At 35.3% G+C, this 72,089-nt stretch overlaps 5 protein-coding genes across 6 annotated transcripts; all 5 read left to right on the top strand.

The window, feature by feature from the left end:
- The first annotated feature begins 19,476 nt into the window (after positions 1–19,476).
- On the top strand, positions 19,477–21,644 carry LOC145107865 (PTI1-like tyrosine-protein kinase At3g15890). Its single transcript, XM_079044823.1, has 4 exons — positions 19,477–19,869; positions 20,189–20,336; positions 20,437–20,699; positions 20,787–21,644. Exons 1-4 carry the CDS (start codon positions 19,826–19,828, stop codon positions 21,427–21,429), a joined length of 1,098 nt encoding a protein of 365 aa, XP_078900949.1. The 5' UTR covers positions 19,477–19,825; the 3' UTR covers positions 21,430–21,644.
- Positions 21,645–42,321: 20,677 nt separating this feature from the next.
- Positions 42,322–43,942, top strand: LOC145168670 (uncharacterized). Its single transcript, XM_079087419.1, has 5 exons — positions 42,322–42,673; positions 42,771–42,870; positions 43,309–43,408; positions 43,504–43,595; positions 43,683–43,942. Exons 1-5 carry the CDS (start codon positions 42,517–42,519, stop codon positions 43,819–43,821), a joined length of 588 nt encoding a protein of 195 aa, XP_078943545.1. The 5' UTR covers positions 42,322–42,516; the 3' UTR covers positions 43,822–43,942.
- Positions 43,943–46,532: 2,590 nt separating this feature from the next.
- LOC145105463 (heavy metal-associated isoprenylated plant protein 46-like) lies at positions 46,533–47,725 on the top strand. Its single transcript, XM_079042562.1, has 3 exons — positions 46,533–46,565; positions 47,225–47,303; positions 47,490–47,725. The coding sequence occupies exons 1-3, from the start codon at positions 46,533–46,535 to the stop codon at positions 47,723–47,725; spliced, it is 348 nt and encodes a 115-aa protein (XP_078898688.1).
- A 1,876-nt stretch (positions 47,726–49,601) lies between these two features.
- LOC145105462 (uncharacterized) lies at positions 49,602–51,056 on the top strand. The gene has a single exon (XM_079042561.1). It carries the CDS (start codon positions 49,602–49,604, stop codon positions 51,054–51,056), a length of 1,455 nt encoding a protein of 484 aa, XP_078898687.1.
- A 4,632-nt stretch (positions 51,057–55,688) lies between these two features.
- On the top strand, positions 55,689–57,717 carry LOC145168668 (seed dormancy control protein). Of its 2 annotated transcripts, XM_079087418.1 has the most exons (5): positions 55,689–55,959; positions 56,076–56,200; positions 56,733–56,963; positions 57,051–57,261; positions 57,327–57,717. In XM_079087418.1, the coding sequence occupies exons 1-5, from the start codon at positions 55,790–55,792 to the stop codon at positions 57,532–57,534; spliced, it is 945 nt and encodes a 314-aa protein (XP_078943544.1). In that variant the 5' UTR covers positions 55,689–55,789; the 3' UTR covers positions 57,535–57,717. The 2 variants fall into 2 exon arrangements, with proteins under 2 accessions (XP_078943544.1, XP_078943543.1); XM_079087417.1 differs by having other exon boundaries at positions 56,733–57,261.
- The last annotated feature ends 14,372 nt before the right edge of the window (positions 57,718–72,089 follow it).

Raw genomic sequence — 72,089 nt, 5'->3', positions numbered from 1 at the left:
CTGTCCATGAGTAACCAATCTTTGGTAAGCCTCAGATTGTCCTCGACAATTGCTTAATCATTTTAGTCATATAAAGTTCTGGTCCTTTTTCCCTCTTAATGCCCTAGGCATTTGGAAAGTTCAGAACACATAGAAATATTATAGCATATGCAATCGATCCTATACCCGAAGCATATGGGATACGATTCATAATGTCTCACATAAAGACATGATCCTAGACCAGTCTTTTGCTATAATTTTTTCTGTTAGCCATGTTCTCAAAATTTGGACTATGAAGAAGGATGACGTAATCATAATCAGATATTGAGAACGTAGTTAATATTTCCATATATATAATTTCCTTATGTTGAACCATTCCAACATAACATTCATATATATACTTGACTAAATTTGATTAAAATCTCAATTTAAGCTTTTAGAATTGGAATGAAGTATAATTTCCTCTCCCTTAATTATAGCAAAACAACTTTTCAAACCCTGCAACTTTGCAAATTGACACTTTTGTTTTCTATAATTAACATTGCTAACTTGAAACACTTAACATAATAATCATGCTCCCACTAACATGATAATTATCTTCTTATCAGCATAACACTTATGCTCCCACTAGCTTTGACATCTAACCAGAAATCAACTGGAGTTCTACAAATCAATACTTTATTGACTTTCATTACCAAAGTTCAGGTTTCTGATACGAGATGCTTCGATAAGACTTTATCTAAGCTTCCCAAAATCATACACCTTTCCTTAGATAGCTCACATGTGTGTCTAAACAATTTTAGAACTATGAAAAGGGATGCCGTAATCATAGTCTCAAATGTTTAGACCTTTGCCATTGCTCACAATTCGAATTATGAAAAGGGATGCCATAATCATAACTGAATTTGAGAATGCAAATATCATAATTTCTATCTCCTTAAAATCTTCTTAGTGAAAGTGTTTCCTCACCATCATTTTCATGAATCGAAGAGAAACCTTATGGCACTTAGATTTTATGGTGTATGTGCTCCTATCCATATAAATTTGTCAAAAACATAACCATAAGAGGAGGTTAGTGACAAATCCAAACTCATATGGACTGAACTCGTTCAATCTTAACTTCTTGCCACCTGGCAGCACAGGGTCTACCATTGCTTCCAGGTTGTTATGCAAACAAGTGAGAACTCATAGAACTCACATACATAGTCAACCAACTGGAATGGCACAGAAACAAGAGCATGCCAACACGATAGGTTATAAACCTCAAGTCGTGTGCTTGTGATAAACAACAGGTTTTATTCTTGATTAGTTCTTGAGACCCTTTTCAAGATCATTAAGACTCCCACTGACCTCTTGGCATATAAGATTCTCTTGTCATGAACCATTCCTTGACAAAGCAAATATTCAATAGTTAGTGCGGATTCTTATCAAGACAAACACTTCACACAATTGGCCTTAGTTGGTCTTTGTTTTATCCAAAACATCACAACTCACCAATTTCAAATGTACAAGAGTAGAAAACATTTTACTCTACATTTGATAAGTGTTTTAAACCTTATTAACATTATGTTACTTAAGGCTCGATCTTGGAGTATTACTCTAAGACTCAATTTTGGAACGAAGTATGATTCATCTTTTGATTTAACCATTTCAACAATTCACGATTCCTCTTCTTACTCAAACAATTGCACTAAGATGTCCTTAGAGGATCAATTGTGATATGGTTTTTCCTAATCATTAAGATGATCATAAAACATGATACTGAAGTACTCTCCCATCTTTTCAGATAGGAGAAACTTTTATCTTTCTGCCTAATTTGATTCTTCTCATTCGTCATGCCATACATTGAAACTTTTTCAATGTTTCATAATTATACTTAAACTTGTAAGCACAACCATATTTACTAAACTTTAGTAAATCATGACGAATAGCCTTATCGTTCTTTGTGGTGGACCTGATCAGCGCACAACCAAGTGTACCCGATCTCCTAGTCCTTCACTTGACTCACATATACATGTGAACAAGGAATTAGTCTTAATTTCCCAAAGATGAAAATTCTCATTCATCATACAATACAAGTTGCATGATTCCAAGTTTCTATCCAACTGAAACTTGGGTGATGACAATTATTCCTTATTTGGTAAATTATGACACTACCACAAACTAAAGAATCAAATCCATTTTCCAATATTGCTATCAATAGAATCATATAAACAACAATTTTCACAAATCCCATTGTAAGGATACTTAAAATAAATAAAATCAAAAATTTTCCTTTTATTTTAAAATTGCAGAAAAACTTATCCTTACAATGCAAATACATATGAAAACTATGTTGTTATCTATTCCTAAGCAATCCATCATAACTCTTAAGCAGCAACTCAAAATTATGATCTTCAAGTCATGCGATCGAAATCCATCTTCGCGATCAGATTCAGCATACTCTTCTTCTAAGCTTCCTCTCCTTTCCCGATTCTACAAAACATCAAAATGCGACCTAGTCACATCATGTAATAAGAATCTCCAAATAGGAACTTAATAGAGTTAGATAGTGGACCTTACCTGAAGCATAGTCAAATTTTTTACTTTTACCATCCTAGTGAACTTTCAGGTAAATAAGGCAGCTTCACAACCAATGCCCCTTCCTTTGGAAATAGAAACATATGGACTCTTTAGTAATGGTACATGGGACTATCTCAGACTTAGCCTTTCTCTTTACCATTTGGTCAACCGGGTTGACTATAGCCGATCCCTTTCCATTGGGAAGAGAAGACTTTTCTGGACTTCCAATGTTTCCATTGTCAATGTCCATGAAAGTTTGGACAGTAGATCTTCCAATAAAATTTTCTTTACCAGTGCTCCAAATCATTTCTGATTCAGCAGCAACAAGCAAATAGGTAAGATCGATAAGGGTCATGTCGTGGTCTGTCACATAGTAGTCCTTCAAAGAACCCTCTATATGACTTAGGAAGTGATTGAAGAACCCAGTCAACAACCAACTTCCTTGAGACTTCGACACCCAACTCTCCCAACTTGTCAATATGTGACTTCATCTCCAAGATGTGAGCACATATGGACATTGCTTGCCAATAGGGATTGAGTGACCTTGCACTTTTCAAGAACTTGTGGGTTAGGGAGAATAATTGGAGGAGGTGGAGGAAGTGAAGTATGATTTCCAGTCCCATTAACGCACAATAAAGGGATTAATCTTTCACCTTGATCGCCATTTGGGATATCATATTCATTAGGAAAGCTTTATCCAAAAGGATAAGGAAGACCATGGTTGTCATAACTAGACATCTATGAGGGAGAAATTCAAGTTTAGTTGATTTAAGTCCTTAATATAACACCCAATACGAAATATTAAGGCTAGGACCCAACACAATATTTTATAACTTGGAAGAGGGATGCCGTAATCCAAGCTACAAAATATTTGAAGGTAGGTAAATGACGATTTGCCAATTTCCACCATGAAAAACGAAATTTAACATTAGGTTTTAAATGAATTGAAACTCCTGGATCTTTTGAGATTCATTGAACTATTCAATGGCATGTTTAAATCTCGATTGTGCCCTTCAAGTTTGTGACTGGGATGTCGAGGATCACAAACAAGGAGTGAATAACCATGCATATTAACTTGGTATACTTAATATTACAACCGCCTAATCAATGTGTCGGTTAACCACACACGCTCCATTGATCTATGATTAACATCAAGCTATTCTTTTCCACACATTGTCAGTCCCAGATTAGTGTGTCGGTTAACCACACACGCTCCACTAACGACTTAATAAGGTGCAAAGTGCAATTTCATGGGTTAGCACCAAATTCACATTTTCCTAAAGTAACTAAGATTGGGAATTTAATAAAGTTAATTACTTTATATTTATCATTATACTTTTAATGAAGGGAGAATTAATGTCCTGTCCTACCCGTTCGGCTAACGACCCTCCACCAGTCAAGGAAACGGTGGGTGAGAGTGGACACCCATAAAACTGCCATTTTATAGGCAGTAACCTTATACCCCCCTTATAGACCGACTTCGTGAATGAGTCCTACTAACGGTAAGACTGACTTACTCTTATACATATATATAAATATTAAACCTATAATATTATAATAGTATAAGGGTTGAATTTTAAACTTTTAGAATTCTAGGGTTTAATTTGGAATTAAAGTATTCATGGGGGGAAACTTTACAAATTCCAAAACTTGAGGGCAAGTTTTGAACAATTCAAAAAACTTTTGGTTTCCATAACTTATGAGTTTAAAGTAGTTTAATGAAAAACTCTTCAAGTTCCATAACTTGAGGACAAGTTATGGAAGACTTTAAAAACATTTAAAAATGAGACTCTTCATTTTCATAACTTATGGAAATTTTATGAGTTTTAAAATTCATAAATGAGACTTTTCATATAACTTGAGGACAAGTTACAAAAACTCATATTATGAACAACTTTTAGATCAATATGAATCGAAAACCAATTATCACATAATTTTTCTATTAATCTAAACTAACTCATAAGAACAAAATAATTCATATCATCAATCTTCAAGAAATTAGCATAAACATATAAACTAATACAAATCTTGAAATTATGACAATTATCTTTTAAATGGAAGAGAATCATCATTACCATAACAACAAAATCAAATTTTATGAACAAAAACATTTTGTGGTAATGATTCTAATCCAAAACAAGCCAAAAAACGAAATTTTGCTCACAGGTGCATCACCACGTCGTGGTAAAAGCTGTCACGTCGTGGTGAGCAGTCAGATGTGAAAATGGCACATTTTCAACTTCGGAAAAACAAGAAGCATCAAGTATAATAGAAAACAACTCATGGCTCTAATACCACTGATGGGTTTTAGTATACTACAACATCCTATGGTGCACATACAACCCTAAAAGCTTTGGATCTATGTTTTCTCTAATTATACATGCAATATTGTTTCCAAAGCTTTAAGCCTACAACTAGCATACAAATGATATAAACTACATAAAATACTAGTTAGAAGTTTACCTCTTTGTGTAGCTTGTAGAACTTGATGAATTTGGCCTTTAAAAGCTTAGCCCCAATAGTGTGGAAGCCTGAAATGGAATCACAACACATCATGGACAAAGGTGGAACCTAAGAGAGAATTCCATGCACCCAAGAACACCCATGAACTCTAAGAACATGCATGTAGGCGTTTTTTTAGGTTAAGAACATGTATTTATATGTTGGATTTCAAGGGTCATGGGTATAACCCAAAACCATACACATGGGTTTATGATCCATGGTTCATGTGGCCCAACTCTTTATGTATCCATACATAAACTTGGTCCAACATGGATCATAAGCCCAATACATATAAATATAACTAATTTCCATAATTAGTCCCCATAGATATAATTAGTCTCTTTTGATCACTAAATTAATTCCAAATTAATTCTTGATCAATACTAATTAAAACATATGATTTCATATTAATATATTATAACTTATAATATATTAATAAATCATATATATAACCTTCTCTCAAGAATCCATCCTAACAAATTGTCCTGATGATATGCAACCCAAATGGACCATGCTACTCTCGGGTCAAGTACATACCAATAATAGTTATGGGCTTAGACATCTAATCCAACAGTTTCGTACACCAGTTTGTTGGGAGGGAGGTCGGCCACAGGGTTATGGAGAAGACCGAGGTAGTCCTTCAAACAACAAAACTCATGCAGAAGATCAGGCAAAGATTGGAGACAACTCAGAGTCGGCAGAAGACTTATGCCGACAAACGATGGTCCGGGTTCGATTTTCAGGTCGGGGACATGCTTTTACTGAAGGTATCGCCTTGGATGGGTGTTATACGCATCAAGAAGAGGGGCAAGTTGGGGCCCAACTTATTGGACCATTATGAGTGGTAGCTAGGGTAGGCAAGGTTGCCTATCGCTTGGATATGCCTAAGGAGCTTAGTTAGATTCATAACACCTTTCATGTTTCTTAGCTACGGAAGTGTGTAGCTGATAAATCAACAGTGCTTTCTTTGGATGATATACAGGTCGATGAGCGCTTGAACTACGTTAAGAGACTAGTGGCAATTTTGGATAGGAAGACAAAGGCCTCATGCAAAAAGGTGGTACCTGGTCAAGGTTCAGTGATAGCATCGAAAGGGTTTCGAGTGGACATGGCAACCCGAGGCTGAGATGTGAGAACACTACCTAGAGTTATTTGCAGCATCGGACTTCGAGGAGGAAGTTTGATTCAAGTAGGGAATAATTGCAATACCCGGTTATTTCAGGTAAAAACCCTTTTTTAAATTGGTAAGTTTTTGTTGGATTAGGTATCTAAGCCCATAACTATAATTGGTATGTACTTGACCCGAGAGTAGCATGGTCCATTTCGGGTTGCATATCACCAGGACAATTTGATAGGATGGATACTTGAGTAAGAGGTTACTTATGATTTATTAATATATTATAAGTTCTAATATATTAATATGAAATCATATTATTTAATTAGTATTGATCAAGAATTAATTTGGAATTAATTATGTGATCAAAAGAGACTAATTAAATATATGGGGATTGATTTGGTAAATCAATGATTCTTATAGTGTGGTCCAATTGTTATTTAGGATGGGATAAACCAATATGGTAGTCCATGGAGTTTTAACCCATGGAGCCTAAGTAATATGAAAGGTCTTGGGCATTAGGGTTTGCATGGATGTAACCCTAGACTTTGCAACACTATAAAAGGACTCCCTTAGCACCCAAAACCGTGCACTAGAATTCTTGGAGTTCATTAGAGCCGATTTTGGAGCTAGCAACATCTCTCTCAAGTTTTCCTTTGTCCTAGGTGTGTTGTGAACCGTTTGAGGCATCACACTTGGGGTGCTAAGTTCTTAAAGGCCAAATACAATAAGTTCTACAAGCTACATAAATAGGTAAACTCCTAACTAGTATTTTATGTTGTTTATGTCAATTGTATGCTAGTTGTAGGCTTAATGCTTTGGAAACAATATTGCATGTATAATTAGAGAAAACATAGATCCAAAGCATCTAGGGTTGTATGTGCACCATAGGATGTTGTATTATATTAAAACCCAACAGTGGTATCAAAGCCATACGCCGTTTTCTGTTATATTGATGCAAATGTTTGATTTTCAAAGTTGAAAGAAAAAAACATGAAGTTTGTCAAGATTTAAGATAATTACTTGATTTTATGAAAAACTAATTATTTGAAAATTTTGAGTCATTTTACAACAAGAGTTGAATTAGGTCAATTTAATAAAAAGATAGAATGATATGATTATTTTATTTGTTTTAAAAGTTTGATCTAAAAGTTTTTAAGGAGTTACAAATTTTGTCATAAAATTTTGGAACTCAAAAGTCTTTTTTAAAAGTTAGGATCTTAAGAGTTTTGAAACATCCATAAGTTATGGATGTGAAAAGTCTCATTCATTAACTCTTTAAGTTATGAATTCCAAGAGTCTTCAAAGGTTACAAAATTTGTTATAAATGGCTTTGAAGAGTTTCATAACTTGCCCTCAAGTTATGGAACTTGGAAAGTCTCTTTTATGGAATTCTAAAAGTTTTCAAGAGTTACAAAACTTGCCCTCAAGTTTTGGAATTCGAAAAGTTTTTTTTATGAGACATTGAATTCTAAAACTAAAGTTATTCAAAAAAATTTCAAAAGTGTAACTCATGAGTTCATAACTTAATAATAAATAAATAGTTTTAATTTTGTTTTAGCATCTTGATGTTTTGAATAATTCATATTACATCTTTATGGACTTTATTAATAGTTAATTAAAGTGTTTAATTAAAAGAGAATCAATAATTCCATAATGACATGGTTTAAGTTTAATTAAATTAAGAGTATAGTTTAATTAATAGATTAAAAGTTTAATATATTATATGTATAAGTAAAAATTCGGTCTTACCGTTAGTAGGCCTCATTCACGAAGTCGGTCTATAAGAGGGGTATAAGGTTACTGCTTATAAAATGGAGGTTTAATGGGTGTCCACTCTCACCCACCGCTTCCTTGACTGGTGGAGGGTCGTTAGCTGAACGGGTAAGATAGGACATTAATTCTCATTAAAAGTATAATGAAAATACCAAGTAACTAAACACTTATAAATTCTCAATCTTAGTTACTTAGGAAAAATGTGAAAATGGTGCTAATCCATGAAATTACACTTTGCACCTTGTTAAGTCGTTAGTGGAGCGTGTGTGGTTAACCGGCACACTAATCTGGGACTGACAATGTGTGGCAAAGGGCAACTTAATGTTAATCATAGATCAATGGAGCGTGTGTGGTTAACCAGCACATTGATTAGTTAATTTGTAACATTGGGTGTACCAAGCTAATTTTCATGGTTATTCACACCTTGTTTGTGATCTTCGGCATCCCATTCACAAACTTGAAGGGAACAATCGAGATTTAAACATGCCATTGAAAAGTTCAATGAATCTCAAAGGATCTAGGAATTTCAAATCCAATTAAAACTTAATAATCTATTTCGTTTTCATGGTGGAAATTGGTAAATCGTCATTTACCTACCTTCAAATATTCTACAATTGGATTACGACATCCGTTTTCGCAATTGTAGAATATTGTGTTGGGTCCTACCCTTAATATTTCGTTTTGGGTGTTATATTAAGGACTTAAATCAACTAACTTGAATTTCTCTCTCATAGATGTCTAGTTCTGACAACTATGGTCTTCCTTATATTTTTTTTTTGGAAAAATCTTTCTAATGAAGATGATATCCCACATGGAGAACAAGGTGAAAGATTAATCCCTTTTTCGTGCATTAATGGGACTAGAAATCATACTTCACTTCCTCCACCTCCTCCAATTATTGTCCCTAACCCACAAGTTCAAAGACTTAAAAAGTTTAAGGTCACTCAAGCCCTATTGGCAAGCAAACACAAAGATGGAAGTCTGTATGTGCCAACATCTTGGAGATGAAGTTACATATTGACAAGCTGGGAGAGTTGGGTGTTGAAGTCTCAAGGAAGTTGGCTATTGACTGGGTTCTTCAATCACTTCCTGAGTCATATAGCGGGTTCATGAAGGACTGCTATATGACAGACCACGACATGACCCTTATCGATCTTACCTATTTGCTTGTTGTTGCTGAATCAACAAAGATCTGGTGCACTGGTAAAGCAAATTTTATTGGAAGGTCTACTCCTTAAACTTCCATGGAAATTGACAATGGAAACATTGGAAGTCCAGAAAAGCTTTCTCTTCCCAATGGAAAGGGATCGGCCATGGTCAAGTCATTTGACCAAATGGTAAAGAGAAAGGCTAAGTCTGAGATAGTCCCATGTACCATTCCCAAAGAGTCCATATGTTTCTATTTCCAAGAGAAGGGGCACTGGTTGCGAAGCTACCACATTTACCTGAAAGATCGCAAGGATGGTAAAGTCAAAAAGTTTGACTCTGCTTCAGGTAACTCCACTATCTAACTCTATTAAGTTCCTATTTGGAGATTCTTAATACATGATGTAATGTAATTACATTTTGATGTTTTGTAGAATCGAAGAAATGAAAGGAAGCTTAAAGGAAGAGTAAGTTGATTCTGATCGTGAAGAGATGGATTTTGATCGCATGGTTCGATGATAAGAATTTTGAGTTGCTGCTTAAGAGTTATGATAGATTGCTTAGGAATAGATAACAACATAGTTTTCATATGTATTTGCATCGTAAGGATAAGTTTTCCGCAATTTTTATAAATTAAGAAAATCTTTGAAATTTATCTTATTTTAAGTTTCCTTACAATGACATTTGTGAAAATTGTTGCTAATATGTTTCCATTGATAGCAATATTGGAAAATGGATTTGATTCTTTCATTTGCGGTAGTGTCAAGATTTACCAAATAAGGAAAGATTCTCTTCACCTAAGTTTCAGTTGGATAGAAACTTGGAATCATGCAAGTTGTATTGTGTAATGAATGAGAATTTTCATCTTTGGGAAATCAAGACTAATTCCTTGTTCACATGTATATGTGAGTCAAGTGAAGGACTAGGGGGTCGGGTACACTTGGTTGTGCGCTGATCAGGTCCACCACAAAGAACGATAAGACTATTCATTATGATTTACTAAAGTTTAGTAAATTTGGTTATGCTTACAAGTTTAAGCGTAATTCTGAAACTTTGGAATAGTTTCAATGTTTGGCAGAACGAATGAGAAGAATCAAATTAGGCAGAAAGATAAAAGTTTCTCCAATCTGAAAAGATGAGAGAGTACTTTAGTATCGTGTTTTATGATTATCTTAATGATTATGGAAAACCATATCACAATTGATCCTGTAAGGATATCTTAGTGCATTTGTATGGCTAAGATGAGGAATCGTGAATTGTTGAAATGGTTAAGTCAAGAAGATGAGTCATACTTCGTTCCAAAAACAAGTCTTAGAGTCATACTCCAAGATTGTAACTTGAGTGACATGGTCTTAAGAAAGGTTTATAACACTCATCAAATGTAGAGTAAAATGTTTCTTACTCGTGTACATTTGAAATTGGTAAGTTGTGATGTTTTGGATAAGACAAAGACCAACTAAGACCAATTGTGTGAAGTGTTTGTATTGATAAGTAACCGAACTAACTCTTGAGTATTTGTTTGTCAAGTAATGTATCTTGACAAAAGAGAAACTTATATGTCAAGAGGTCAGTGGGAGTCTTAAAGATCTTGAAAAGGTTCAAGAACTAATCAAGAGTAAACCTATTGTTAATCACTAGCACACGACCTGAGCTTTGTAACCTATCGTGTTGACATATTCTTGTTTTTGTGCCCATTCCAGTTAAAGTTGACTATGCATGTGAGTTCTATGAGTTCTCAGTTGTTTGCATAACAACCTAGGAAGCAATGGTAGGCCTTTGTGCTGCCAGGTGGCAAGAAATTAAGATTGAACAAATTCAGTCCATATGAGTTTGGATTTGGCATAACCTTATCTTGTGATAGTGGTTGGGAATGACAGATTTATATGGATGGGAACACATACACCATAAAATCTAAGTGTCATAAGGTTTCTCTCCAATTCATGAAAATGATTGTGAGGAAATGCTTTCACTAAGTAGATTTAAGGAGATAGCAATTGTGTTATTTGCATTCTCAAATTCGATTATAATTACGGTATCCCTCTTCATAGTTTGAATTATGAGAAATGGCAAAAGGTCTAAACATTTCAGAATTATGGCTGTAAGTTCTAAAATTGTTTAGATACACATGTGAGCTATCTAAGGAAAGGTGTGTGAATTTGAGAAGCCTAGATAAAGTCTTATCGAAGCATCTCGTATCAGAAATCTGAACTTTGGTAAGAAAGTCAATAAGTATTGATTTCTAGAAGTCCAGTTGATTTTTGGGTACATGTCAAAGCTAGTGGGAGCATAAGTGTTATGCTAGTAAAATAATAATTATTATGCTAGTGGGAGCATAATTATTATGGTAAGTGTTGCGAGTTAGCAATGTTAATTATAGAAAACAAAAAGTTTCAATTCGCAAAGTTGCAGGGCTGGAAAAGTTGATTTGTTATAATTAAGGGAGAGGAATTCATACTTCATTTTGAATCTAAAATCTTAGATTGAGATTTTAATCGAATTTAGTCATGGACCTATGTGAATGTTATGTTGAAATGATTCAACATAAGGACATTCTATATATGGAAATATTATAGCAAGTGACTAGTAAAGTATCATGTCTTTATGAATCGTGTTCCATATGCTTCGGATATAGGATCGATTACATATACTATAAAATTAATCCATTCTATTTTTCCAAATGCCTACGGCATTAAGAGGGAAAAGGGACTAGAACGAGATATGACTAAAATGGTTAAGCAATTGTCGAGGACAATCTGAGGTTTACCAAAGAATGGTTGCTTATGGACAGTTAGAAGTATATTTTGAATTTTGGAAGAACCATATTGACATATTCTGAGAAGAGGTAACTCATGTTCAGAAGTGCTAGTCAAAATGGGAATATGGAAATGTTTCCATAAGTGGAAGTTACTCTTTGAATCTGTGTAAGATTAGGAAACTTAATGCAAGAAGGATGTTCAAAGGAATGTACTTTGAATGTGAGACTTCGTTGGAATACTTCGTAATGTCTGTTGCCAAGTCTCTGTGATTTTTGTGCATCATCATTACAAGAGGATCATTGCATATAAGTTTGAAATCTAACAGATTATAGAAAATGGCAAGAATTTGGTAGACTTTAAAGTTTTTGAAAGAGGCAAAGCTAGAAACAGACGAATTGCTTCAAGTCTTGCAACTGGAGAAAATGTTTCATCATAGTCTAACCCTTCAAGCTGACAGAAACCTTGAGCTACAAGCCTGGCTTTGTTCCTTATGATGATTCCATCTTCATCCATTTTGTTTCTGAAAACCCAGCGAGTGCCAATGATAGTCTTTCCTTGAGGTTTGGGAACAAGAGTCCACACACAATGACGTTCGAATTCATTTAGCTCATCTTGCGTGGCCTTAATACAATCAGCCTCTTTGAATGCATCAGCGACATTCTTTGGTTCAATCATTGAGACGAAGTTAACAAACATGCAGAAGTTGCTACTGACTATGATGCGAGTGATAATCCTAGAATTTACATCTCCAATGATTTGAGATTTAGGATGTCTCGAAGGATTCTTGTGTAAGAACCTTCATTTGTATTGCTTTGGGCAAAATCTTCCCGATTGGATGGATCAGCTTCTTAAGGAATGACAAGCTGATCTTTCGAGATAAGTTGTGGAATGATTAATTGATTAACATTGGGAACAATATGATAAGCGTCATTTGACAAGAGCTCAGGAACAAGGTCTGAAGGACTGTAGGTAAGTTTATTCAGAATTGATGAGGCGTGATCAACTCAATCATGAATGAATGAGTCCTCATCAAATATGACATGAATTTTTTTCTTCAACAATTTTCATTGAAAGATTAAATACCCTGAAAGCCTTGGATACGCTAGAGCATCCAAGAAACACTCCCTCATCAGCTTTAGCCTCAAACTTCGAACGCTGATCTCTTTGATTCAAGATGTAACAAACACATCCAAACACATGAAAATAAGAAATGTCTGGTTTTCTTCCTTTCAGTAGCTCATAAGCAGTTTCCCATGACGTTTGATAATAATATACCAGTTTTAGGTATAACACGATGTATTGACAACTTCAACCTAAATGACAATGAAAGACCAGCTTCAATAACCATAGTTCTTCCAGCTTCAATGAGAGTTATGTTTCTTCTTTCTGCAATACCATTTTGTTGGGGAGTTCTAACTGCCGAAAAGTTCTGAGAGATTCCTGAGACAAAGCATAAATCTTCCAGACAAGAGTTTCTGAATTCAATTCCATGATCACTACGGAATTTCTTTACTTTGTAATCATAGAGGACTTCCCATTGCTTAATGAAAGTAATGATTTTATCAGCGGCATGACTTTCTTTCTTAAAAACACTACCCACATAAACCTTGAAAATTCATCTACAATGACTAGAGTGTATTTCTTTATAGCTCTTGACTTAATCGGAACTGGTCCAAAAAGGTCCATATGAAGGAGATGAAGAGTTTTGATGATTGAAGAACAGGACTTTGGTTTGAAAGAAGACTTGGTTTTCTTTCCTTTTTACATGCTGAGTACACTTTATCTTTGACAAATTGCATCTAAGGAATTACTCTCACTAGCTGATTCCCTGCAATCCTTGAGATATTATTGAAATTCAGATGTGATAGCCTTTTGTGCCATAGCCAATTTAGATGAGACTGAGCACGAGAGAAGAAGCAACAACGAAGAGATTTTTCAGCAGAAAACATATCCAGAACATAGATGTTGTTTTGTCGATTTGTAGTAAGAACAATGATGTTCTTTGGATCAACAACTTTTCCTTCTTTCTTGTTAAAGAGAACTTCATAGCCAGCGTCACACAGTTGACTGATAGAGATGAGATTATACTGAAGACCTTTCACATAAGATACATTATTGAAGATAACAAAATTGCACTTGATGGTTCCATAACCCTTTGTAGTTCCCTTGCCATGATTGCCATATATAACTGACGAACCATCCTTCTTTATGAAATCTTCCAGGAGAGATTTGAATCTTGTCATATGTCTTGAGCAGCCACTGTCTAAATACCACATATGCTCTTTTCCCGGAAACTAAGATGTACAGTAAGTCTATAAAAATATACACTAAATATACACTTACCCATTTGCAAAGGATCACTAAGAAAAGATGTTATAACAATCATCAAGGAGACAGTTCAGCGATTTTCCCTTTTTGATGTACTTGTCATTTCGATTCATGATATTATCAGCATGAACGGTGTTCTTTTCAAAAGAGCACTCGCTGACTTTGTGAGAGGCATCTCCACATCGATAACAAACTTTAATTCCATGATTTTTTCTTTTAACATTAGATATTGATTTCTTTTCATCTGTTGAATCTGAAGAACTTTGATTATTTGATTTAAGAGTTCTTGATTTAGATTTGGAACAATGAGTGTTATCAATGGCATGCCCATATACTACCTTGTCATGAGACTCTGATCCTTTGAAGAGTTGTCAGGAGTAGAAGGCTTTGACTGATCTTCAGGTTCAAAATTGCTAATTTAGCATTGAGGAAACATACTAAGAATTTCGTTTACATAATGAACTTCACCATTACATATAGGAAACTTTAGCAAAGTCTTAGTGGAGGGAAGAACATACTCACGATGTGAAGGTTGGAGAGAAGTATCAAGAGAAGACAATTTAGTAACACATTTAGTAATGCCATTAGAATCAATAGCAGTGAGTATTTATTAGGGTTTGATTTATAATGTAAGAACTCACAAATCTACTTATAAAGTTTTCTTTTAAGCAGTCAACTTTATAAAAGGTTTGTTTAGTTTCGACTTTGGTTAAAGATACAACACCTTCTATATCACCTCCAAGAATTTTCTTACACTGATCTGGAATCTAAGCATTAATGATTCTTGTGACATTAAAGTGAGAGGATGCCAAAAAAATTCAAAATAAGCTGAGTGTGATTAGCATAATCAACAACTTTTTCTTTTTCAGTGTGAAGAAAATTATTGGTAAGCGATATACAAGTGTTGTCCTTTTTTAAAATAGAAAGAGACTTTTCTAGAGAAAGAAGTTTTTTTTTGAGAATCTTTAGCTCAAGACTGAGAGAAGATTTTTCTTTATTTTAGATCAATAAGTTGAAACGTAAGAGATCGACCGTGTCATCTTTTTCGATATTATCAATAGAAGAAAGATTAACCTGATTTTTTACCTAATATGTTGATGCATCGTCCCATTCTGACTTGAGGTTATCAACAGTAGAAGGAGAATCAGCGCTAAGAATCCCAACGCTGTCATGTGAAGTGTCAGCGTGAGATTCAACAGTTTGAGCCATGAAACACTTAACTTCATCGTCTGAAGATATTTCCTTTTCAAAAGCAGATGACAGAGTGATCATCATCTCTTGAGCAGTTGAGCAGTTTTAGACCAAACGATAGACAGAAAAAGGAAGTGAGTTTCCAATAGGAATTCTAGCTTTTACATCAAAATTCAGCATCCTTTTCTCTTCCTTGCTATAACAGAGAATGGGCTTCCCTTTCAGCTTACTTCCATATGCACCATTATTTGATGATTGATGTACAATAGCTCTAGGACCTTTGTTGACGATGTCGAGCATATCAAAATCCATGAAATCTAGAACATTCATGGCCTTTGATTTCCAATCAGAGAAGTTATATTGGTCAAACGGAGGAATCTTGTTAAAAATAGATGACTTAGGAACTAGGAAGATGACATGATTACTTGAGTGTATCACAAACTTTCTCTGATACCAATTGAAGGTTTGTGTTTGATCGGATACACTTCAAGTGTGAATAAGAAACGTAAAACTAATCTAAGCAATGTCACACCCCAAAAACCGGAACGGCGGAAACGTTCTGGGGTGGAGGACGTCATGTACAATATCATAACAATGCATAATAGTAAAGACAAGCAACAACATCCATTGCATTAATATAATAATTGTAATACAAGCGTGTTCTGTATAGTTTGTAAGACACCCAAAAGTATAATCAAAATAAAAGATGAGTCTTGTATGTGCTCCATCTTCTCAAAAGCTTCATCGGTACCTGTCTACTGATGACCTGAGAATACAAGTTATTTTGAAAGAGTTTATCAGCATAAAGCTGGTGAGTTCATAAGTATTTAGTGTCATTGCTTGTATGAAAATGTTTGTAACAACTTAATGTAGTAACTGATTTCAAATGTTTGTAAATAGTATACTCCCTAGAAAATCCTATATTTTCCAGTAAAAATGTAGTCTTCTACCAAGACCCGATTGTTTGTATGTTTGTTCTTTCGTAATAGTAAGAGTTTTCCCCAGTGAAACTATCAGTATAAAAATATAGTTTTAGACTTCACTCATGAAAGGTGATTACAAAATAAGTGTATTAAGGGAAAATAATGTTTTTCCTCAGCAGTGACACTGCTGGTCATAAAGTGATAAAATACAGACTCCAGGTAGTACTAAATGTACAGTACACCTCGGGGAGTCTAAGGTAATGAAAATGTAGACTCCAGGTAGTATTAAATGAACAATACGCCTCGGAGAGTCTATTTTGCCTTTAATTCTTAATTGGTTAATTAAAGGTTTGAATGTGAACTCGTATGTAACCATGCTGATCGACAGCTGAATAACTGATGATCCTCCAGGTCATGTGTAGTGAGGTAACATTCTGTCACCCCTTGACCTTTCGGCTGGGACTGTAGCTAGCAGTCGGGATGTGGGAGTGTCTGTCCCGTATAGATCTATACACATAATGCCCGCTCTCCCTCCAGGAGACTCTGGTTACAAAGTGATACCACGATGAAGTGTCGTATCGAGAAGTAGTATGTCACATTCGGTTTATAGTATTCAAAAGGTTGTATAGTATGTCATAGTGTAGTGATGTTTTCTCTTTACTAGTATATAGTATGTTTCTGTGTAGTGTATAGTATGTTCTCTTGTATAGTGTATAGTATGTTTTGTTTCTCACTGTAGTACTCATGTAGCGACTCGTAAATGTACCGACTCTTGTATGTATCTTTGTAATAGTAGTAGCGAGTAGTAATCCCTTAACTATACCTATTATAGTTAAATAGTAATGTGGTTTGTATGCCTTCGTTACACAAAGGCATTGAACTGAAGTGAAAGCTTTTATATCCAACACACACACACACACACACACACACACACATATATATATATATATATATATATATATATATATATATATATATATATATATATATATATATATATATATAACTAAGAGTTCAACGACATTCGGACAAATAACAGGATACCCTAAGTCTACAACCAAACAAGGAACAGGAAATAAGGTGAGCTATCAGTCCTAAGTCCTTCAAGTCTTACTTATATAAATATATTAATGTAGATATGAGTTTGAAAACAATGCAAGTTTAAAAGAGTTTGGGAGCAGTTTTAGTATCTAAAAGTTTAATAAAAGGTTTTAAAACGCTTGAAAACCATAATTTTGATAGTAACTTGAAAGTAGTAGTAAATCTTTCTGTTTCTTCTAGTCATTAATCACATGTGATTAAAGCAATAACTAGAATATTTCAACTTGTATCCCCCCCCATAAAAGCATTTAAAATCATTTCAAAGGTTGATTAAGGGGTATGAACTCACCTGTAGTGAGTGGTTTGGATGGAAGTGTCGGACAGGATGCTAAGTGTCAAGTGAAGACTTGAACACACACACGGATCCTATTTAACATGTAATGACACATATATGTATCTAATTAGTCATTTAACAATTAATTAATCAAGTAAGGACACCCTAAAACATGGATAACACTTTGATTCAAGTGCTAGGAGTATTAAGGGGTTGCATCTAAAGAGAGTATGGCCTCACATTGGAGTTTACTGCCCATATGGTAACACCACATGAGTTTACGGTTTATGGTCATTTCCCCCATGAGTTTACGGCCGTAAACTCATGGTAATTAGTACCATTGTGTGTTTTAGGGTTTTACAAATCAGGGTTAAGCATCCTATGATCAAGCCCAAGCCTTAGGAAGTAATAGTGGCACAATTTGCACCAACTTTTAGAGTTTACGGCCCATGGTCATAACCCAATGAGTTTACGGTTTAGGGTTTACGGTCCTAGTGGGTTTACGGCCGTAAACCCATGGTAACTCCTACAATTTCGTGGTTTAAGGTCCTTAGCTCATGCATGCAAGGTTCTAGTCCAATATCCAAGCCCTAGAAGGTAATGGTGGCACATATGCACCACCTTATGGTGTTTACGGTCCAAGGAGATTGCCTTGGCCGTAAGCCCATGTGTTCTTGGGTATTCTTGATGTTTTTCAATGGTTTAACAAGCATTCTAAGTAAATAACTAGTTAGGAGGAGTGTACTTACTTATAGGAAGCTTGTAAGAGTGTTTAAGGTCCAAGAACACTAGTGTGTGTTCTTGGTGTTTTGAAGAACACTTGAAGATCTATGAAAAAGACAAGATTTCATGGATGAAATCATGTATAACTACTAGATGAAGTGTTATAACAACAAATCAAGAGAAGAAACACTTACATTTTTGGAAGATTGGAAGAAATATGTTATGATACTTGAGAGAGAAATGTGGGTGTTCTTGAGCTTGGAAGTGAGAAGTGAGGAAATGAGGAGTAAACTCATGCCTTAAGCATGAGTTCACGGCCAAGAGGAGTTTACAGCCCAAACTCCCAAAGTTTGGCCTAAACACCTTGTTATGGTGTGAAATGTTTATTTGTTACGCATCACTCCTAGAAGATACTTCCTTTTATTTGTTCGTTTGACGAATTTATATTAAAAACACCCAAACGGACTTTAAACCGGCTAAAAATTAGCTGAAATGAACTTGACTATTATTTGTATTGCTTGACTGCAGGGTTTGTACAAATAGAAATTTCGGATTGTTACAAGCAAACCAATCAACAAAAAGTAAATAACACAGGAGTTCTCCAAATTGTTCCTTTCATGAAGAAAAGAGGTTTTGTCTTCACCAAGAAGACGGGTTTGTCACAAAAACGATTGACACAAAGCCGTGTTGCACTGACTAAACAACATTAGGGTTTGCCCTAATGTTATATATATATATATATATATATATATATATATATATATATATAGCAATTGTTCTTTTATGTAATTTTACATATTTCCAAAGATTCCAACTATTTTTATCGAATATTCATATAACAAATAAAAGTTACAGCTACCCGCTACTTACTAACAACCCAAACACACCCCTAAACTTAAAAGGCTAAGGACTATAGTTAAAACTTTGACAAAGTAGGATGATCATTTCTCAATTTGAAAAAATACCACAATTTCTTCACTAGAAGAAACAAAATAATGGAATATTAAATTAGCCGATGGACCCACACACCCCACTCCCCAACCCGGAAAAAGAAGAAAATTTGAAAGAGAAAAGGGGATTGGAAGTCCATAGGCTTGATTTGATGAATGGGAAGAAGACCGAGTTAAGCTTCATCTCCTTTCTCTCTCCAAAAATGTCGGCTTCCCCTCACAAATTTAGCTGATTACTTTACGTTTTCGAAGATTATCAACATCGAATCTTCAAAGAACAAGTTGACTGGGAGGACAGCACGTAACTCGATTGCTTTCTTTCGAAGCAATCGTTAAAAGGGTTTTCAATTTCGTTTTCTGGTAAAACCTCGTTATGGGGGTGTACTCGGTTTTCTGCTCCTTTACCGTGGTATAGTGCAATTTATTATTAGTTGGCTTCTTGATCGTTTTTGTGTTGAAGCACGAAGCAGTCAAGAACTTTTTTCAGGGTTTTTGAACTTATGGATTTTCGCTCGTTCTTTTGTTGCACAAGTCGCTCCGATCGGTATGTTTTGTTTCCTCACTATTCATTTGATTAATCAAAACCCCAACTGAATTAACAAACTTTGTATGATACCAGTATACCACTAAACTCCAGTCTAATTAGGGTTTAATGCGTTAATTGCATAAAGTGCTTGAATTCGATGCATAATTTTATTGTTGCATCATCTATTTTTCTGTTACGGATGTGCAATAAACTGATCAATGATATTTATTTTGATTCTTCAACTCTTAGTAATTATTTCATAATCCAAATCCAAACACCCCCTCAATAAATTCTTGAATTGTGGGCAATTCATTTCCGATTGCTACTATTTAAACAGGAAAGAGAAAGAGAAGAAACAATCAACATGGAGGATATTCTCATTAAAGGAATTACATGCTGCTACAAACAATTTCAATTATGACAACAAGCTTGGTGAAGGTGGATTTGGCAGTGTTTATTGGGGTCAACTCTGGGATGGATCTCAAGTAATTAAACCATCACTCATTTCCTAATCTCAACGACTTCATTATGTTTACTAATTCACTTCCATTTTCAATTTTGATCATTGATATGTGCATTGTTCAGATCGCAGTAAAAAGATTAAAAGTTTTTAGCAACAAAGCAGAAATGGAATTTGCTGTTGAAGTTGAGATTCTTGCACGTGTTAGACACAAGAACCTGTTAAGCTTACGTGGGTATTGTGCAGAAGGACAAGAAAGGTTAATAGTGTATGATTACATGCCTAATCTCAGTTTGCTTTCTCACCTCCATGGTCAACACTCTTCTGAAAGTCTTCTTGATTGGCCAAGAAGAATGACTATTGCTATTGGATCTGCAGAAGGAATTGTGTATGTTCTTTAAAATATATGCTATAATTTTTATATATATAAACAAATTAACAAACATACGTGTTGCTATTTCTTGCATTTATCCAGTTATCTCCACAATCAAGCAACACCACACATAATACACAGAGATGTCAAAGCAAGCAATGTGTTACTAGACTCTGAATTCAAAGCCCAAGTAGCTGATTTTGGATTTGCAAAGTTAATCCCAGATGGGGCGACCCATGTAACCACACGGGTCAAAGGGACTCTCGGATACTTAGCACCCGAATATGCGATGTTAGGTAAAGCATCAGAGAGTTGTGATGTTTATAGTTTTGGGATTCTTTTACTTGAGATTGCAAGTGGGAAGAAACCAATTGAGAAACTAAATGCAACTACAAGAAGATCTATTACAGAATGGGCTTTACCTTTGGTTTGTGAAGGAAAGTTTAGTGAGATTGTGGACCCTAAGCTTAAAGGGGAGTATGTAGAACAAGAGTTGAAAAGGGTTGTTGTTGTTGGGCTTATTTGTGCACATAATCAGCCTGAAAAGAGACCTACAATGATTGAAGTTGTTGAGTTGTTGAAAGGGGAGATGAAAGAGAAGTTTGTTGAAATTGAGAATGATGAAATGTTTAGATGTGGTGAGGTGCGTGGTTGTAATGATGGGGTGTCGGTTGCGGATGATAGTTTGGATTTTGTTTCCGAGGAGAAGGAAGGAGTACAAGAGATTGAGAAGGTAGTGGCATAGATGTAAAAAAGATTGTTTTTTTTGGTTGATTCTTGATTATGGTATGTGCCTATGTGGTGTGTGTTGTTGAAGATTTGTGTGATGTTGTGATTGTAGGACTACATTGTATTTGTGAAAATGAGGGGTTTTAATGTGCGTTTGGTTTTTGTAAGATTGCATGTTAAGCCTATTTATTATACAATGGTTACTTGTGAACTTGTTTAGTGGTTTAACAAGTATGTGGTATGATTTTGATACGTCTTTAAATAACACTTGCTCATCTTATTCACATATTCAAAGATGTTGGTCTTAAATCATTTCCAAATGAACTCAATTTTATACAAAATTGACTCGTATGTTAACACCCATTTTATCGATCACAATTCTTAAATATGGTGTTTGTATTTTGAATTTTTCTCTTCATTTTGATTATTTGTGATTCTAAAAACTCTAAAATTAAAGTTAATATTATTAGGCTCTAATCTTAGTCTTATAAGTCTTTACATGTGATGTTGCAGTTCTTATCACGTCTTTATTAGGTTCAACAAAACTATGCATATATACTATTTAATATGTGTGACCAACCTACAAAGTCTTTTTATGTGTTGGTTCATGTGATGTCATAGTTTTTATCACATGTCTTTATTAAGTGGCACAAAACCATACATATATACTATTTAATAGGTGTGACCAACCTACAAGTCTTTTCATGTGCTAGTTCATGTGATGTCACAGTTCTAGTTCTTATCAGATGTCTTTATTAGGTGGCACAAAACCATACATATATATACTAGTTAATAGGTGTGACCAACCTACAAATTCTTACATGTGCTAGTTTATGTGATGTCATCTTATCACATGCCTTTATTAGGTGGCACAAAACCATACATATCTACTATTTAATAGGTGTGACCAACCGGACCAATATGGGTACCGACCATGTCTTGTGATTCAAGATTCGGTAAAAATTACTGGTTGGTTTTTGGTTTTCGATGCTAACATTATTTAGTTTTCGGGTAAATACCGAACCAAATCGGATTGTAAATATATTTCGGTAACAATTATTTTTATCAAAAATCATTAGAACCCCAACTCAAACAGATAATTACATATATCAACTGAAATAGATAATTACATATATGTGTATCTTTTATTGAACTATTTGTATATTATTTGTATTTATTAATCTGTTCCAAGAAAAATCACTATAAAGTTTATACATTGACATCTGCTCTATAATTCTATTTCTCCATATGACAATTTCTTCTTCTTTTATTCTCTTTTACTGCTTTTGAGACTAATTATGACTTAGAATACTACTGGAGCTCCACTTCCTTTAGAGGGTTGTCTTAAATCAACTGTAAACTAGCCTTATTTTTCTATTATTAAACAATCATATTGAAAATCTTCGTATTTTATAATCTAGACGTGGTAATTTATATTTAGTTCCGATCCACGGTGATCATATGGGAGTAAGCTACTCAGGGACTGATGCAAGAGTAGAAACCCACCTTGTACTTAACTTTGATGGAGAGATTTAGAGCATGAGAGCGAGGAAGACGCGTAAACGAAGAGCACACTCGTTTTCAATATATGTTTTCTTTCTTTATTGTATGCATGTATGATATCGGATTTATGTCGTGAATTAAGTTGTAAAAACAATAAATTAAGGGAAGTTGAGTAATCTAATCCTTATTTCGGGTGTTTTTATAAAATATAATCTATTTTTTTGCAAAATAATTACATATTCCGGAATGTGTCATTTCAGAACGAATTTCGGATTATTTTTCGGGTAACCCAGCCCATTTCATTTGATCCAGAATGTCTACTTCGGATCAACCGTATATGTTCCGGCTACTAATTTGAGGCGGTGACTTCATTCCAGAAATGCGCATTCCGATTCCGACGTTCCGACTCGATTCCGACACACAACTTTGATCTCCGACATGGAAGACGAACACTACAACCCCGTTATTTTATAGGTACATTCTTCGTTATCTTTTTACATAGTTTCCTTGTTTGTTTAAGGTGCTTATTTTTCTACTGTTATTATTATTGTTATTCTTCTGGAATTCGTAGAACATCTCCGGAATGAACTGAAAACGTTCCAGAGTTTAAATTAAAGATGTCATTTTTGTAGGACCAACAGAAAAGTAGTTTAAATGTTTACGTATTGTTGATTTACATCGAAATGTCGTGTTCCGGATCTTAAAAGTTCATTTCGGCAGCCTCCGGAACACGATGAACTCGTCCGGAACATGAGGAACAGGTCCGAAATTGGTCCGAAATATTGGTCATTTCTGTTTCGGAATGAAGTGATAACACCTTTTTTATTTCTGCAGCACGACAATGTTTTTTGATGCATCAATTACACTCTCGTGTAAACCCAAAACTGGCGGGAAAATTCTTGTGGCATTCAGAGACGGAACCAAATGCGAGACTATGTTCCGGAATACATGTTTTGGGAGGTGGTTAGACATTCCTAATGTAGATGGGGATCCTTTGCTTCTACATTACCTCTTTTATCACGAAGTTGTCATCGACCCCCAAAGCCAAATAGAGGAAATGGTTTTTGAGATTGGGGGTTACGACCTGTATTTCGGGAAGAAAGAATTTTGTCTCATCATTGGCTTCCAGTTTGGTGACTATTTTCCTGCTTCTGCATCCGACACCTCCTTCCATTCCTGTGCCTTTCCTATGGTCCCGACGAATGTCTCGGTCAAATTAGACCATGTTATGAAAGTGTTTAAACATTCACTTAATGAGTTATCGGACGAGGATGCAGTCCGTGTATGTCTCATATACCTGTTAGAGAAGGGTTTTAATGGGCGGTTGGCTAAACAAACTGTTACAGAAGAGTATTTCACTTTGCTATCCAACATTGATGAATTCAACATGTATAATGCCGTCTATTTTATAATTACCGATTATAATTACTTATCGTTACTAATATTTTTTTTTGAAATTTAATTGTTAACTAACTTTTTATGTTGCAGATATCAATTGGGTAGGGTGGGTGTGGGGGGGGGGGATAATTTGGGTTCAATTATATAAATAGCTATTTACTGTATTCAATAAGGTTGACAAACTTATACATCCAGACGAACCGAATGAAAACCAACCTCAAAAATTGACCTAAACCATACATTAGTTTTTATACGCTTTTAAGGTAAGTATATGATAAAAAAAATATTATTTATTTTTGTTTGCTAACATTCTAACAATTTTTTTATTTATTTGTTTGCTAACATTCAGATATGGATTCTTGAGACTTTTTCGATGAGTAGTTTGTTTGGTACGTGACAACATAATGTGATATCTTGGGCTGTTGCATGGTCAAAACTGATGCATTTACAAAAGACTCATTGCAACCAGTTTTTACCGTTACTTTATTATTTAATTTATTTTATAATTTATGTTTATTTATAATTTTATAATTTTGTTAGCAAGATAATAGATTCGTACAGAAGTTAGAACCGACAAAAGATGAGATGTGTGCTGAATGGTGGATAGTTAGCTCGACATGGATTGATCGCCCTGATTTTCCCGACACTAAAGTTCACAGTACACATTCCCTAACACCATCACCCAAAAACTCCCTTACCCATGAGCCTCGAGAAAAGAACGCACGGATAGATGATTCATCCCACCCGCCACCACCACCATCGTCGGCCGCTGACCCATCAACTAACAAGGACTGAATTATTAGTGACTTGCAAAACGAGGTCTGTCAATTGAAAAATGAGGTTCGTGAATGTCGCGAGCAGTGCGGTCTCAGGATGAGCGTTCAGTAGAGCATGACGCTACTTTAGCCATGATTCTAAAACTTATCAATAAGACTCCCGGAGACGATGTTGGTACCTCAAAGGGGATGGAGGTACATTTTTAATTAGTTTATCGCTTACAAGTATACTTTATTAAGCCGTACAGGGATACTACTATGGTAATGACTTATGGGAGGATGATTATGTCTTAAGCACCCCTGAACAGCCGCTGAATGACGACCCTGAACAGCCGCTGAATGACGGCCCTGGACAGCCGTTAAATGACGGCCCTGAGCATCTGTCTCCGGTTATTCAATCGTCAGATGTAAAAGAGGTTTTGCGGGATGAATACAAAACATTGTTCCCAACACCTCTTAGGCATTCTAAGTGCCAACACCTCTTAGGCATTCTAAGTGCCAAAAATTATGTCCATATGGTATGAGTCGCCATGGATACAAATGAAGAGGAAGGGTGTTACACGGCAACAACCAGCACCGTTGGGCAATCTTTTAGAGCCTACCGTACACAGTATATATAAAGAACGAGATGGTTTGTTGTTGTTTGGTCGCAGTTATTTGACCGGTTTTTCTACGCTTGAGTTTTGGACACGGTTATATGCGGATAGTCATGGAGGATGGTTGTCATGTGATGTAATTAATATAATTATTTGCTCATTACATACTACGCTTCTAATAACAGTACTTACTTTACTGCAAAAAAAATTATTTGGCAGTACATCATGATGTTGATCTCATTGTTGCTAGAGCGTAGAGTGGATGATGCTCGGTGGACGGTTGTGATGTCAGCTTTCAACACCGATACATTTGACTGGAGTGACATGGATGACGGGTCCGTTTACCCAGCTTGGGCAGAGTGTGATACGGTATAATTTTGTTTGGATTACATTACCTGAGTATTTATATACTAATTAATTATTTCTAACCTTTTTTGTAGCTTTACATCCCAGTCAATATATCACATGCTCATTGGTTTTTGGGTGCTTTGGATTTGAAGACATTCAAAATGACTATATACGAAAGTCATTGGAAGGGAGGCTACTGTTCGGAAACTGAGGATTAGTTTATAGGTATGTGAGCCCACATCCACAAACTACTAGTGGGAGTCAACTACTGGGGTACTGACCCAACTGATTCAATCTCACTTGAGAGCTTCAAGATGACCCTCGAAAAGACCCCAGATGTACCACAACAGATTGCCAGCAGAGATGATTGTAGGGTGTTTTTATGTTGGTTCCTGGAGGCGTTGATCACCGGGAAATTGATTTCTATAGAGGGTAAAACCACTGGCCCATGGGCTATGGGTTATCGAAAACGACTAGTGAAATTTTTTTGGAGTACAAGGACAAAGATAATTTGAACATCGTATTTGTAATATGACCTACAGAAACATCCTTTATTTATTTTATGTATTTATTAGTTGTTTGTTGACTTTAATTGCATTTTATATTTTGTAAAACCAAAAGTTATACATTTTATGAAAGCAAAACTTATACAATATATAAAACCAAAACTTATACTAAACAAAAAACTACATGTTAGACAAAAAAAAACAAGTCAAATGTATTTCGGAACCATAGTTCGGAATCGTACTCTGGAATTCCTAAGACCTCTCCGAAATAATGTGTTCCGAAAAATGTGTTTACTTTACAAAAAAAATGGTTCATTTTTGTCAAAAAAGTCATTTATAAGGGTTATATTACTCAATTTCCCATAAATTAATTTATTTTTCTATTATATTAGTGTATAAATTTTAAATGATTTTTCTTAGGAACAAGTTAACAAATATAAATAATGTACAAATAGTTCAATACAAGATACACATACATGTAATTATCTACTTCAGTTCTAATGATTTTTGATTAGAGGGTCCATAGATTAATAAAAGTTATGGAAAAATATTTACAATCCAATTTGGTTAGGTATTTATCCGAAAACCGGTGGTACCAATACCGGTACCGCTAGCATCGAAAACTAAAGTCACGCGGTAATTTTATCGAATCTCGAAACACAAGACATAATAGTACTGATACTGTTCTGGTTGGTCACACCTATTAAATATTACACATGCATGGTTTTCTACCACCCAATAAAACATGTGAGAAGAATTATGACAACACATGGACAGCCACATGTAAGGACTAGTAAGAATCATTGTAACAAGTAACAACGCATAAATTAGAACCTAAAAATTGTTGATTATGGATTTTCATTAGGTTTTTCATCAAATTTATCTTTTTAATAACCAAAGTTTTGGTCTAACAATTAGAGCTTATTTCGATAAATTTTGAACCCTAAACATTATTTAAATGGATGGATGGTTATACATTTGTGTTCTCGTTTGATACTTTCGTTTTGGTATATTACATTTCCAAAAATGATTTAGGATGAGTGAGAAATTAATCACTAAAGTGATACAATGAATAAGATAAGTTGTTTATTGGGTTTAAGTCATCATATAGCCACATAAGTGGAAGGAGGAAAAAGAGGTATAAATAGAAAGTGCTCTTTAACCATTCCCTAACCAAAAATAACAACATATTTTCATTTCTTCCTATTGTATCATTGTACTTTCAATATTCATCTTATTATAGAGGTGTACTTTTAATTTTTTTTCTACCCAATTCTAGAGTTGTACTTTTATTCTTTATTTGCACATTTGAAAAATCTGCCATGTTTGGATGATATTGTTATAATTGGGTTGATTTTTCAATGTTGCAATAGAGAGAACGAAAGAATGATTCTATAATAAAAAAATCAATAAAAATACATTTATATTTCTTATATGTAACCCTTTGATTTATCAGATAAAACAGGAATTGTAAATGTTCGTTTAGCTAAACTGAAAGTCAACTCTTACTTCACAACTTTATGAAACACCTCCATTCTATATTAAACTTATGGTGGAAACAGGTATTGCTTCATGGCAATGACATCAGGGGCAATTCTTGATGATTTGGGCCTTTCATATTGTAATCCTGAAGGCATACATTATCAATACTATCGTATTCACCTTTTCATTGATTTATCAGGTCCACACACATCTCTCTTTGATTATTTATCTCCATCAAAAAGCATAAAAAGATGCTAACTTTTTGGTTTATATATATATATATATATATATATATATATATATATGAGAAAACAGTTACTAGATGGAGAGAATATAGAAAACTATACACGGCTGTGAGAGATAGATAAACCAAAAGGCTTATATATAACTAGACGAATGCTCGCGCGTTACGCAGAAACACCTATATAGTTGAAGTCTTTACAAATATATGTTTTTTTTAAATATAGCAATAATGTTGTTGTTAAATTTGATATAATAATTCGTATACTAAATTGATAGAATATATTGATTATTTTAAATTATATGATAATATGTACATCTATTATAACTGCATAATCTCAATCGTTTGAATGACTTCTATCCGCGAGTTACACATGAATAAAATTAAATATAATATATGGTTTAATGTTATTTATAGTTGTTGTTATTGTTAATTATTTTTTTTAATTTATTTGCTTAATGTTTTAATTTCTATAATTATTATTATTTAAAACATCAAACATTGTTTTTTGATTTTAAAGGTAACAATATAATAATTTATATAGAGTTATTTTTAACTATTGTTATTGTAAGTTATTTTAAGCTACTTATTTGAAAACTTTTAACGATTATAAAAATATCTTTAGGAAATATTTTAGTTAAATTGAGATTACAATTTAGTTTTTGCATTTATCATTACAATTTATCACTTTTAACTATTTACAAAATATTTTTTGGTTTTTTAAGTGTAATTGAAATTTATATTTAAGTTGACATTGTAATGTTATATTTAAATTAACAATTTAAGTATTTTGTTCAAACTGTTCAAAAGTTGTAACTCTAAACTGATAATGGTTTACATACAACAACATATTAAATCTAATAAATTAAGTGTAATATGTTAAAAGTTAAATACATAACTTTATAAGTAGAAGTAAAGATATTATTTTAAAATTGAAATTTAGTATATTTATGATTACACTTTAGGTTTGATACTTATTTAACCTTACTAACCAACTTATAATTATTATTAGAAAAACACTACAATTAATCACTTTTAACTATTTACAAATTATTCTTTGGCTTGTTTAAGTTAAACTAAAATTTATATTTAAGTTGACCCTATAATGCTATATTCAAATTAATAATTTAAATATTTTATACAAATTGTTCCAAAATTGTATTTTTAAAATGATAATGGTTTGCATCCAACAACATATTAAAACTAATAAATTAAGTATAATATGTTACAAGTTAAAAAACATAGCTTTATAAGTAGAAGTAAAGATATTATTTTAATATTGAAATTTAGTTTATATATGATTACACTTTAGATTTGATATTTATTTAACCTTATTAACCAACTTATAATTATTATTAGAAAGAAATTGAAAATTCATGGGAGTTTCAAATGAATGTTGTGAAAGAAAAAATGCATGAGAGTTTTCAAATGAATGTGGTGAAAAGAAAAATGCTTCTTTAAACCATACAACAACATATTAAATCTAATAAATTAAGTATAATATATTAAAAGTTAAAGACATAACTTTATAAGTAGAAGTAAAGATATTATTTTAAAATTGAAATTTAGTATATTTATGATTACACTTTAGGTTTGATATTTATTTAGCCTTACTAACCAACTTATAATCATTATTAGAAAAACACTACAATTAATCACTTTTAACTATTTATAAAATATTCTTTGGCTTGTTTAAGTTAAACTAAAATTTATATTTAAGTTGACCCTGTAATGCTATATTTAAATTAATAATTTACATATTTTATACAAATTTTTCCAAAATTGTATCTTTAAAATGATAATGGTTTGCATCCAACAATATATTAAAACTAATAAATTAAGTATAATATGTTAAAAGTTAAAAAACATAGCTTTATAAGTAGAAGTAAAGATATTATTTTAATATTGAAATTTAGTTTATATATGATTACACTTTAGATTTGATATTTATTTAACCTTATTAACCAACTTATAATTTTGCGGGTTTTATTTGGCGAAGGGTTTTTAGATGGGTTGATCTAGTGTTGCCTGGTTGGGATACGTTACAAGACATATTTGATTGGCTAGATATGGTCTCGTTATCCAGAGAGAGAAAAACAGCGTTGGAATCGATTATTCAAACGGTCATTTGGGTGATGTGGAGATTTCGAAATGATATTATATTTTGTGAAGTGGTTCCGTCTAAAGTTTTTATTTTTGATGATATTGTTAATATGTCTTACAATTGGTTTGTTCATAGAAACAATAAGGTTAAAGCTGCTTGGGTTAATTGGCTTCAAAACCCATTATTAACTACTTCTTTGTAATTTCTAGCTTTTTGCTAGGTTCGTGTTCAATTTTAAGTTGTTCAAAAAAATTTATTAGAAAAAAATTGAAAAGTCATGGGAGTTTCAAATGAATGTGGTGAAAGGAAAAATGCATGGGAGTTTCAAATGAATGTGGTGAAAGGAAAAATGCTTCCTTTATAATATAGTATGATATAATATTATATGATATGATGATATGATATGATATGATGTTTGGAGTAATGTATAGTGGGCCTTTAAAGAATTTGACAATTGTAAAAGTTTTGTCTGCACCTGCTACAAGTATCAAGATCATGGTTATAATAAGGAAATAAATGATTGGTGTAATCCATTTAGAGAATTGGTGAAGTAAAATTTAAAAGGTATTGTTGTCCTTTTCTTGTTTTTGATGGATCTAAAAGTGGATACACTAAAACCTCTACTTGTTTATGATGCATTTGCGAAAAAAAAGATTAAAGGTCAATTTGGTCCTTTTATGTTTATTGTCATTTGTGATAGGTTTATACAAGCTTGTAATAGTCATGGTTGTAGGAATCCTCTAGCGAGTATGGTTATTCATCCTACATCATCATTGTAATTAAAGAAATTCATATTTCAACATTATACTTTGAGACAGTTGTAACAACATTTTACTTTAAGTTCCTGTTTTGATTTTTTGGTACTCTTTATGCCCTATTATAGCATTATACTTTGCTAATCTTCATATTATAGCATTGTAATTTGAAAAAAAGTCTTATATCAACATTGTACTTTGAAAGTTTCACCTTGTCTTTTCTCAAAAAAAAAAAAGTAACAAAAATGGCATATTTCGGTTATCGGAAAAAAGACTAAATTGTTATAAAAAAGTAGAAAATTGACCAAGTTGCCACTTTTCTTTCTTTTTCTTTTTTTGAAAAAATAACCAAAATGTAAAATAAACATTTTATCTTGATATTTTCCAAAGTAGGTTTGTTATTAGTTTATATGTAAATATGTTTGTTATTAGTTTATAATGATTTACTTACTTATTCATCATTTCGTTTGTATTTGTTTCGAAATTTTACTTAAAAAAATGTTTTATGTTTACATTTTGATATTTTATTTTTTTAATCAACTCGTGTAGTACACGAGTCTCCCACACATGTAACACCTTGTTTCGGGTCATTTCACAATTCGAGGCCGTGACCCAAATATCAAGTATCATAAGGCTTCAGGCTTTGGTAACGAGAGGTTTAGACCCATTTGGATGTGGGTATTGTAAATTGTGTGATCCAAGAGTTCGATTTGTGCTTTGGAGTCAAAGGGTGAATAGGAAAGTAGTGTTTCAGACTTATTTTATGAATTATGGATTTTACTTCAATGTGTTTTAAGTCAAAAGTAATTAGATAGTGTTGTAGAGCTCCTTAACACCTTTCCGTGGATATAAAGATCATCGAAATCAGAGTTTAAACGAAGAAGTTATGACCGTTTGAAGTTTGGACAGTTTTTGGGTTATGCTGAGTACACTGGGTGTACAGAGGGGAGTATGTTGGGCGTACTAACGCATCATGAGTATGTTGGGCGAACGCGACCAGTGCCTAAATCCTATTTTTGTGGTTTGAGCCCTATTTAAGCTCATTAACTCCCCCAAAACCATTCTATTCTCAGCCTCCACCTCTCCAACACCCCTTCCATGAAACCTAACCCTAATTGAGCCTTGTGAGCTAAAAGAATGTGTTTTTGAGTGCTTTGGAGTATGCATGGTGCACCTTGGATAAGAAGGAACTTCTTTTAGAAGTGTTGTTTGCATTGGAGCTTGTATATATGGACTTTTTTCACCTTGATCTATCTTCTAGAGGTATAAAGTTTGAATCTTGATGATGTATTTGTTAGATCTAGCTAGTTTTGGATGTTATGCGCTTTTGGTCATTTTAGTGCATAAAGTTAAGATCTTGAAAGTTTGTGACCTGATTATGGATGAAGTTGGAAACTTTATCCATCTAAACATCATTGTGATTCAGATATGAAGGTTGGAGACTTGGACTTAATGGATTAAGTTGAAAAAGATGCAATTTTGGTCCCTTTGATGCTTAAAGGCTAGATCTTGGTGGTTTGGACCATTCTAATGGATAAAGTTGGAAACTTTATCCATTATGGAGCTTTTAGGATCTATAAAAATGTGATCTTGATCCTTCTATACCTTCCATGAAAGTGTCATGATGTCTTAATGGATTAATAAGTTAAGGTTTTGGCTTTTGGACCTTTTCTAGACATGGAAAGTCATAAAGGTGGAAATTTTATGACTTAAAATGGTATTGTGGGGCTAGATCTAAGTGTTGGATGAAATGACTTAAGAGATTAAGCACTTATTGGAAAAGTGCCTTTTGGCCGAGTACGTTGGGCGTACCTTCGAGTACTTTGCGCATACTCGTATGGGGTCCCGATTCTGGATGGTGAGTACGCCATGCGTACGAGTTGATGACACTAAGCGTACTCAGCCTGAAGTTGGCCTGTTGACTTTGATTTCCGTTGACCGTTGATTTTTTACCAAGTTTGACCTTGGCTCAAACTTGAGGGTTCTGGGTTATTAATTAAGATTTTATCTGGTTATAGTATTAGTGGATTCGCGGGTGCAAGCGGTGCAGAAAAAGGATCGTGTCGTAGTGTTTCAGGGTTTCTTGATTCAGGTGAGTCTTCGTCCAGTGCTCGTGAGTCAAAGGCACCAATGTCAGCTTACTAAATTATGTATGTAGGATGCTAGCTGTCTTTGTGACTCTCGCATGTTTGCATGAGCCTGTGTGGTAGAATAGCTGTATTTTTGTGATGACCTGTTGGGTCTGGCTGTTATTATTGCGTTATGATGTTTATATGTGACTGAGACTACTGATAGTCTCCAGGGTTGCTGATAGACCACCGGGCGTGCTGTTATCCCACTGGGACTGCTGATAGTCCCCAGGGTTGCTGATAACCCATAGCTGTTTATTTACGTTGTGTTGTGTGTGGTATTTTGGGGAACTCACTAAGCTTTGTGCTTAAGATTTGTGGTTTACATGTTTCAGGTTTTCTTATATTAAAGGAGGGGCATGGCTCGATTGCATCGCATCAATGAGGGACTTGTGTACTTGATAACTTTTATTGATAATCTTATAAATGTTTTAAGATCTTGCAGTTGTGAATTAAGTAAATACTTAAAATGTTAATCGAAAAATTTGGGTTGAAATTTGGGGCGTTACAAGTTGGTATCAGAGCCTTGGTTTGAGGGATTCAAGCATACTCTCGGGTGTGCTTGAACTCAAGCTGAGGATTTGGTAAAATTTTCTAAATAAATTGATTTTCTAAGAATTTTTTTTAAATAAAAGGGGTGAGATGCATGCAATCAGCCGAGCTCAAGTAAGTATTTCCTAAAATACTCATGCATGTTATATGATTGATGATTAATGTGAGTATGCCTTTAGGAGAGATGCCTTTATGCCTGTTGTGTGAGCTAGTAGTGATGCATGCTAGTGATTAGAGATCTCTAGGAGCTTCTGAGGTAGGACTGCATGTTTATGTGATGTTTTTAGTGCTAGATGCTCGAATACTGCTTGCTTTGTGCTTTATAGGACTCATATTGATGTAAGTTAGCTATCGCATGAATATGTTAAGTTACATGCAGCGAGGGTTAAATAATCTTAGAGTGGTTGCCTTGGCCTTATTGCGCAAATCTTGTTTGAGTATAACCGTTGTAGGGTTGAGTCTTTTAGTCGAAGGATTATCTAAGTTTTGTTGCATGTAATTGTATTCGTGAAGTAGTTAATTAGCATTAGTGGAGGTCCTTCAACAGCTGATGGCAGGGTGAGGTGGTAATCCTAGGAGAGCCTAGGAAGCGATTTAGTATGAGTGGTACGCTGTTTAGCAGATTTTAGGAGGATATCATTATGAGGAAGTGACGTAGAGGATTCATGATGATTTCGAGTAAAGTACGGATAGGTGTGGAATGTAGTATTGGGCCCGTACTATTGGAAGCACATGATCCGTACTTGAATCAAGGAAAGTCCTGAAATTTCTAAGGAGTTGTTTGAGGGTAGGAACATGGTTTGGCACCATGAATCTATTGCAGCATTTTAGGTATTATCAGCCTTCCGGTTATGGCTGTCCTGGAAGAAGATTGGTCGGGTGATTGTTGGGCCTTAGTGGCCATGTCAGTTTGGATTGAATGGTGCAGACCTATATGAGTAGTTGATTTCGAGGTCTTGGGGGCCCTACTTGAGGTAGTGTCAGTCTAAGTCATGGAAGTCAATGAGGGAGCGGTTGGGATGAGCAGCTTGAGGATTGTAGTCTTGAGATTGAGTGATTGGCCGATGGCTTATGACGTCATTTTCTTTGGTGAGGATTCTGTTCTTCAAATTTTCATGTGTGGAAAGAGAGTCATTTTCGTGGAGACTATACAAGATGAGGACCAGGGATATGCTTTCCTTGAGTTCAGTTAAAGGGTGTTCTGGCAGGTTGTTCCAGATGACCAGGAAAAGTGAATTGGGAACGACAACTTTTGTCGTGTCTCGACTGTGAGGATGATACCTCATGTTGCATGATTGCGTCTTGTAATGGAGTGAATGTCAGGGAATCAGAGCCGAAGTTTGTGGTAATCCAATTATTCTTAGATAGAGAATCGATTCTATGAATGGGCTATTAGAGTTACTGCTTGTGAATTTGCATGGGATTCTTGATGATAGAGGCAATTGGGTATGGGAAGTCTCCAAGGTCTCCATTTGAGATTCGAAATGTCTTTGAGTTGCTGGGTGTGTATCTGGGGAATTATTTGCATTGTGTTATACATTCCAAGAGTCAGGGATGGTATGTATCTGGTTGAGTTGGTTTGAGTGGGGTTTGCCTGCAACGTCAGTTGGTGATAGTTCAAACCTAAGTGGGGGAGAACTGAGCATGCTATTTGAAAGATCATCGATCTGTTTGAGTTCTCGGTTTCATAATAATGGGTTATAGAGATTGCGGGTAAGATATTGTTTGATTAAGTATTAACTGGGAAGGCAAGTATACTAGAGAGCCAATTTTGGTTGTGAGAGCATTCAGAGTTAAGCCAGAAATAGTGTTCTTTGGTCAGTGATGAGCATTGGAGAAAATGATATGGATTCATGGCTAGGTTCAGGTTGAGGGTTGTGTTAGGACCTCTCTGCCTGTTATTGTCTGATAAATGCTTTGGGGTCTGAAGCACGATCCGAACACCTACCAGAGTCCGGTAGAGCGGGGTTTTGACTCTCAGTGTTTTTGGTTAGTGTATGGTTGTGGAAGTGATGTAAGACTGCGGAGCAACCGTAGCATTCATCAGGTTAGTGTGTGGTTGTGAATGTGATGTAAGACTGCGGATCAGCCGTAACATTCACTAGTATAGGATGCGGTTATGGGAGTGTTATAAGACTGCGGAGCAGCCGTAAAATTCACTCGGTTGGTTGGTGGTGGTAACAGTGACGGAAGTCTATGACTTGGCTCGTGGCATTCTATAGGATGATTTAGATCATCACATGGTTGGGTGAAGGGTTGTGAGTGGGCCTTACCATCTGTAATACTTGGGAAATCGTAGGCTGGGTTGGGCCAAATGTGATGTGAGAACTCGATTCAGTTTGTAGTCGTCACTGGGGTTAAGCAGACTTGGTGATCGTTCGAGAATTGGTTGAGTTGTCCTTAATTGGGAGTGAATGACTAATGGAGTCGTATTGGCAGATAGACCAGGACCACCTGTACGTACTCAGTTTTTAAGTATGGAGTTGGTTTTGTTTTCGATGAGGATTTTTCGATACCAGTAAGTGGTCGGGGCGTATATGTTTTGGGTATCCGTAAATTTGTTCAAAACAGGTAGGTTTGTGCGGTGCGGGATATGAAGTCGAGTCATTATGGAAATGGCTTGGACTGGTTTTGCCTTCCTGGGAGTTAGACATCGAGCAGGGTTTTCAGTTTCAGACATAGCGGTTGGACATTCATGGGCTTGGAGCAAAGCTGAAGGTTCATTCTACATTAGGGCTTGTAATTGCCGCTATTTTGGGTTCGACAATAGTAAGGGTGGATGGTTATCAGAGTGAGGTAAATTTCCCAGTCATCTTTGTGATTCAGGGAGTTCAGTGAGGATCGTTGGTTCGGTAGAAGAGATAGTAAGGAATGATTTCAAGGACAAAATCTAATTTAAGTGAGGAAGAGTTGTAACACCTTGTTTCGGGTCATTTCACAATTCGGGGTTGTGGCCCGAAGATCAAGTATCATAAGGCTTCGGGCTTTGGTAACGATAGGATTAGACCCATTTTGATGTGGGCATTGTAGATTGTGTGATCCAAAAGTTCGGTTTATGCTTTGGAGTAAAAGGGTAAATGGGAAAGTAGTGTTTCAGACTTCTTTTATGAATTATGGATTTTAGTTCGATGTGTTTTAAGTCAAAAGTAATTATATAGGGTTGTAGAGCTCCTCAATACCTTTCCGTGGATATAAAGATCGTCAAAATTGGAGTTGAAATGTAAGAAGTTATGACCGTTTGAAGTTTGGATAGTTTAGGTTATGATGTGTACGATGGGCGTACAGAGGGGAGTACGTTGGGCGTACTAACGCATCCTGAGCATGTTGGGCGTACCAGGAGTACGCTTGGCATACACGACCAGTGCCCAAACCCTATTTTCGTGGTTTGAGCCCTATTTAAGCTCATTAACTCCCCCAAACCATTCCATTCTCATCCTCGACCTCTCCAACACCCCTTCCATGAAACCCTAACCCTAACTGAGACTTGTGAGCTAAAAGAAGGTGTTTTTGAGTGCTTTAGACTATTCATGGTGAACCTTGGAGAAGAAGGAACTTCTTGTAGAAGTGTTGGTTGCATTGGAGCTTATAGATATGGACTTTTTTCACCTTGATCTATCTTCTAGAGGTATAAAGTTTGAATATTGATGATGCATTTGTTAGATCTAGCTAGTTTTAGATGTTATGAGCTTTTGGTCATTTTAGTGCATAAAGTCTAGATCTTGAAAGTTTGTGACCTTATTATGGATAAAGTTGGAAACTTTATCCATCTAAACATCATTATGATTCAGATCTGAAGGTGGGAGACTTGGACTTAATGGATTACGTTGAAAAATATGCACTTTTGGTCCCTTTGATGCTTAAAGGCTAGATCTTGGTGGTTTGGATCATTCTAATGGATAAAGTTCGAAACTTTATCCATTATTGAGCTTTTAGGATCCATAAAAATGTGATCTTTATCTTTCTATACCTTCCATGAAAGTGTCATGATGTCTTAATGGATTAATAAGTTAAGGTTTTGGCTTTTGGACCTTTTCTAGACATGGAAAGTCATAAAGGTGGAAACTTTATGACTTAGAATGATGTTCTGGGCCTAGATCTAAGTGTTGGATGAAATGACTTAAGAGATTAAGCACTTAATGGAAAGTGCCTTTTGGCCGAGTATGTCGGGGGTACCTTCGAGTACGCTGTGCGTACTCGTATGGGGTCTCGATTCTGGATGGTGAGTACGCCATGCATACGAGCTGAGTACGTTGGACGTACTCAGCCTGAAGTTGACCTATTGACTTTGACTTCCGTTGACCGTTGACTTTTTGACCAACTTTGACCTTGGCTCAAACTTGAGGGTTTTGGGTTATTAATTAAGATTTTATATGGTTCTGGTATTAGTAGATTCGCAGGTGCGAGCAGTGCAGAAAAGGGATCGTGTCGTAGTGTTTCAGGGTTCTTCGATTCAAGTGAGTCTTCTCCCAGTGCTCGTGGGTCGAAGGTGCCAATGCCGACTCACTAAATTATGTATGTGTGATGCTAGCTGTCTTTGTGACTCTCACATGTTTTTATGAGCATGTGTGGTAGAATAGTTGTATTTGTGATGACCAGCTGGGTCTAGCTGTTATTATTGTGTTATGCTGTTTATATATGACTGAGACTGTTGATAACCCACCGGGCGTGCTGTTAGCCCACTGGGACTGCTGATAGTCCTCAAGGTTGCTGATAACCCATAGTTGTTTATTTGTGTTGTGTTGTGTGTGGTATTTTGGGGAACTCACTCCACTTTGTGCTTACGATTTGTGGTTTACATGTTTCAGGTTTTCTTATATTAAAGGAGGGGCATGGTTCGATTGCATCGCATCAATGAGGGACTTGTCTACTTGATAACTTTTAATGATACTCTGATAAATGTTTTAAGATCTTGCAGTTGTGAATTAAATAAATACTTAAAGTTTTAATCGAAAAAATTAGGTTGAAATTTGGGGCGTTACAACATAGTACTTAACGAATTAGATTGTGTTGGATGTACTATTAAAAAATGAGCTTTTAGCTTAAGAGTTAACTTATCAATATAACTTTTTTTTAAAACTAGCTTATAAAGTACTAGTTTATAAGTTACCATTAAATCACAATAAAAAAAAGCTAAATCTAAATTACAAGTTTAGTCGCTTTTCATGTTTTTTACACACATGGTTTTTTTGGATTTTTTTGGAATGATTGGTCCTTGTAGTTCATCTTATTTTATGTTTGATCTAAAGTTACCATATTATCCTTACTTTGATTTTTCATTAATCTTTAATATTAGTTTTTCTTTTTTCTAATTTATAGTAATATCTTATAGTTTAAAAACCATCCCTAAAATAGCCTAGTCACCAACACCCATTTCTTCCTTCGTGTTACCACCCCTAATCCCTCAACACCACTTGATCATCCCCATTCCATCGGTAACACACCGCTCCTCCCATTCATCCCCTCACTCAATCCTACAAGGTTCTAACACTTAGTGCAAGTAGTTCCAAGTCTCTAGAGTGGTTCTCTATCATATCTAGTAGTGAAATACCTTCATTTGACTCCTATATGTGTCCTTACAAGTTATTAGGATCAAATTGAGTTCGAGGTTTCACTTGACACTCAACATCTCGTACCGAACTTTCATACAAACCACTCGCTCAAGGTGAGTTCATACCCCCACGCTTTTACTGGTTTTTAAAACGTTTTCAGGGGGAATACAAGCCAAATATAAATGCTTTTGTGAACTAATGCAAAGAGCTTTTAACAAGTATAAAACTCATGCAATTTTTCATACTTTAACCCTTTTGTACTATGTTGAGCATAAGGGACGTTTTACAACTTATAACCAAAATTGCATAGTTTTCCGGATTCGATATTCACCACAATTACGCTATACATGCAAACTATAATAGGTATAGTTTGGGAATTCATACAAGTTCATACATCTCCATACACATAAACTATAATAGGTATAGTTTGGGATTTTCGAAACATAACAAGTATAGAGATTTTCACTACTAAACATATAAACTATGACAGATTTAGTTTATGGTATACATCATTACATTGAACATGGCATTTCATAACTATTTAAGGATAATTGTCACTACATACGGTATACATACAGATTTCTCTATGGTATAACGCTACAACACTACATGTAAACTAGATTGTACAATATTGTGAGGCACTACTTCAAAATTGTACCCTTAGGTGTACAGGGCTAAATCCTATCATAGTATAACCAGAGTCTCCTGGAGGGAGAGCGTGAGATTTGTGAATAGATCTATTCGGGACTGACAATCCCACACCCGAACTGCTAGCTACAGTTAGGCAAGCATGCCTGGGGTGACAAATGTCATTTAACTCAACGCCTGAAGAATGTTGTAAAGGTCTCTAGTTATATCAAGTATGGTTATACGACTCACAATATGTATAAACTACTTTTGGTTTACAAGTTGTCACTCTTCAACAATTTTATTTTCACTAATAGAACTACTACACACTACAACTGGGGGATTCCAGGGATTTTACTACATGGTTTTATTTTAAGTAATAAAGCATACTACGTACACTGGTGATAGCCAGGGTATTAAAAAAGAACCGATTATACAATGATTTTCATACGAAATACTTACATTTCATGATTGGCATTAGCTAGTCACATGAAGTAGTATTTTCACATACCACAACAGTTTTCAGTAACGAACACTCATGGTTTTACACAGAAATGATAACACTACATTCTCACTAAAGAAAATATCGGATTTTCTTGGAAACATATAAACATTCTTACACATTCATCAACAAGTTTTTATTACAAAACATCGCTTATGAACTCACCAGCTTTATGTTGATACTCTTTCTCTTGCAGCGTTTCCTCGTCGTCCAACTCACAACCCCATCCCATTTTCCGATCATCGTTTGGTTGTAAAAAAAACTCAAACCCCTTCCTTAAGATCGGAGTCGATTCTAGAGATTATGAAATTGGTGTAAACACTAAGGAAATGAAGAACTCCATTGCCACACTTGTTGATGAAAACACTAAGGAAATGAAGAACTCCATTGCCATGTCGCAATACCAACCATTTCCTTTAGCAAAAATAGGGGACAAAACCCCAAAATTTCTAATTTTTTTTGCCGCAATTGAAGCATATAGAGGAAAAAATTCCAATGACTTCCAATATGATCAGTTAACAACATGTTTTGAATCGAAATATTGGAGAAAGGAGTTGTGAATTCAATAAAATCAACAATGAGAAATCGCAAAGATTTCACTGAGAAATCGCAAAGATTTCACTGAGTAATCTAGGTATGAGCATTGTTAAGGTCCCAATCTTTAAAGTCCTTAGGGATGATACGCAATTGAATATTGATATACTTAATGTAAACGAAGAAAAAAAACACTAATTGATCCAAGCATTAAACATGCCTAAAATTATATATTTATCCTCTTCATCACCCTTACAAATTACAACTGGTTTTTTGACGCAACTTCACTTAAAAAAATCTGAAAAACAGAGCCTATTATAATAGAAAATTGGTTTAGACAAAACCATTTTTGTTTTAAAAACTAATTTAAAAAAAAACTGAAACTATATATATATATATATATATATATATATATATATATATATATATATATATATATATATATATATAGTAAATGTAGTAAATAGACAGGCTTCATCCCCCAATAACTTAATTCCATTTAATTGCTAGGTTTATGTTCTTAGATCCAAGAAACAACCATTTCAATGGACCAATATGGTGTATAAGAAGAACTTTATAATAAATTATTTTTTTAGGTGATCCATGCTTAGGTCGCATGTGAGTTAGAGGAATATGGGTATTTATTAGTAACCAACTCAATTAATGAAATAACAATGAATAAATTAAAATTGGGTTTATCATGAAAAAAATAGGTCTAAAATGGAATATATATATATATATATATATATATATATATATATATATATATATAGGGACGGACGCAAGAATACATAGTACGTGTTGCCGGGATGAATAGGTGTTGCCGATAAATGAAAAATAGGTAAAAAAATATCGAAAAATTTTCCACTGCGATCAGAAAAGTTAGGGGTTGCAGGTACCATACCGGGAACCCCTTTATATATATATATATATATATATATATATATATATATATATATATATATATATATATATATATATATATATAAAAGGTATTTTATGGAAAAAAAACCTTAATTTATCTGTTGAGAGTGAAATAACAAGTAATAAGTAAATTTATATTTTTTTGCAAACAAAAAAAATCAAAATATAGGGTGTTTTGTAGAAAAAAGAACCCTAAAAAATATTAGAAAAATGCTAAAGAAAATTATTTATGTAAGTTAAAGACTTAGGACCAACGACGCAATAAAGTAAAACAATATGTATCATTTTATAAACTGAGGGACCATTTGTATAACTTAAGTGTAAACTCTTCCAGACGCACGCGCGTCCATTGAGGCGAGTGAAACCGCAAGCACATAAACTTTTCTGCTTCCCAACAAACAACCTCCTCTCATTACAACGGTCGCCAATTCGTTCCCCCTCCCAAAAAACCTCCATCTCCATCTCCGATTCTCTCTCGTTATTCTGCCATTTTTCTTCACTCACTTGTGTTTGACCCCCAAAGTAGCTACGGTTTCTTTATTGCCAAGATCATTAAAACTCACACACAGACATACATATGATGGAGATAATGTCGAACTTCGATCACGATAATCGAAATCCAAGGGTTTTGATGCACAACGCACTCATTGTTCGACGCTTATCGTTTTCATATCACAAGCTTCCTAAACAGCTTCTCAAGTTATCTGTTCTGAAATTAGATGGTTCTTCCTTTGGTAAACTTTCGATTCTTCTGTTATTTCGTAATATTATCTGTCTTCACGCTCAATTTCAGTTGTTTAAGTTCCGATTTCTTTTTCTTTGACTATTTAGGCGTCGAGGTTTCTATGAATGCTACCGTAGCAGATCTTAAACTCGTATTAGAGGAGTTTTTTCGCTTCTTGCCTAAGGAGAAGAGATGCATTGTTTCCTGGTAAGATGCGTATAATTTCGTACTGAGGATCAATCGATGTTGTTACTTGTTACAGATTCATATTTTGGTGCAATTGGCATTAACACGCTGTAACTTTTAACTGATAAAACAGTTTTTTCCTTGATTGCAATGAACTCGTATAGCTTTTACGTTGAATTTCGTTCCCTTGACCACGAATCTAGGTCAAACTGTAACTTTTTTTTTCAACTATAAAGATCATTTGTAAAAGTGATACATCAAAGTAAACTGATTTCTTGAATGAGATAGCAAAGGAAACAGTTAGACTTGAAAATGGCAGGATCAACACATGTGAAGACTGATTTGGACTTCAATTATTTGTTGAATTCTACAATTCTTAAATAGCACCAGACTGTTCCTTTTGGTTTATCTGAAAAGTTAACTATTTATTAACATCTCAAGAAACTTCAATGATATCAGGTCACATGTATGGGGGCATTTTTGTCTGTGCTATAAAGGCCAAAAGCTGTTGAATGATAAAGCTTATATAAGAAGACTTGGAATCAAAGATGGTGATCAGGTTATCTATTATCTCATATCATATCCTTCAATTTAATATACCCATGTTCTTATAAATAAATGTGCTCTAAATTTTTTTGTCATTAATACATTCAGATTAAATTTGTACGACATGTTACAATCAACTATCGACCAACAAGACAACAAATGATCAAGAACCAAAGTGATGAGTTGAAACAACCTTCAATGTATGAATCAATCACTTCATTCCCATTATATTTTTCAAATATTTGTTGCCTATTTTGCAACTAAAATGTTGTTTTTTTAATTTTCAGGTCAAGTGATGATGCCAGAAACTGTGATTCTATTGAAGAAGATGAAGAAGGGGAGTCGGTGTTCATTCATGGCTCTAGAGTGGCAAACTTCTTGAAAGGTTGGTTTTCATACAGGAAATTTCGTAATAGTATTGTATGATGATGATCCAAAAAGGTAGGTGAATTTTTTTAGAATGTTGTAAATTTAGGAATTAAGATGGTGGATCAGCATTTTTTTTTTGGAATATACTTTTAAAATCAACGATTTAAGAGTTAGTGTTGCGAGTTTATAACCAAATAAAGATTTGATTACCTAATATATAAATTGATTTTGGAAACGTGTTGTTCGAAATAGAAACATTTTTTTTATCGTTTATGCACAATTTCATCTTTTTCTCTTTGAGTCAACTTTGGCAAAAAAAAAAAACACTTTTTATTAATAAGTTTAACACGAGAGACGAATTTTATGACTAGTTTTTAAAAGTTAAATCCATCAATTTAACTTGGGAGATTTTTGTTTTTACATGTTTATAAAAATAAGTTTTAACTAAAAAGTTTTAAATGTCATTAATTTGTTTAAACAAATTCTTAAATGTATATAATTCGTATTCTGTCATCTAATGTTATACTTTCTCTACGTGAATACTTGTAATCTCTCTTGCATTGTAACATCATTGGACATTAGCGAATCTCATTGGTTTAATTGGAATTTGGATGGAATGGAATTACAATGTAATGGAATGGACTTTGGTTGGATGGAATGGAATGTAAATAACAAGGGAATAGAGTTGATAGAGCAATGAAATGGACGAGGTAAATAACATTCATTTGTAACCTTAGGTTACTGTTACTTTCATTGAATGAAATGAATAATAACCTAGTTTTATTTTTATTTTTAATTTTTTTTGAAACAACAAACCTAGTCAACTCGTAATTTCACATTTGTCTCAAACGATGTAAAGAGGGAGGGCAACATCTAATATCACAATCTGTTGGGCTAGAAACCTTTTGATAATTGGTATGAAAACATGAATGAATTGGTATGAAAACATGAATGAATGAAAAGAAATTAATCACCAATAATAAAAATACACTTGTAACACATAATGTATATAAGCTACAATATTTATTACATCATCTAGACAAATATATATATATATATATATATATATATATATATATATATATATATATATATATATATATATATATATATATATATATATATATTTTCTAGTGTAATAAATGGATATTCAATAAATTGAATTACAACTAGTACACTAAATAAGTCGTATAAATATGGTGTTGTAATAAAACACTTTAAAAGTTCATCTCAGAAAAATATATGAATGTCTATCAAAAAAAGAAAAGTTGTTCATATCATAATTGTTCATATCATAATGTTCACAACTTAAAAAATGCAAAATCAAAAAAATTACACCTATATAACATCAAACGACATTGTCGAGCACCAATCTAAATTTGTCATCATCAGTTGTAAAGAAGATTATTATCATTTAAATAGCTTGTATTTTTTCACGTCTATTCCGTTCAAGTGGAGCTATAAGCGCAATAGGAGTAAAAGCTTTTAACATTAAACACAAAAAGGTATCGAATATCCAAGTAAACATGAAGCAACCAAGTAACAACAATGTTAATAAGAAACTAGGATGATGATTACTAAAAAAATATGCAAACAAAACGATTGGTGTACAGGCAAACAAGGCATGTTTAAGAAACATATTTAATTTTGTATATGCTAAGGGCATGTTTGGGAGAAATAATTGTTAGCAAGAAGGTGTAATATTTATTTGTAAGAAAGTGTTTTGCGAAAAGTAGTTGTAATCTTTTGAAATATGCAAAAATTATATAAAATATAAAAGTTTAAAGTTAAAATCTTTCTAAAGCTATTTGAATTGGTTTTTGGATTATAAATTTTTTGTTTTGAAATAAACGTTTTCAACTCGTACTTCCAAATGAAACTTTTTGTTTTCGAGATTGATTTCAAAAGCTAAAACTCCAAACACTTGTTGCCAAAACATACAAAAACGGAGATGCTTGATGTTTTGGTTAATTCACATGTATGTTAGGGACAAAGACAACTATCCTTTTTTATTTTGGAAACCTAAATAATTATGATTTAAAATAGTAACCAAGCCTTGATGCCCAATAATTTGATTATCAAGATTATCTTCTAACCTCAATCCTCTGAGTGAATATAATTTGCACCACATTGAGGATATATACAATTTAGTGATATTTTCATTACTTACGGAGACCAATTTCACACAACAACCTATATGCATCCACTATCCCTCTTTTGAAGGGAGATTGAATTTAAAATCCGAGTTGATCCATCAACTTCCCACCTATCATGGTTGGGAAACGAATATTTTCATAAGCATTTGAAGATGTTTCATATCATTTGCTCAAGAATTAAGTCATACGGGGTCACATAATACCAAATCAAGTTAATGACATTCCCAATAACCATGCCCAATCGAACAAAGGATTTGACTATTTTACCTACCATTAGGGTTGGTAAATATGGCGAGGGTGTTTATAGATAAGTTTTATCCCATAACACAAGCATCCAATGACATTTACGGTATTCATCAAGGATAATGAAAACTCTTCATGACTATTGGGAACGATTCGATAGTCTTTGTGCTAGTTGTTCACAACATCAAACTCCCGAACAACTCCTTATCTAATAATTCTATGAATTCTTCCTTCCATTAGAAATGATATTGATTGACACATCTAGTGGTCGTGATACCTTTAGCAAAACACCACAAGAAAAGTAGGAGCTCATTAAAACCATGGCTCTAAATAGCTTTAAATTCTCAACATTTTAGGAACCGACAAGACATGCATAAAGGACTCCAACCTTGTGTCAATGAGGTAATCACATCTAATATCAAGAAAAATCTTGCATTAGACTACTTTTGTTTAACAATTGGTAATGAGAAATAATCAAGTGATGATGTGTAGTATTTATGCTACATTCGATCATCAAACGAACATGGACCCCGCTTTATATAAGGATGACAAACATATAAATGTCATTAGGACAATATACTTTCATCCCACAACATATACTCACCGTCTCCAAATTCTCTCTCTCGTGTATATATATATATATATATATATATATATATATATATATATATATATATATATATATATATATATATATATATATATAGAGCTAGGTTCAATTGTTTAAAGTATTTATTGTGTTATTGTATGCATAAATGTGGGCTAATCAAAATTTAAAATATAAATAAATAATTAAATAAATAAATAAGGGTAATTAGGTAATTTTATAAACAACTTCCCCAAATACTTTCCTATAATTATGCTAGTTGATTTTAACCTAATTTATCCCCTCTGAGTGCTTTGAATCTTCACACGTCTTCTTTAAATCCTCTTATTTTCCAATTTCTTAGATTCAAAAGAGATACACTCGGCACAATCAAATCAGCATCTAATTCAGTTCAATTCTGTTCTGTTTTTTCGAATAAGTTAATCTCAATTTGTGTAATTGATTGGTTTTGCAGCAAAAGATTGTGGTGACGGTCACAATGAACAACGAAAAGAAAATTCGTAAGGCTCTGAAAATCGTCGTTAGTCTCTCTGGTAAGATCATGTTTTCTGATTTTCCTCTTCCCAATTTTCACTCAATTCTCGTTTTCCAGAAAAATGGCTTAATTTCAATTTCATAACCTCAATTTGAATTGTGGGTTTTATACCTGATTATTGTTAACCTCAATTGGAATTGATTGAATTACTTGACTAAATCACGATCTGACAATTGATGAACAGGTGTTGAATCAGCATCTTTCATTGGATCAGATAAAACCCAAATCGCTGTGATTGGGGAACATGTCGACTCAGTTGAACTGGCGACCTTGCTAAGGAAACGTGTCGGATACACAGAGCTACTGAGTGTTGGTCCGGTGGAGGAGAAGAAACCAGCCGCCGCAAAGGAAACAAATCCCACGGTGGCGCCACTATATATTTGTTTGCTTATCCGAAATACTTCTACATTGATGCTATAATAGTGTAATTGGAAACTGACACTATGTTTTTTTTTCAGTTTGATAATCTTCCATATGGTTTTCGGGCGAACACTTGGTTGGTTCCTCCATCCATTTTGGACTCAGAATCAAACTTCCAGCCACTTCCATCAGAAGATGAGTATATATCGATTGATGATCAACCAGAAGGTGGAGCTAATTCCCTTAACATTAACAGGTATGGAATTAATAAATTCCAAGATTATAAACTGATATTTCTGGATAACCAAATCACAATAACAAAAGATCCTCAAAATGACTAGTAAATTAGTAACATAATACTCGTTTATATGGAACCTTTTACAGCTTAAGGGCTCTGCTTCCCAACTCAAGAGATGTGGAATTATCAAGATCCCTGTCATCTGAACAGGGGAATTTTGAAGCTTCAAGGTGTTTGGTTGAACAGCGGAATTCTGATTCTGTCAGAATAGAATCTTGAAGATGAACATTGTATGGAATGAAGATGAACAATGACCATCGATCTTCCAAAAAGAATGAATTATTCTACCAGAATAATATACAATATAATGAAAAAAAATAAATGTAATAGTCTATTCTGGTAGAATGATTTATATGTTGTGTTTTTTTGTTATTAATAAGTGTAACATTCTCATAGAATAGTATATATATATTTTTTTGTTTTCTAAGAATGTAATGAAATTTTTTTAACTTGTATCCAAAATTTTGTTATTCTTCAAGAAGTTCATTAAATCAAAATATATATTATGTCAGAATGTGTATTATTGTATGGTTTAATCATATTTGTTATTTTTCAATATATTGACAAAAATATTCCGTCATAATTTTCGAATTAGGAGAACCATAATTAACCAAGGAACCAATCTTTTTTTCAACTTTTACAATTTATTTTTTATCAAAAAAAAACTAAAAATACAGAAATTCATAACTTTTTATCCTTTTTCCAATGATATCAAATTCGATTTTTTTACGTCAAATTCACAATGTGAATCTTTGAAAATTCACAACGTGAATCCGGATTCACACGGTGAATCCGAAAAATATTTTTCACATTCACAATGTTAATATATGAATTTAGATATTTTTAGAATTTTTTTTTCGATAAAGAATAAGCTCTAGAAATTGAAAAAAAGATTTGGTTCCTTGAAGAACTAATAATTATGGTTCTCTATTGAACTTTTCCATATATATATATATATATATATATATATATATATATATATATATATATTCCATTTTTAACAATCTCAAGTTAAGACTATAAGCGTTTTAAAAACCTGCGTGTTACACGATAACTCAAATTGTTTGATTGCTCAATGGGTAGTTTCAACCCCTATATCATTCTTAAAAAACAAAAGGATACTTATGCTTCGTTGCATACATACAAAGTGCAAAGTACATTCATACGTACCACTCAGGAAAACATGTGAACCATGTCTACGATCATGTCCATGTGTATGCGTGCATGTATGAGCCTCGTACTAGGACTCCCACCATTCAATCAGCTGGTTAGGAACTCGTTACTGTTGGAATCCTAATTCCTCATTTCACTCCACTCATGTCTTCCACCCACAAATAAAGTAGGGGACACCAACAAGTTGGTTGGGTCTCATGTTTATTATTATAGGATTGGAAATGATTTAGTCCATCTTATAAATACAGTGCATTATCAAGAGGGTAATACACACCAACACAGAGAAACAAAAACACACTGTAAACTAATTTGGTTTTTGAGTTATATTTCCAAATTAATCAAAGAGTAGTTTGATATATATTGTGTGCTATTACATTTCTGTGAAGCGTGAATTGGTATCAGAGCTCAAGAACAGGGGCCTTGAATTCAATACATGGTGATCAAGAAGGACACCAGTAAAAGAAGATGTCAGACGTTGAAGATGCTGGAGGTACCGGTGCTGCTACACCTCCGGTCAGAATCAAAGAAATTGGAACCACATCAGTGGCTTGCCCAATGCTAAACCAGACCAATTACATGGTTTGGTCCCTCCGTATGAAAGTTGTCCTACGAATTCATAAAAGCTGGTCAGTAATTGATCCAGGAGAAGAAAATGAAGAAAAGAATTACCTTGCCATGGGATTGTTGTATCAAGCAATCCCTGAGAGCTTGATAATGCAGATAGGGGACGTCGATAAAGCGATGGTCCTCTGGGAGTCGATTAGGGCTCGACATGTTGGAGCCGACAGAGTAAAAGAGGCCCGACTTCAAACACTCACCGCCGATCTAGACCGACTGAAGATGCAGGAGACAGAGACGATAGACGCTTTCGCCGGAAAACTCGCTGGAATCGCCTCGAAGTCAGCGTCACTGGGAGAACCCATCGGAGAAACGAAACTCGTGAAGAAACTCTTGACGGTGGTACCTCACCGGTTCATTCAGATCGTCGCCTCCCTCGAGCAAGTGCTCGATTTGAAGACGGTATCCTTCGACGACGTCGTAGGACGTCTGAAAGCATATGAAGAAAGAATCAAAGCAGATGAGGACGGAGACGGGCAACAAAAGGTGTTGATGGCTAGAACGAGTGGTGGTGGCGGATGGAGAAACGATGGCGGAGGAGGTTCTGGATCGTCGGGGAAGACGAATTGGGGAAAACGGGGGAAGGGTTCTAATGGCACCGAGTCGGGAAGCTTTAATCGAAACGGCTCAAGCGGGTCGGGTAGCGGATCCGGGTCAACCGTTGGATCCGGGTCAAAATCGACCCAACCCAATAATAAGCCCAAACAGCCCAATAACCGGCCCAATTCCAATTCGGACTCAAACCGAAACCCGAAAAAAGATCTGTCGAAGATTATATGCTACAGATGTGATAAGTCGGTCCATTACGCATCCAAATGTCCGGAACGAATTCAAAAATTCCAAGAAAGCAATTTCACCGAGCAAGACGACGCTGATGAAATTGTATTTTTTCATGAAAAAGTGTTTCTAAATGAAGAAAAGGTGATGCCATCCAAATACAACTCACAAGACAACAATGTGTGGTATTTGGACAACAGGGCGAGTAATCACATGACGGGAAATCGTTCATTTTTCTCCGAACTCGACGAAGGAATAACCAGAAAGGTCAAATTCGGTGATAATTCGTGTGTCGAAATAAAAGGGAAAGGCTCAATTGTTTTCCAAGGAAAATCGGGGCAACAACGATTGATAACGGAGATTTATTTTATTCCGGATTTGAAAAATAATATTTTCAGTCTCGGACAAGCAACCGAAGCCGGGTGCGATATTCGGATGAAAGACAACTATTTGACAATGCATGATGCCGACAACTGCTTATTAATGAAGGTACAAAGAACTCCAAACCGCCTTTATAAAATATAGTTGCCCATTGGAGTACCTATTTGCCTTCATTCAAGACTAAGTGAAGACACGTGGCGCTGGCATGCAAGACTTGGGCACATCAATTTCGAGTCTATGAAGATGTCCAAGAATGGTCTAGTTAAAGGGTTACCACATTTTGACAATGAAAATCAATTATGTGAGTCTTGTTTGGTGGGCAAGCAAACAAGAAAGTCATTTCCATTAATGACGACGTACAAAGCAACACGGCCATTGGAGCTAGTTCACGGTGATTTATGCGGTCCGATAACACCGTCAGCGAAGGGTCAAAATCGGTACATTTTCACACTAATTGACGATTTTTCACGGTATATGTGGATTTTTCTCTTAAAAGAGAAAAGTGAGGCGTTTTCACACTTCAAAAAGTTCAAAGCTTTGGCGGAGAATGAGTTTGGAAAGTCTTTGAAGGTGTTTCGAAGTGATCGAGGGGGTGAGTTTACCTCACTCCAGTTTAATTCATTTTGTGATCTAAATGGAATCAAACGTCATCTTACCGCCCCATATTCACCACAACAAAACGGTATTGTGGAACGAAGAAACATAACACTTATGGACATGACACGAAGTATCATGAAGGCGATGCATGTTCCAAACTATCTATGGGGAGAAGCGGTAAAACACTCCACAAACCTGATCAACCGTGTTTACACAAGAGTACTTGGTAATACAACTCCGTACGAGAAGTTGTATAAAAGAAAATCTAATTTGGAGAACGTACGCATCTTTGGGTGTCTAGCGTATGCAAAAGTTGAACCGGTAAACGTGAAGAAGTTGGATGATAGATCAAGACCACTGGTGCATCTTGGTTCCGAACCGGGTACGAAAGCTTATTGTCTTTTTAACCCGGTTACACAAAAAATAATCGTAAGTCGAGACGTTATTTTTAATGAAACCAAAGGGTGGAATTGGGTTAACGAAGCTACACCCGACAATGAAGAACCAGGATCATTCATAGTACCATGGGATTTACCGGAAGATAAGGCGAACAACAACCAAGGAAACGATGTAAACAACGAACCAATTGAACCAAACGAATCGGATCACGAGATTGAAGACGGAGTGGAGGTACAAGAAAATGAGCAACCAAGTCCGGTCAACAACAACGTAAACAATGTTCAAAACCAAAGGCCCACAAGACCAAAGGTGCTTCCAATTCGATTACGAGATTATGTACTTTATGTTGATGAGATTGAAGAACTTCTCCTAGCAACCAATGACGAGCCGGTATCGGTTGAAGAGGCAAAGAAAGAACCACAATGGGTCAAAGCCATGAATACAGAGATCAATTCGATCAACAAGAACAATACTTGGTCTCTCGTAAACAAGCCTATGGGGGTGAAGCCCATTGGACTCAAATGGGTGTTCAAGCTGAAGAAAAATGCAGATGGCACCATAAACAAACACAAGGCAAGATTGGTTGCTAAAGGGTACGTACAACAACCTGGTATTGACTTTCAAGAAGTATTTGCTCCGGTAGCCCGCATCGAAACCATACGGTTTCTCATTGCCTTAGCCGCTACCAATGGATGAGAGCTTCACCACTTGGATGTCAAGACGGCTTTCTTACATGGAGAGTTGAGAGAAACCGTCTATGTGTATCAACCGGAAGGCTACATAAGGAAAGGCGACGAGCACAAGGTGTACCGTCTTTCAAAAGCACTATATGGTCTTAGACAAGCACCGAGAGCATGGAATACGAAACTTGATGGGATTTTGAAAGGAATGAAATTTCACAAGTGCATGAAAGAACCATCGGTGTACCGGAAGAACGAGGGATCCAACTTGCTAATTTTAGCAATCTATGTTGATGATTTGTTTGTCACAGGTACAAATTTGAGCATGAGCAAAAGGTTCAAATTTGAAATGTCCAAGAACTTCGAGATGTCTGATCTTGGAAGATTAATTTACTACCCGGGCATTGAAGTCAAACAGGATGAATCGGGGATTACAATAAACCAAGAAGCGTATGCACAACGCATTCTGAAGGAAGCCGGTTTACATGATTGCAATCCTACCCACATTCCCATGGATCCAGGAACCAAAATGTCGAAGGCCGAAGATGAACCCGAAATCGACCCGACACAATACCAAAAGTTGGTAGGATGCCTTAGATATCTCTTGCAGACAAGACCCGATATGACATATGCGGTTGGAGTTGTTAGTCGATACATGCAAGATCCAAGAGAATCACATGGTGTTGCAATCAAACACATCCTAAGGTATTTACGAGGAACAACGGGATACGGAATCAAGTACGAGAGGATGGGACAAAATTGAATAATTGGTTACAGTGATAGTAGTCATAATGTTGATCCAGATGACGGAAGAAGCACAACTGGTCATATTTTCTACTATGGGTTGTCTCCAATAACATGGTGTTCGCAAAAGCAAGATACTGTTGCTTTATCATCTTGCAAGGCAGAGTTCATGGCAGCCACTGCGGCTGTATGTCAAGCAATATGGCTTCAAGATTTGCTGGGAGAAATCTTGAACAAAACGCAAGAGAAGGTGGTTCTTAGAGTTGATAACAAGTCGGCTATCGAACTAACAAAGAATCCCGTTTTTCACGGAAGAAGTAAACACATTCACACTAGGTTTCACTTCATTCGTAATTGCGTTGAAAAGGAACAAGTGGAGGTGGAGTACATTCCAGGTGAAGAACAAAAGGCAGACATTCTCACAAAACCGTTGGCTCGAACCAAGTTCAAGATAATGCGGGACTTGATCGAGATTGAAGACATCTCTAGAAGGACTTAGAGATTCGGGGGTGATTGTTGGAATCCTAATTCCTCATTTCACTCCACTCATGTCTTCCACCCACAAATAAAGTAAGGGACACCAACAAGTTGGTTGGGTCTCATGTTTATTATTATAGGATTGGAAATGATTTAGTCCATCTTATAAATACAATGCATTATCAAGAGGGTAATACACACCAACACAGAGAAACAAAAACACACTGTAAACTAATTTGGTTTTTGAGTTATATTTCCAAATTAATCAAAGAGTAGTTTGATATATATTGTGTGCTATTACATTTCTGTGAAGCGTGAGTTACTATATATACCCACTAAATGTAGGACGTCATTATTTCACTTTCCAAATTCCATCTTTCCGTTCCAATTATCTTACTTTGAGACGACATCTCATTATCACAACTCCAATTTAGATGTATAATATATCATTCTGAAGCTCTCTTCAAGGAGAACAAAATCTTGTTAAATATTATTAAAACGTCTAAATTTATTCATATCTAAATTCGAAAAAATAATCGTATCTTTTAGTTAAAGAAAGTTCATGTTTTTCCAACATATTGTGTACAAGAGAGGTTATAAGAGTTCAGGAGAGTAATGATAAAAGCTAATTCATCATCACTCTTGACTCCTCAAACTTTTAGTATTTTCAATTTAAACCGTTCAAAAATAATAATTTACTACTATTAAGTATTTTGAAATTTTACGTTCAAGAATTTTTATTTAATTTCTTCTTATAAACATGAAACACGAATGTTTATTATAGTAATTCAATCATTTAAATATATTAAAAATATTTAGAGGTTGTTTGAGATTGTTTTTCAAAATAGCTTATTGACTTATTGTCTTTTCAAAAAGTCAAAAAAAAAAAAATGAACTCTTACACTCTCATTTTCTTCTTTTCTCTTTCCATTCCCTTTTTATTCATTTTACATTTATAGTTTTTTTTCCACCACAAAAATTAATCCAAACATTTTTTAAAAACTTTTTTAATTACCATCATAAGTCAATGAACACTTTCTTTTTTTTTTTTTTTTTTCAAAAAACACCTTTGAAGTTCAAAAAATAATCCCAAACACCACCTTAAATTAGATAAGATAGGTTCATGATGTTACAAAATCATCTCATGGGGCCACCTTTATGTCATTCATCTTCACATAGTCATGTTTCTAGCCTCACTATATCAAGGCATCGCACATAGTCATGCCACATGCAATATGCTCATCTAAGGCTGGACGGTATGTGTGAGAGAAAGAGTGAGGAAAATTTTCCCTCTCAGCTGAACACCATCCCTTGAGTGAGGGAAAGGTGGTGAGGGAAAGAGGTGAGGGAGCCCATTCCCTCACTCTCTCTCCTATTCCTATTGGCCAATTTTTTTTTAAATCTTTTTAATACTTATTAAATTATATATACCTACTAAAAATTATAAAAAAATATATCAAATTCATGATTTTTAATTCCCTACAAAATGAGTATATTATTTATAGGAAATATATATTTTTTTAAAAAAATAAAAAAAATAGTGAGAGAAGTTTTCAATCCATTCATTGGGTTTAGGTGAAGAAAAGGAAAATGAGGGGAATGGTCTTATGGCCCACAAAAAGTGAGGGGAGTTTCCCACCTACACCCTCGGGTCTAATGTTACAAACTTTTATAACTCTTCAAATTACATGTATGATCAATTTTACCATCAATTTCCACTAAATTCGATGATTCTATACTCATTTGAGGTAAATTCCAACTCAAAAGGCATCATGAAAGCATTATTCATTTGAATGGTTATTTTCTACATCATCCAACATAACCCTTCTTCTTTAACTAATTTACATCCATGCCACTCCAGCGCTTCTGAATTCTAATTATCATCCATTTCTTTATTTGTTCTAATTCTTTTTGAAAAATACCACATTCTTCATAGAAGGGCAATGTACTTTCAAGAACTGTGAAAATGCAATTCATAGCATGTGTGTATATATGGGGAGAAGGGGTTTGTTTGGAGCCCGAATGTGTCATGTGTGTGTATATATATACAGAAACAGAGCTAGAAAGTTGAAACAAAATTTGGCGCGCAATTACACAATCACAATGACGGAGAAGAAACAGAAAGACACGAAGAAGGCTTCATCTCAATCGTAACTCCAATCCTCTTTTGATCTTTATCTATCTTTGATTTGATTACTTCAATCACATAACAATCAGCGTGTGATTAGGGCTCAATTTAATGATATTCTGATCTTCAAATTCTCAGGAAACCATGCATGTCGAACCAAGATCGCGGAAAAGCGGTATTAGATGATGAAGAGGAATCTGAAGATCCTCCAACGGAGCAAATCCGATGCCTCACACTCCACTCACAAAACTCGCCTAAATTAGGTATACAGATTAATTCAATCATTAATTATGAGCATTTTCTGTTTGCTATTTACATCTGAAACACTTGCTCGTGTTGAAATTAAGATATTGTGATCAACTTGCAATTTCAATCTACAGATTCACGTTGAACTTATAAGGATAAGAACTATTTTGGCTATTTCTAAGAGAATTATTCTCGTTTCTAGCACGAACTGTGGTAGGAGAATTCCTCACTGCATGTTCTACAGAGTTAACCCTCATCTGTATTGATTTTAGTTCTACACTGATTCAAATTGTTGAACTGATTCTACGAAACATTCTTGCATCTTCTTGGAGAGTTAATCTCTCTTCTAGTACGAATTATGGTAGTAGATTCCAGAAACTGGTAATCTTATGAAACTTCCTTGCGTTTTATCAGATAATTAATCTCACTTCGAGTTATGATCGCAGCATGTTGTACAGAAATTAGGTCTAATCCACATCGATTTACGGATCTGAGACGAAGAACATCGTGTATTCATGAGATAATCAATTTGTTTGTGATTTTGATTAGGTGAATCGTTCAGTTGGAAAAGGTACAGACTATGGAAGCAAGACAGGTATCACAGATCAGCACGACTCGAAAGGCAACTCAAATCTCTGGAAGATCGAATCGATAAACAACTGAAACGATTCCAAGCCCAATACTCTCGCGCCAAGAACCCAACACGACCAAAAGATGTCGCCGAACTTCTCATGCGTAAATCCAGCCCACCTCTGGAACTCGCCACTCTCTCATGGCTAGGTGACTGGCGCCCATCTTCCATTTTGGGCCTCTTTAGCTCCCTCATCCGATCTTCACCAACCCTCGCCTCATCTTTATCTCACGCAGGTGCCACACAAAAGGCCATTTCTCAATTGATCCATGACTTGCGGATCGAAGAAGCTGTCATCGATGAAGAAATGATGGAGATTCAAGCCAATTGCATTCTCCGAATCCCTTTCGCAATCGCTAACGAAAAGCCCAATGGATCTACTTTAGATCAAGTCAATTCTGAACTCAAAAAAGTCCATCGTCTCATCGTCAAGGCCCAAAACTTCAGGTAAGCAAATTACTAATCAATCCAACATTCAAACTTTTCAAATTTTTTTAACATATTTCGAACAGGACAAATGCATTGGAAACGGTGGTGAAGAAGATTTTGTGCCAGAGTGATGCGGCGGAGTTCCTGGTGGCGTTCGACGGAATTCAAGAAACCGTTCACCAGTTTTCGAAAGATTATAAGATGAGAAAAGGTCCGGTAACAGTGCCATTGATCTCCGGTTCAGAAATTGTGGGGGTGGATAGTGGCTACTCGTTGTGTAAGTTTCTTTGAAATCATAGGTACAACTCGTAAAGCGTTTAGTACTACCTCTTATGCAGTTGCTCTGTTGTCTATGCATCAATATTGTTCTTTCACATCATTCTGTGTAATCTGTACGTGAAATTTTTGTTTTGTTTTTTTGTATTCACAAAGTACAATAAGTAGTTGGAAAGAAATAAATTTTAATGTTTTTTCCATGTGTATTAGTTACATACAAACTAAACAATGAGTTAAGTGATAGGTGTTTTGTTTAAAAAAAATTATAATTTTTCTTAAACTTTCGATCGTATGTATTTCGATCTCTCTAGAAGAACTATTAATATTTTAATTTGTGTTTAGGAGTGTAGCTACACCACCCAATGTGAGGTCACCACTTTTTATGATCGTGTACTATTTTAGCATGTTTCTTTTGATAAACAAATAAGTTACAAAACCACATAAATAATTAACAAAAGACATATTTGAAATAATTTAGATAAAGCTTCATAAACTTTGTTGAAATAAATAACATTTAAAAAATTAGTTTGTACGTAAGTTACTTTATTTTGCAAGATCATTTTATGAATGGTGGTCCCGCTACAAATTTATCTCTTACTTTGTAAAAAATGGGGGTTTTCGTAATATGAATATAATTAGCAAAAAAATTATGAAATTATTCATGTTTTGGGAAATGATGTTTGAAGAAAAATATTTCACAAATTAAAGTAATTTCATAAAATCAGTTTTTAGAAAGTTAATTGTTATTTATGATAAATATGTAAAAAAAAAAAAAAAGCACTTGGTGTTATGTTAGCTCCAATTTGGATATTTTTAGTTAGTAAAAAAACTATATATTTTTGATAATGTTTTCTTTTTTTTAGATATTTTTTCTTTTTAACCTGATATAACAAATTATGTTGATTGTTTTGAAAAATTATTGGTGAAACGTGATATAACATAATTATAGATGAAACGATTTTTTTTTTAAATCTTTTATCATCTAATTAAAAAATAAAATATTTATGGTTAAACCATATAATCCTCAATATACAGTTTTTTTTTCTATAGTTTCCCTTTTTAATTAGTTATCATCCTTATGATATTAGATAAGGCATAAGCACACAATCCACTTGGTTTAGTAAAAATCTATCCTAATAAATGAAAATGTTTTTGCCACTTGTCTTTCTCTTATTCAATTGGCCACATGTTATTTTGTCATAATTTTGAGATATATTTATTTTCCACTTGTCATTTATTTCATTATTCATTTTCAATATATCATTAATTTAGTTTCCATAAATTAAACCTACCATAATGACTATTAATTTAAAATTTAAATTTTGAAATTTCAATTTCAATTTCAATTTCAAATAAATTTACACTTTAAACCTTTGTATTTAACATTTTGTTATAATAACTCATTTAGTATACGGGTCTGACAATTAAACACATAATTTTAATTAATTTTTTTTTGCATGTTTTTTTTCTTATAATTTTCACTTATTTCATATTTCAAATCAAGTAAACTTCTCATTTAAACATTCCTATTTAACATTATCTTTTAATCAACCCGTATAATATACGAGTCTCACAACTAGTGTAGTGAATAATACATAGATGTCAATTAATAAGAAAAGGGACCACCCCAAATACTAATGCCACTTGGGAAAACTTCCAAAATACTGATAAGTTGGAAACCCAAATTAAGATTCTCATTATGTATGTAGTCTGATTTGATATAAATGGTGGCATTTAATAACCATGAGTTCCACATGAGATGTAAATATTTTCATATTTAGTAGGCATGCATGCTTTATTTGAAGAAGAAAAATTTGGCCCCAAAGTTCACATCATCACATGTGGTATGGCTGGCCTTTAGGCTTTAGATGGACGATATCTTCATGAAACTTCATCCAAATGGATTTGCTTGTCCCCTTTAAGATATAAATATTCATTGGTATGTGACAGTTCATTATTAATCCTAACCATAATCCTAATCCTAATCCTAATCACTTCTATTATAAATAAAACACCCACGATTGCCCTTGTTTCTTTTACTCCAAAGCTAGATGCTATGGATCTAATGTTTATGTTGCCACATGTGTAATTACATATCATATGCTATAGGATTCGTTTGATGTAAATATTTAATTAAGTATTTGTTGGAAACTTAAAAAGTGACAATAAAACATGTCCAATATAAAATGATAGAGTTTATTTATGTTGGATAAATTATTATGGCCATAAGATCACAGAAATTGATTTTTTTGTGATTTGATTCTATCCTAATTCCTAACCTAACAAGATATCTTGAAAGAAAGTCTAGATTTTCAGGCCGAACGGCCACAAATCAAGAAAAAGGAAAGTTTAGGTACCAAAGAATCATAAAGAAGTTATTATATCAGCTTCATGAGATGAGACATTTCGATCATATTTTTATTTTATTGAAAGGCATGTTATATATATATATATATTTTTTATTATTACTTTCAATTCACTAAAATAACCATATTTAAAAGTTTAGTATACAAAATGACAAGTTTATTTTTCCAATAAAAAAGCTCATGAATTAAGCAAAATAATCAAAATTATTAATTTTGAATACGTGTACAAGTTTAATATATATTTTAGGGAAAATGTCACTGCAACACAATTAAATTTTGTGTATGGTATAATTTGACAAATTATGAAATTTTTAGCGCAATAGACTACTAAATGTTATTGTAGTTGTCAATTACACCATTGTGATCGATTTTAAAAGATTTCATAGTTGCACATCCGACCTCACATTTTTTTAAGTTGAAAGTCTTAATGATGTGTAAATTTGGTCCACATCATTTTAATGATGTATATTAAGTCATACTCTCATTTAACCCGTTTCCTTCTTCCTCGACCTCATTTCATTGTGTAAAAAGTAACTGGCGCGTCAACAGTTAGGGATTTCCTAGTCGCTTACGATCAAGGTATCAGTGTTGTCGATTGACTTCAAGAAAAAAGCTAGTAGCAGAAATGGCACAACCTAATCCTGGTGATGGACTGTTTGCGATGGTGGAACTCAATTACCAAGGTGTGTTTACTCGTAATCCTTTAACTTACTTTGGGGGGGGGGGGTGTTAAAACCTCCTTCAATGATGTAGATTTTTCTGCTATGACATTTTCTGAGTGTGTCACTGTTGGGACCAGGATCCTCAAATATCCAGGATCCTCAGCAATATCAGGATCCCGGTTAATTACCGTTATTTTTTATCAATATTTATAACGGTCATAATATGTCTATAACCAACACGTGTGCAGAAGTAGTCAAGGGAAGACCAATTCTCAACGAAGAATCATCTCAACTATGCTAAAGACCCGGAATACTTGGTCAAATAACGTTCGTGAAGCTGGTCATAGAGGATCCCGGGAATATCGGCCATCTTGTTGGCTAAATTAGACTATAAATTGACACTTGTAATCTGCACACAACACACGGTTCTTTAGCTTAAACTTACTCTACGAAATTCTCTACTTATTCTTACCAAGAACTCACTGTAATCTTCATTTTTATATCAATAAAATCATCAAGGCAGGTGATCATTATCACCTCCCAAGGTTTTATGCCGGAGATCCTAGCAAGGATCAAGGGCTTTCCTAGTAAACCATTGTGTCACTTTCTTTTACCACATGCTTTTACACAATCTGAACATCACAACCTCTCATTCAATTTGGTTGATTAGTACTTGTGTAATTTTTTACCAAAACAATTTGGCGTCCACCATGGGGCCGTGGTGTTCAAAATCCTTGAAAAAATCATGTCTACACAACCGATCCTCTCTTCGTCCTTTGCTCCTTCCACTTCAACCAAAAACCTACCACCTCCTCCCAGTGGACCCCCCCACTCAGAGGAAAACCCCCGACACTTCCAAGAAAAGCACCCCCACAATCGCTAATCCATGAAGTTTGGGATCCTCAGGGCTCTAGGATCCGACTGCCTCAGTCACTACTGCATAACTTTTCGCTATGATGAGGAAAATGACACAACAGGTGATCCAACAACAGGAGGAGAATAGAGCACTACTCAAAGAAGTGGAGAGGATGAAGGCATAATTTTAGAAATCCCAGGAAACTACGCCCACAGTCGTACAACTAAGGATCCTGGACTTCAATAATGCAGGATCCTCAGAAAATCGCCAGAAGGACACAATTACCACTGTGGCGTCACCCTGGGGGGCAACTATGGACAACCGAGCGTCCATGATCAATGATCTCAATGAGCCTTTCAACACTCCTAGAAACCTTGACTCTAGTAACTTCTTAAACAACAATACTATTAATACTAACTACACTAATGTTGATGTAGGAATAAACCCGAACATGGCTAGGGAACTTCAACAATTAAGACAAATGATCTCCAATATACCCGGAGTGGTCCAACCAATACCAGCAGCATCCCGTACAAGCCACAGGATCTCGAGATTTTCTCCTGCGATAGCTAATACCGAAGTTCCTAAGCGCTTCCAAACGCCCAACATGAAGCTATACGATAGGACTACAGATCCCAAAGAGCATATAGCCCAATACAGAGAAATGATGGAGATCATTCCCATCCCAGGGCACTTGAAGGAAGCTTGCCTATGCAAAGGCTTTGGTTCGACTCTTACAGGATCAACCCTCAAATGGCTACTAAACATTCCCCCATACTCTATTATTTCATTTGCACACTTAGTCAATATCTTTAATAACCAATTTTCTTGCAGCGGAACCTTCGAGAAGATCACTAGTAATCTCTACCGGATGGTTCAGGATCCTAAAGAAAAACTTAGGGACTTTGTTAAAAGGTTTGGCAGGGAAGCTCTGAGCATCCCCAACATTGACATGGCCACCGCTGTGGAAGCTTTTAAAATGGGATTAAGAAAGGATTCACCCTTCTACGAAGACCTTGTGATGACCCTGTGCAAAAGATTGGATGAAGTCAGGTGTTGGGCATTGAGTTTCATAAGGCTCGAAGAGGATAGAGAGATACAGAAGAGAAGAAACCCTTCGGATCAGTATGAGAACCCCAACAGGAAGGCCGAATCCTCGACTCAAAGATCCTACAAATCGAAGCCTTATTTCAAACCGGATCATCACAGGGTCTTGTGATGATCTAATTCATGCTATTGTTTTTCCGTGGATGTTTCAGGTCTAATTCATGCCATACAGGATCTTGGAGATAAAGCAAGATGGCCAAAGAGAGATAACAAGTCCACCGCTTGGAAAGACAAGTCCAAATGGTGTGCTTACCATGAAGACTTTGGCCACATGATGGAGGACTGCATAGCTCTACGAAAAGAAATCAGCTACCTCCTTAGCAAAGGACACCTCAAAGAGATCCTCGGGAGAAAAATAGAAAAACCTAAGGAAAACAGCCAAGATGATTACAGGATCCCGAAGAAACTAGGATCTCCACACTCTGACGCTAAGATAATTAACGTTATCTCAGGCGTATCTAACGTCTGTGGTACCTATTATTCTCAGGCTAAAAGACACGCCAAGGTCTCCAAAACAGAAAAGGAGGATATGCCACGAAAGAATACCATGGTTAGCAGTGAAAAAGAAATTACATTTGACGAGACTGACAAGGAAGGAATTCAGGATCCTCATCATGACAAACTCGTGATAACGTTGTACATGACCAACCATTTCGTCAGAAGGATCCTAGTTGACGGAGGATACTCGGTCAATATCGTACTAATAGACGCGCTGAAAAGAATGAACATCCTAGAATCAGAGATAGTCAGAAGATCCTTAGTCCTCATAAGATTTAACGGGGAAACAAAACACACAGTTGGAGAAATAAAGCTACCAATATACATAGAAGGGGTAAACTTCATGTAACACCGTAAATTTTCAAATAATTTTTTTCATTTAAAATCGCATAATTCTCATAACACATATCACAAAAATCTCATGTATTTAATTTATAAAAACACAACACCATAATTGATTGATTAATAATCCAGGATCCTCAAAACATAACTCTTTCTCTGGTGTGTACAATCTAGCTGATGCCCTCCCGCGATCCTGAGCAAAAACCTGAAACACATAACACATAACACGGTAAGCACGAAGCTTAGTGAGTTCCCTAAAATACCACATTCAATACATTAGCCACTCGAGGATATAACTCTGTAAGACCCTCCGGTCAATGTGTCTCAGTGGGACCCTCCAGTCCCACTACTCTGATGGACCCTCTGGTCCTAACTCTGTGGACCCTCCGGTCCTAACTCTGTAAGCTCAGAGTAATACACAACATAAATCACAAAGAAATAATACAGGATATCACAATACACAGATAAGCACATAAGACATCTCAGTCATACACAAATACCACTTATGGTAAAGTATAGTGAGGAGACTCACCTCGAGGCACGTAAGCAATTATCCCTGTACTCGAATCTCGAACTAGCCACCGCCTAACACATAAGGTAAATATTCTCTAATTAATACTCGATTCTCAACTCTAAGTAAACCAAAGGTTACTCTTTCTCTCTCTAACACCAGAAGTGGGTAAAGGACCATTTTACCCTTCAATGGTCTCCGTTACTCAGGTTTGACCAACTAGAAGTCAAACTCGACTTAACAGTCATTGTTTGACCCGACTCGTCGACTGCACTCATACAACTCATCGAGTCCCCTCTTTTCCTCAGAAGTCTCAAGAAAGTCCATCTTAGCTTGTCGAGTTGACCCCCAACTAGCCGAGTTATCGCATGATCAAACTCATCGGGTCAAACCCTAATCGACTCGTCGAGTCAGGCCATGGACTCGGCGAGTTCCTTCGGTCTGTTTTCTCATTCAGACGTTTTAAGGCAGATCTACTACCCTAAACTCTAGATCTAGCCTCCCAAGGCTCGACTGTCATGTAAAGCTTCGATCTTTACGTTCATGCATGGCATACTTGCTCCATAATGCCAATACAAGTTCTAACAAGGTTACATGCTCAAGGTCTTGTCTCTAACTCAATAAAGTTAGGGTCTTTGGGCTCACAAAGCCTCCTACAACTCAGATATGAGGTTTCAACCTCAATCATGCTCAAAGATCACAATGACACCAAAAAGAATGGGAGAAAGCCTAGAAACTCCCTAAACCAAAATCTTCATAAGGAAATGACCAAGTTTGCATCTTTTTTACCTCCAACTGAAGCAAAACTCTGAAAAACCTCTAGATCCAAAGCCTCCTCTTGAACCAAGCTTTGATGCTCTCCACTTCTCCTTCAACAATGCACTAAAACCCACAAGATTAGCCTATTTCTCACTCTCTAGCTCAAATGGACGATTAGGGTTTCTCTCAAGGAAGTAGGGTGACTGGTGAAGCGTAAATGGGGCTATAAGTTCCCTTATATAGGCCCCAACCCCGGGAAATTAGGGTTTCTCTGCCCAACACCTACTCGGCGAGTCGGCTCTCTGACTCGTCGAGTCCATCCATTAATCCCACGTGGACACTCGACTCTACTCGACGAGTTGGACTCACAACTCGCCGAGCCACTCCATAAATCTCAGATTAATCACACAATAATATACCTGAAAGTCTGGATGTTACAATTCTCATCCACTTGAATTAGATTTCGCCCTCGAAATCGCTCCTCAACAACACATAGATTGAACCCAATAACCGAAAAGCACCACCGAAATGATCTCATACCACACAACTATCTCCCTCCATGGACACCTAAATCCAAACCGGAACTCCCAAACCCGGAAGAGGACATACCCTTCTGCCGCTACGATACCCCTTCTGACTCTTCGGAATCTGGAAGCTCTAGTGGTCTGTCTCACTGCCAGACCGCATTCTCAAGATATCACCATGTTACCCGCTCCTCGAATAACAGACCCTGACAACTCACTGCCCCCCCTGATTCTCTCGTTGCGACTGATAAAACAAATCAATGCCCAAAAATTGACTACCGATCACTCATACCAGACATGTTAAACAATTCAGATCATACTCCAAAGAATGAAAGGATCACATCACACCAGGGACCCATCCACTGTACTGCAATCAAAACCTATCTGAACAATGAACTCTCCACACCGTGTCCTCAGACACAAGACAATGATCATGTTTGTTCAGAATTATCCTCTGACATCTAACAATCATAAACCCCAACTCCCTTCTCCAATATCCCTTTCAACACTGAGCACCAGGTCATTTCCCGACCTAGCAGTTGAACCTCCAAAGGTTACCCATTGCAGACCTCAACATGTCTCACTGACTTCCTTCCCACACTAACTATCTCGGCCCAGTGTGACACACAAGTCGCGAAGTCCGCTTTACCCCGAGGGATTACTACAATCTCAACTGAAGATCATCTCCCCCGACCTCTGTCGTCTACTACTCATTGGTTCCATGCGTCTCGCGATACCTACCGTACCAACGAACTGACCCACTCAGGCCTAAGTCATCAGATGACAAACAATGCCCCTCAAAATGGAACCCCCTTCTCTAGATCTGGAATCTCATTTCGCCTACTCAATACATCACTAGAGCCAAACTCTAACTCGAGAGTCTGGTCCGACTCAGAATTGGAACCACTCGTCCCAATGAAGCACTCAACTCACGACCCGCAATTCACGCGTACATCACTTCTCCAATTCCTTCTGATTGCGATAACCACACCTTAACTCAGAATATAACGATTCCCGATCATTAAGGAGACCCCAGTCTCGCCCCTGTTCTGGCAACCAGATTTCCGAAGACTCAAGCGGTAAGGCTACCGAAGCCTAAGACTTCCTTTGTGTCATACTCTGATTAGTGAATAATATAGCTTCCCGAAGATTCACAATGCTCTCCCCCTGACCAGTGAAAGCTACGGCTCCCCGCAGTCTCACAACCCTCTCCCTCTGACTGGTGAAAGCTACGGCTCCCCACAGTTTCACAACACCCTCCCTCTGACTGGTTAAAGCTACGGCTTCCCACAGTTTCACAACGCTCTCTCTCTGACTGGTGAAAGCTACGGCTCCCCGCAGTTTCACAACACTCTCCCTCTGACTGGTGAAAGCTACGGTTATGACATCCCCATTTTCACGGCCAGAAAATACCGATTTTGTTTATGCTTTGTTTAAAAATCAGAGTAACATTTTAAATAAAAGTGTTGTGGAATTTGTTCCCAGTAAAACATGATAAATACGTTATCAAGGCATTTCCGAAGAAAAGTATTTTTATTCCTTTTAAAACATTTGGGATGTCATCGTCAATATAGAAACATAAGCATAAACAGAACTTACATTCATTATCACTAGTGATTTATATCTCCTTAATCTCTCAGTGTAATGTAACTTCATATCAACACCTGTGATATCAATAACCTTGAGTGGGTCAGGTTGGGAAACCTGGTGAGTGCATAGGGTTTTCAACCCACAATAATATAATTATTATGTTTAATCATCAAACAATCAATCAACCCAATTACCCATCCCCCTTATCTTATTTACTCTTAAGGATCTACCCTAAGAATCAACTATTTCTCGTTCATTCATTCCTAAGGATTATCCTAAGGAATAGGCACGAAATCCATCGTTGCTAATGACACAACTGTCAAGCACAACTACTAATATTATCACTTAGGCGCAACTGTCAGATTTGTGACATTCCTTATGAGGCGCATCTGCCGGTATTGTCCTTTAGGCGCATCTGCCGGGGTTATGAGGTTCTCTATTAGGCGCTTCTGCCGATAGAGTCCTTTAGGCGCATCTGCAAGGGTTATCTCGTTTGTTGACAATATCATTTTCGAGAGTCCACTCGCAATACATGTCAATGGGTTTTTAAAGTACACCGGTGAACACATCGTTCACAACACCTACAGGTTGCGAGCCTGCTAGCGTTTCACTGGACTGTCTAGAATAGTCCGTGGTTGTCATCCATACTCTGCTAGATGACGGGGCCAACATTCGGGTAAAAGGCTTCTCACATCGTCCACATCACACCCTCACCTCATGGTCTATTTCACCTCTCACCTCATCATCCGACTCATATTTCATCTACCCATGTTTTACCCAACATATTTTGTAGATATAAAATATATATACAGTTTAAATCATTTAAAACATGTATAAAATCTTTCATTCAGCATAGACAGCAAGTATTCAGACAATATGCACACATAGCACGTAATTTATATTAAAATACTTCATATCTATGTGTAAGATGAAAGTAACTATGCACTCACTTGATAAGGTGGTGACTCGGTACTCGGACAGCGCTTCGTTTACTTCAAAATAATTTCCTTCGACGAAACCTAGTATTATTACCACTAGATTTTAGTCTAATATTTACCGTGACTAATTATTAGTCTTATTATTATTATTATTATTATTATTATTATTATTATTATTATTATTATTATTATTATTATTATTATTATATAAGCGTTTAAACAATACTTTCCAACCACTATGTACAGACAGGGGCCAGACATAAAACACCGGAGGGCAGGACCATTTTGGCATGTAGCACTTCTGAAATCCAACAACCCCATGCGGCCCTTTAAACCAGATTCCCCGTACCGCGAGTAGTGAAAAAGATATTATAACGACACTTATATAAGTCATAATAATAGCTCAAATATTTATTATAAGTTCATAATAACAATACTAATTTTAAATATAAGCTATATTAAAATAGGTAAGCATAACTTACTTACAAGGGGGTTTTAGCTAGGAGTCGGGCTCTGCATGGGCAGAACTTCGTCGCTGAATCTTTCTAAGAAAGATTCGTGCAACGCTTCAGCGCTCACCTTACTATACTAAAACTACAGAAAGAGAAGTCGAATCACGAGGGACCGAAATGCTCGGGGGATAAGAAGAGAAAGACTCTTGAATCAAGAGAATGGTGCAAGAAATATGAGAGCCCAAGCCTCTTATTTATAGTAATTGAATTTACAAAAACTACCCTCCATAATTACTTAACGACCTTATAGTAATATAAACGACTAAACACCCCTTCATAATACTATTTTAAATAGATTTAACGATATTTGTACTAAACTAATGTCGAAAGTACTCAACACTAGTCTTATAATAACCGCATCGTCGATACATTTCTAATGATATATACATTTGTATATATATGTGTACGTATATATGATTTATACTTTATTTTAATACGTAAATATGCTATTATAATATGTAACTCGTTCATACGAACTCCATTTTTGACGTTCTTTATATCCACACGTTGGTATTTACGAGTACTACAACTTTCATTTAGACGCCGTCAGCTAATTCTCATTCTATCTCAGATTTACAAAATTGTATCGAATTTATCGCGCTCGAAGAGTAGGGACCAAGTTTCGTCCATATCTTTAACATACGAGCTCTACTCTCGACATTCTTTATATCCGCGCGTAGGTAAAAACAAGATCTAAAACTTTCATTTAGACTCCGTCGGCTAATTCTCGGCCGATCTTAAATTTAATAGTAGGAGAAGATTATACTATTAAATGTCCGCGTAAAATTCATAACTTCTACATACGGACTCTGTTTTCGTCTGTCTTTTTACCGTTGAGTTCCTATTAATGAGATATTGAACTCTCATTTAGGTCGCGTAGGCCAAAAACCGCTCGAACTAAAATTCGAGTTTCGGGCCGTGCACTGCTCTGCCAAATCTTCGAAAATTCATAACTTCCTCATACGAAGTCAGATTTGGGCGTTCTTTTTTTGTATGTTCTCGGTTTAACGTATAATACAACTTTTGTTTAGATCACTAAGGCTAAAAAGTCTTCTACCGTAAATTCACTATTTACGTCTCCCGGTGCCGTGCCGGTTTTGCCGTAAAACTTCGACGGGCCATAACTTCTTCGTTATAACTCGGATTTCGGCGTTCTTTATATGTACGAAACCCTTGTAACATATACTAAAACTTGGTTAAGATTAATCCTTCTAAATAATCTTCCATCAAAAACTCATTTTTGATGCTCATCATCTCTAAATTGACTAGCCCGGATCTGCGGGCGTTACGATTATCTCCCCCTTAGGATGATTACGTCCCGGAATCATCAACGAAACAGGGCTGTATAATGACTCCGTACGTTATCTCTTTATCCTAGGTAAGAATTGTAACTTCTATGTTCCTTCGAATGAGTATCTAATTCTTGGACTTCTCGATTGCAGGCGGTGCTCGATCTTGCACTTGCTCCTTATCTCACGTTAGACTCCAAATTATGACCTTCAAGTCACAATCTAGATCCTCACTGGATACGAACTTAAGATAAGTTTTTTATTACTACAATGGAACGATGTGTCATATTCTAATGACCTATCATCGTATGTTGCAACGCTTAGACTCAGGTCTCTTAGAGTCTTCCAGAACAGACTATACTTTCGTTCATGTTCTAATCTCATCTTAAAAGGTAGCATTTCTAGTTACAAGCAACTTTTCGCGATACCTCTACTGATCGCTTTTTATTTCAATCTTCCCTCTTAAGTTAGATGCTACATCGAACTTGATTCTCTGAATGACATAACATACTCAACGTAGTCGGACTCAATTTGATATGACCATTAGGGTCGGAATAACAATCATCTTCTTAGTCATTACCGAAATGATGGTAACGAAATACTTGAATAAAACGAAATCAATTACTAGCTCCTTGGTAACCTTGTGACTTTCCCTGATCCACGCGTGAGTCCTGTGCTTCCGGTAGTATAGGCCTCTACTACCATTCACACCTACTCATACTCGTCCCAAGTACTGTCTCGCAGTTCTCCAAGTCATTATCACAAAAAATTTTTTTAACACATACAAATGTGTCCAAACAATCATATAATTTTCCCTAGACTCTGCTAGGACTTCTTCCATGCGTATCTTCAATCATCAATTCTGCTTCAACTCGGTTGGTGATGGAAATGTCAGACAATGGGATAACTTCATGGATAATCTTTCTTTCTGCTAATCGAAAGTGTGCTTCTCCCGTAGTAGACGTATTATTTATTAAACTCATTCTAAAGGCATGATATCACTCTTATGATATCTTCCGATAGGTACCATTCAATATTGTAAGCCTTCATTTCCTCCATTTACTCTATTCACTACGAGTCTTCACCATGATGTTCTACACACCAAAGCAGTCGTTTAGTGTATCGAGACAAGACTATAGATAGAGGAAGTTTTAGACGCGTATTCCTCCTTATTACTTCGAAAAATTACATGCCAGTTCTAATATCGTAATTAAACGTTTAGAAATCTGAACACACAAAGTTTCCAGATCCGGTCGGCAACAGACCATAGATCCGATCAAACGATAGCATCATAAAGCATCACAAATCATTTAGCACATAAAAGCAATTTAGACATCTTCCCTAAATGAGCTAGTGCCCGTGTCTATTTAGGTGTACTTCCTAAAATATATTAGATACACTCCTCACGATCATCGCTTAGCATTCTAAGTTTAAGTCTAGAAATAAATCATTATTCCTAGTTCGCTTAAACTAATGCTCTGATACCAACTGTGACATCCCCATTTTCATGGCCAGAAAAGACCAATTTTGTTTATGCTTTGTTTAAAAGTTAGAGTAACATTTTAAATAAAAGTGTTGTGGAATTTGTTCCCAGTAAAACATGATAAATACGTTATCAAGGCATTTCCGAAGAAAAGTATTTTTATTCCTTTTTAAAACATTTGGGATGTCATCGTCAATATAGAAACATAAGCATAAACATAACTTACATTCATTATCACTAGTGATTTATATCTCCTTAATCTCTCAGTGTAATGTAACTTCATATCAACACCTGTGATATCAATAAGCTTGAGTGGGTCAGGTTGGGAAACCTGGTGAGTACATAGGGTTTTCAACCCACAATAATATAATTATTATGTTTAATCATCAAACAATCAATCAACCCAATTACCCATCCCCATTATCTTATTTACTCTTAAGGATCTACCCTAAGAATCAGCTATTTCTCGTTCATTCATTCCTAAGGATTATCCTAAGGAATAGGCACGAAATCCATCATTGCTAATGACACAGCTGTCAAGCACAGCTACTAATATTACCACTTAGGCGCAGCTGTCAGATTTGTGACATTCCTTATGAGGCGCATCTGCCGGTATTGTCCTTTAGGCGCATCTGCCGGGGTTATGAGGTTCTCTATTAGGCGCTTCTGCCGGTAGAGTCCTTTAGGCGCATCTGCAAGGGTTATCTTGTTTATTGACAGTATCATTTTCGAGAGTCCACTCGTAATACATGTCAATGGGTTTTTAGAGTACACCGGTGAACACATCGTTCACAACACCTACAGGTTGCGAGCCTGCTAGCGTTTCACTGGACTGTCTAGAATAGTCCGTGGTTGTCATCCATACTCTGCTAGATGACGGGGCCAACTCTGGTTGTCATCTACCCATGTTTTACCCAACATATTTTGTAGATATAAAATATATATACAGTTTAAATCATTTAAAACATGTATAAAATCTTTCATTCAGCATAGACAACAAGTATTCAGACAATATGCACACATAGCACGTAATTTATATTAAAATACTTCATATCTATGTGTAAGATGAAAATAACTATGCACTCACTTGATAAGGTGGTGACTCGGTACTCGGACAGCGCTTCGTTTACTTT

Source organism: Lactuca virosa, chromosome 4, assembly GCF_052849685.1.
Source record: "Lactuca virosa cultivar CGN04683 chromosome 4, Lactuca_virosa_CGN04683_v6, whole genome shotgun sequence".
Classification (NCBI taxonomy): domain Eukaryota; kingdom Viridiplantae; phylum Streptophyta; class Magnoliopsida; order Asterales; family Asteraceae; genus Lactuca; species Lactuca virosa.
Note: the sequence above shows the minus strand (reverse complement) of the source record. Positions and strands in the feature narration are given on the sequence as shown.

Coding starts and splice junctions, on each gene's coding strand:
- LOC145105462 (XM_079042561.1), top strand. CDS start 49,602: ATGTCAGACGTTGAAGATGCTGGAGGTACCGGTGCTGCTACACCTCCG.
- LOC145168670 (XM_079087419.1), top strand. CDS start 42,517: ATGATGGAGATAATGTCGAACTTCGATCACGATAATCGAAATCCAAGG. Junction 42,674..42,770: donor ATTAGATGGTTCTTCCTTTG/GTAAACTTTCGA, acceptor TTGACTATTTAG/GCGTCGAGGTTTCTATGAAT. Junction 43,596..43,682: donor GAGTTGAAACAACCTTCAAT/GTATGAATCAAT, acceptor TTTAATTTTCAG/GTCAAGTGATGATGCCAGAA.
- LOC145168668 (XM_079087417.1), top strand. CDS start 55,790: ATGTGTGTATATATGGGGAGAAGGGGTTTGTTTGGAGCCCGAATGTGT. Junction 56,201..56,732: donor ACAAAACTCGCCTAAATTAG/GTATACAGATTA, acceptor GATTTTGATTAG/GTGAATCGTTCAGTTGGAAA. Junction 57,262..57,326: donor GTCAAGGCCCAAAACTTCAG/GTAAGCAAATTA, acceptor TATTTCGAACAG/GACAAATGCATTGGAAACGG.
- LOC145107865 (XM_079044823.1), top strand. CDS start 19,826: ATGGATTTTCGCTCGTTCTTTTGTTGCACAAGTCGCTCCGATCG. Junction 19,870..20,188: donor TGCACAAGTCGCTCCGATCG/GTATGTTTTGTT, acceptor CTATTTAAACAG/GAAAGAGAAAGAGAAGAAAC. Junction 20,700..20,786: donor GGATCTGCAGAAGGAATTGT/GTATGTTCTTTA, acceptor GCATTTATCCAG/TTATCTCCACAATCAAGCAA.
- LOC145105463 (XM_079042562.1), top strand. CDS start 46,533: ATGCATAAAGGACTCCAACCTTGTGTCAATGAG. Junction 46,566..47,224: donor TCCAACCTTGTGTCAATGAG/GTAATCACATCT, acceptor TTGGTTTTGCAG/CAAAAGATTGTGGTGACGGT. Junction 47,304..47,489: donor AATCGTCGTTAGTCTCTCTG/GTAAGATCATGT, acceptor ATTGATGAACAG/GTGTTGAATCAGCATCTTTC.